The sequence below is a fragment of the Pagrus major genome, chromosome 1, assembly GCF_040436345.1.
Source record: "Pagrus major chromosome 1, Pma_NU_1.0".
Taxonomy (NCBI): domain Eukaryota; kingdom Metazoa; phylum Chordata; class Actinopteri; order Spariformes; family Sparidae; genus Pagrus; species Pagrus major.
The window spans coordinates 7616057-7688145 of NC_133215.1; the positions used below are offsets into that span (position 1 = coordinate 7616057).

Genomic DNA, 72089 nt, shown 5'->3' on the forward strand with positions numbered 1-72089 from the left:
GATCCAACCAATCTGAGAAAAACATAATTTGTCCCCCCCCAATATATTTCTGAAAACACAACTATGTCATTTCAATAATATTAATACCCCGCAATAAAGGCACTTGTGCCCCCATAGCCCTCAGCAGTGGCACATGATGCAGGTAACCCTGAAGTACCTGTAGAGGAATCTGAGCCTGTTGTTGGTGGCTGAGCACCAGTAAGTGGGCAAACAAAAGATATTTTAGACAGCAGTTTGCTAGCATGCCACAGTAACATTAACCAATAGATTAGATTTGCAATACTAGGAGTGGCCCCCGGGCCAGATTAGAAGCGAGGGTGAGCAGCACCTTCTGGGGCCCTGTATTAACCAGTGATGGCAGTAACAAATGTAGCACTGTAGTTTTCCTTAGCCGGCAGGATGATGGAGTGTTCGTTAGCAGAGTTACAGAAATAATTTGGGTGCCCCCCTCAGGAAGTGCTCTTGAGAAGATTTCCCCTCCAAAGTTGATATCTAGATTTTCACCCCTGCTTTTTGCAGACAAATGACTCAAATGTCCCAATTCATAAGTTATAACAGACCATAATTGGTTCATACTCACAGACTGCAGCAGAGTGTAGATCCTTGAGGCCTTTTACAGCACAGGAGACGCTTTCAGTAGATGAGATGGGAACTACATCCCTTATTATCTCAATCTGTCCCTCTGAGCTGCTCCTGTACATTCTAATGACAGTCTGAGGATCAGTCAGAGGACAGCTGGTGTTACAGGTCAGTCTGACATGGTCTGGTACAGCTACAGGAGTCTTTTGAACATGCACTTCTGTTGGGAGATGATGAAATAAGTTTTTCATTAATTCACTTGTTCCATGTGTATTATATAAATTACAGTTGTGATTAGTTGATTGAATAAATTATGAAACAAACCCTCACAACATGATAAGTTAAAAAGACAGAACATGATGAACTGTAGTTATTTTACCATCAACAACGTAAAAACTAGATGAATAGAAAGCAAAGACATGACATTTTGAGGGGGGTTTGCTGTTACCTGAAAAAACATAGCCCTAACTCTGCTGCCTATATGTGAGCCAGGTAGCTAGTTGGTTCATATGAACGCATAACAAAAGACAATAATTCATGACGTGATAAAACATGACAAGCTGCACATTGTTCTGAAGCATATGTGGAGATGTTTGGTTTGTTCTGTACAGTTTCATGACTGTATCTTGCACAGTTTTTACTGGTAATGATCCATTTTGACATGTCTCTAGATATAATTATCTCTTTTGAGAAAATACCAGTTTAAAGGAATTAGAGGTAGGGATGGAGGAGGTTTGTCAATGTCAGTGTAAACTTAACCTGTTGGATATGTGATGGAGCAGGGTTCATCCTCTGATGTCTGCGTATAAGAACACATTCTCCCTTTAGCATAGGTCACACTGAAGCAGGCTGATGTGACAGAATCTGGACAAAAAGAAATTGTGTCAGTTTTTAGTTAATTTAGTTGATTTGTCATTGTGTGTCATAAGCTTTATAGTTTAAGGATCCAGTGCATGAATATTTCTTATTAACATATTTAGCCAGAGGTAACATGATAAGGAGTTAATGGTTGTCACTCACCCACTGAGACTTCAGGGGCTCTGAGATCCTCGTAGCCTTTGATAGCACAGGAGTATCTGACTGCTTCCTCACTGCTGACCAGCTGTTGGTACCAGGGAGACCAGTCCTCATAGAGAAACTCTGTGTTCTTGTACCAGATGTAGGCTGCAGGGTTTTCAGTCAGAGGACAGCTGGTGCTACACATCAGTGTTACTGTGTGTCCCTCTGTGGAGGGAATCACCTTCACCTGCAGGTCTGAGATGATGGTATATAAGTAAGAATTCATATATTAATATTATACTTACAATAACTGATTACTGACAGTCACCTTACCTGCAACCTGCAGCTTAATCATGCCTTGCTCACTCGTCCTGAGGTTTTCTGCGTTCTCTTTGCTGCTGCAGCAGTAAGACATTGCATCACTCTCTGTCAGATCTTTGATTGTTAGATTGAAGTTACTCTCTTGTGACACGTCGTACTTAACATGACTGTCATCTGCAGGGAGTTTCTTCGGAACAAATATAGATCCAATCTGCTGTACTTTGTACCATTTCATGGTTGTATTGGGATGTTCAGCTGAGCAGGGCAGATCCACTGATGAACCTTTTAAGGCACAGATGCTGTTTGCTTGTCCCTGAACCCCTTTAACAGAAGATTAAATCATCAGATATCTGGACACATTTATAAGTCTTGTATGACTTCATATTCTCTATAATAAGTCAATGATAATACTATGATATTGTAAAGGTTGTGCTTTTATGCTATAATGCATCAAAAAAGCTCATAACCAGAAGAATTAGTGAAAATCCTGCCAGCTAACATTAAATCTTTTGTTGTCTTATACCTACTTACTTCACACTTACACTCGTACACTCCTGAAAAACTTTTATCTATATTATTTACAGTGTTCAGTTAAATATTGTCATACAAGGAGCAAAAGCAATTATTCCTACCTGAGAAGCACAGAATGAAACCCATAAACACACATCCAGCTTCTGCCAACATCATGGCTGTCGTAGTCTTCAGCTTCTCATCAGAAAGTTGATTGTCTAATTGAGTGAACTTGTAACAGCTGCTGTGTTTATTAAAACTTACAAAACAAGAAGAAAATCAACAGCAGTCTTCTAACAGAGACAGAATGAACTGTTGGTCAGTGTGAGAGCAGCAACTGTATGCAGCTCTAACACCAGAACGTCACTTCCTTCCTTTAATATTCTTAGTACGAAAGAGGCCTCTAATGAAGAATCTATGTACTGCAGTCGTTATTCGATGTCATATTTTCTCACTGAAAAGTTTGAATTAACTTGAGGGTATTGTTTCTGTCTGTTCTGTATTTTTTTTATCACAATCATAATTATAGTTTGTTTTTCCTTTATTGATGTGGTGTGCAGCTGGAATAAATTGTGTTATATTTTCAACAAAGTGTTTTCATAGAGTTGACATGGTGAGAACAGAGAGATGTGAAAAGTCTGTGGTTGGTGGTTGGTTTGTCGAAAAGTCATCACTGAAGAGGAAGTTGCAGTCACATTGACTATGAGCTTTTTGATATCTAACAGTCACAAAGTGCTGCAATGAGTCTCGTAGTAATCCAAGCTATTGATTACCTGTGGCCAGGTAAAAATATATAGCTGTATTGTATTGTATTGTTTTTAAGAGCCACATTATCATAAAGGCACACTTGCACAAAAATTTCCTCTAAGAAGCATCAGATTTTTTTTTCTTACATTTAGCTTCAACTATGTAACTGTTTCGACAGACAGATTGACAAAGACATTTCAACATTACATTACAGACACAGTCTTCAGAAATTCTATGATTTTGATGTTGAAAGCTGAAATGGTTAATTTATTATTCACCTGCCACTGATGGGGGTTTCAAACTGCCCAGTCCAATTCAACAGTGAAAAGGTCATCAAAGAATCTGATCTGTGGCCTGATCAGTGAGGAACATGATGTGCTGCCTTTTCGCTGCACATCATTAAATGTGTCTATAAAACTATTTCCAAACAGTGTTGCATACAACTGTGGCTTTTTGCAATCCAGCTGCTTGTATTCTTGAATCTGATGAGGAGATGCGTAAGATCTCTTTTTAAAGATTCGTCTTAAACAACTTGACAGGGAAGACGAATACAAAGTTCCATTAACATTTTCAGCTTCTTTTAAAGGAGTCAAGTCTGTCCAAATAACGCACCTTGTCTGGCAACAATCCACTAAACATCTAAAATGTTAAATGTTTTTGTGCCTCTCTTAGAACATTGCAGCTAAAAGTTCACTTAAATGCAAAATCATGCCACGCAGTAACGCAGTCTGAATACAGCTTTTTAGACACCAGAGGCCAAATGTTTACACCATGCATACTCATGACAAATGTACTTACGCCACATTCCAAGCAGATTTCCACATATATAAAAACCCACAGAGGGTGAGACTGTGCTTCCTGGTACACATCTTTCACACCACACACACTGTGCAGCAGTGTTTTCAGTTTGATTAGTGTGATGTTGCGAGTTGGCAAAAAAACAACAAGAAAAGGGTGAATTTTGGTGCCATTTTATTTAGAGCTACATTGTGTCAGGATCACACCTATAGTTTAAAAAAAGCTTCACTATGAAAAACCATAAAAGCTACATGATCAATGGCTGTACTGCTTCCGACCTCACGGCGTCCCGGTAGTGTCACTGAGGCAGCGTTTTACACTTTTGCTTGTGATGCTCAGCATTTTCAGGGGATCCAGATCCGCGTTAGTGAAAAGTCTGGCTCATCAAGCAGAAACATTGCTCACAAGACATCGCTGTGGTTGTACCATTGATTAAGATGAGGAAGGGCACTCAGTAGACCCTGAAGCAGTTGTAATATTAAGAGATGCTCACTCTGGGGTTGTGTTGGATCTGAAGTTGACAACAGCATAAGTGGCATGCTCCTGTTCTTTGGGCAGATGTGGATGGATGGTGGAGTATAGAGGAACTGTCTGGGTATTAGAGAAGTGGACTGGACTGCAATAGTGAAGATCCTCCTGCTCTTCTGGTTGAACTGCGATGTTTCCATACAAAGGATCAGGGTTTAGCTGACGAGGAGACAAGACAAATAATATTAGTTTCCAAACCTTTGCACTGCAAACTGGACTGATGACATCTTTGTGGAGGCTGAGCAGTGTTGAAACTGAGCTTATCAGTGGTGAATGACATGGCCTTTTAGTGTATTGTAAACCAGCCCAGTCACCAGAATAAAATGCTGGCACTATATGTTTCATGATACCCTTATGTTGATCAGTGGTTAAAGAAGCGGCAGAACTTTCTCCCTGTAGTATTGACGAGGAATCCCTGCTGACAAAGCTCCGCTAATATTGTGATAAACACATTTTATTTCGAATAAATCCTTCACAATAAAAGTCCCATGTTATGTTGTAATTTGAAAGCTTTTGTTATGAAATGTTGGGTTTTCACCAGCAGAAACTTTACACGACTCCTGAAACAGCTGAAAGTGAAATGTGAGTTACCAGTTGTGAGCCAGGCTGAGACGTCAGCTGCTTTCAGTAAAATGTTAACGTTTTGATAACCCTCTGCAGTCAGTGTGGAGTTTGAAGTAGTTTGGATGAGTGGTTCACAAAACAACTGCAGTGACCAATATCAGGGGCCAAGCAATTGATTAGGGACACATTGAACATATTTTTTGGCTCCTTTTCAGCCAAGAGTTTGAAATCCTACAAATATGTTTCAAAGACCTAATTGTTGTACAAGAACTTTGTTGAAATGTCTGATTTTCACCTGCTCTGTGTTGTCTGTTGCTCCAGATTCAGCAGATTGACCTGAAGTCCTCTTTCTTCTAGTTAGTGAAATAAGACATGAATAAACATGAACAAGTGATTTTACATGAGAAATTGAATGCCATTGATCTGCAACAGAGCACAGTGTTGCTCACCTACTCCAGAAGAAGACAGCGAGAGCTGTGATAACCAGAAGAAAAGCACTGACTCCTACAGCTGCTGCTGCTGTTTGTTTCGGTTCAGTGTATTGGACAGTCAAAGTTTTTTCACTCGAAGTAATGGAGGTTTCGCCAGTTTTGACAGCACAGGCGTAGTTTCCTGAGTGCTGATTGCCAACTGGATCCAGAACCAGCTGTTTGTTTTGGTTCTCTCGCAGGTTCAGAGGTCGACCGTTGAAGGTCCAGATGTAGTTTGTGTTCAGGGGACAGCTGGTACTGCAGGTCAGTGTGACTCTCTGCCCCTCTGTCACCACTGCAGAAGGAGTGACCGTCACTTTAAGACCTGAAAGATGGTTTAATATGTCAGTAAATGTAATCAAACATAAAAAAGTCCTTTGACCTGTTGATGTAGTAGGTAATTTGTCAGTGCCCTAAAAAACCCTGTAACATGTTTGCCTCAAAAGTGACTCATGAACTTTTCTGCTCTTGCGCGCTGAGGAGCCAGTTCATACTAAACAAGACTTTAGCATTCGACAAAAAAAGCTACTTTATAACACCCATTCATCCACATGACTTTCTGAAATGATATGAGAACATCTCACTAGTTCTGTTTCACATTTGCTACTGTGAGAGGACAAATGCTTATTACCAAGGAAGAAAAACAGTTACTGTACTCCATGTAGCATCAACCAGCCTCAAAGGTCCAGTGTGTAGGATTAAGTGGCATCTAGTGGTGAGTTTGCAGATTGCAATCAACAAAGTAACTTGGCCTCACCCTCCCCGTTGATGGCTGCTAAAAACTTGAAAGGCTCTCTCCATGGAAGAGGACCCTTAAATTCAGGTGATTATCCGAACCCCAAACCCTACACACTGGACCTTTTAAATGCTAGAAAACTCCTGAGAAAAGACTTTCGGCTACACAAAAGCAATAACACTGGTACCATCTGCACTGTACTTATTCTACAGAATTACCTGTGACAACCAAAGTAACTCCAGGAACGTCAGATTTGTACCATTCCCCATTATGTCGTTGGAGGCTGAATTTGTATTCTGCTGAGTCATTCTTCTTCAGGTTATTGATTCTCAGGATGTGGTGGTTCTCCATCATGTCATGATACTCCACACGGCCTGCAGCCTCAATCAGCTCCTCAGTGTCTTTCGTCCCACTTGTCTTTATTTTATACCATGATTTAACCTTCGGTGGCTGGTTGTCAGGATGTGAGTATTTACTTGAAATGTTCACTGAGGAGTCTTCCAGTGCACAGATTCTCCTGCTGACATAATTCACACTCCAACAGTTCTTATCCTTAGTACCTGAAATAACGAGAAAACAAACAAACAAAAACATCAGTTTTTCTTTTTCTAGATTTTTGTGGGCATCAGTTTCCCTTTTTTCTTCATCTCAAGTAAATAAACAATGAAAAAAAATATTTCTTTTGTTCTATTTTTGGGATTTCCTCAGTGTGAGCACCCTCAGTACGTCATGATCTGCTCCTCATGGGCAAAACATGACAAGAAAATTGCTGCATGATGTACAATGCAAAATGTTGAGGAACCAGTTTTGTCCAAATTCTAGTTTTATGATAAGACAGTGCTCCTTTTTTCCCTGACTGACTCTAAGTCAACAGGGACATCTAGTGGCCACAAGTTGTCATCGTATTGTTTTCATATTTCTTACTGCCTTTCGGCCTTTTGTCTATTTAGATTTGTGACTTCAGTGTTAACACGCATTACGCAGTATGTCAATGGCTCATACTCACAGACTTCAGCAGACATCAGGTCCTTGAAGCCATTTACAACGCAGAAGAAACTTTCAACGCTGAAGCTGGAAGTTAAAAACTGCTGATTCTCAAAGTATCTAACTCCACCTCTGTACCACCTATAGGCAGTTTGGGAGTCAGTGAGAGCACAGCTGGAGTGACAGGTCAGTCTGACATCAGTCAATAGAGGAATCTTTTGAACATGTACTTCTGTTAGGAGATAATAAATATATTTTTGTCAGTTATTGTAGCATGCTACAGTGTATCATTTAATGAATCAATTGATTAAAAAAAATGAATTTGAAGGCATTTGATGTTTGAGGTTGCGCAATTTGTAAACATTAGCAGAAACTTAACCTGTTGGATATGTGATGGAGCAGGGCTCATCCTCTGATCTCTGCTTATAAGAACACATTCTCCCTTTAGCATAGGTCACACTGAAGCAGGCTGATGTGACAGAATCTGGACAAAAAGAAATGTGAGACATTATTTTGGTTAGTGTACGCGGTCACAGTACTTCAGAAGGTTTATAAGGCTCCAGTGCATGATTAATAAAGGTTTTTTTATCATGATAAGGAGTTAATGGTTGTCACTCACCCACTGAGACTTCAGGGGCTCTGAGATCCTCGTAGCCTTTGATAGCACAGGAGTATCTGACTGCTTCCTCACTGCTGACCAGCTGTTGGTACCAGGGAGACCAGTCCTCATAGAGAAACTCTCTGTTCTTGTACCAGATGTAGGCTGCAGGGTTTTCAGTCAGAGGACAGCTGGTGTTACACATCAGTGTTACTGTGAGTCCCTCTGTGGAGGGAATCACCTTCACCTGCAGGTCTGAGATGATGGTGAAGAAAAGTAAGAATTCATATATTTATATTATACTTACAATAACTGATTACTGACAGTCACCTTACCTGCAACATGCAGCTTAATTATGCCTTGCTCACTCGTCCTGAGGATTTCTGCATTCTCTTTGCTGCTGCAGCAGTAAAGTTTTTCATCACTCTCTGTCAGATCATTGATTGTTAGATTGAAGTTACTCTCTTCTGACATGTTGTACTTAACATGACTGTCATCTGCAGGGAGTTTCTTCAGAACAAATGTAGATCCAATCGGCTGTACTTTGTACCATTTCATGGTTGTATTGGGATGTTCAGCTGAGCAGGGCAGATCCACTGATGAACCTTTTAAGGCACAGATGCTGTTTGCTTGTCCTTGAACCCCTTTAACAGAAGATTAAATCATCAGATATCTGGACACATTTATACTCCTTTTAACACTTTTTAGTATCTATAATAATTAGTCAGTGATAATAGTATGAAACTGTAATGGATCATACTAAAGCAATTTTTGAAAATCCTGCCAGCTAACATTAAATCATTGTTTTTTAAAATCTTTATTTCCTTCCTACACATCAGAAAATTCAGAAAGTATTGTTATATATGGAGTTAAAAAAAAAAAGATTCCTACCTGAGAAGCACAGAATGAAACCCATGAACAAACATCCAGCTTCTGCCAACAACATGGCCGTCGTAGTCTTCAGCGTCTAATCAAAAAGCAAAACGTTGATTGTATCATTTAATGACTTTATTACAACTACTGTGCTAATGAAAACCTACATAATGTCAAGGATGTAAATGAACGGTTAACAGCAGTCTTCTTATGAAGACTTCAAGGACTGGGGTCAGTTTGTCAGCGGCTGGTAGATGAAACTGGATGCAGCTTTGACACCAATCACTTCCTTCCTGATTTCTTACCTCAGTAAAAAGAGCCCTGCCGTCTACAATCTATGTAGCCTAGTAGTTAGTGGATGTCATATTTTGTGATTGAAAACTTTGAATTTAATTTCAGGGACTCTGTAGTGTATCACAATCATCATTATTGTTTTGTTTTTCAATTTTTACATAAGAAAAGTCATTTGCATTATATTTCTTTAAAAAAGTTGTGGCAGTGGCCAGAATGAGAGCCGAGGGGTGTGACATTGTTTGTGGTTGAACTGTGGTGGAACAAAACAAAGACTTCATTGAAGAGGAAGCTGCAGACACTGTGTCTATGATCTTTAAGTTCACCACAATCATTTGCAGAGCACCAAAGTTATCTGTGCTGCAGATTAGTTGTGGTCTGACAAATAGTGCTAAAAACTAGCTGTCTTGTTTTTAAGAGACACATCATTACATCCAAAAATGCACATATACCAGTGTTCATAAAGAAGCAATTGTATTTTTTTATTTTATTTTATTTTTTCAATTTTCTTGCAATTTAACTACAACAACTCAGCAGAACTTCTTCCAGTCTTTGTTTTCCTCAATCAGTTTTGAATTCTGGCCGGTGATCTGTTACGACAGACAGATTAGTAAAGGCAGATCAGTGGAACACTTCATCACCGGCTTAGTCTCCAGAGCTTCTACGATTTTATTGTGATTGAAACTGCTCATTTATCTGTAGTCGAGACACTGATTCACTTGCCAGTAATGGGGCTTTCAAACTGTCAAATTTCAATAGTGACAAGGTCGTCAAAGAATCCGATTCGTGGCCTTTTCGGTTGTAAATTATGGAATCTATTCTCAAAACGTCTATTCTCTCTTCTCACACAGTGTTTCATGCTGCACTGTCCTCACTTAAAGCTTGGTTGTCAAACACTTGTGACAAAGATATGCAATAAGGATGATGGCAGGATATTTTACAGTTTAACGATCAACTTTATTGTTCAAAATTACACAAGTGCACTGTCACAATAAACTACACTTAATCATGATTCACACCAGGCCTTTTATTCTGCATTATGTTATGAAAAACAAAGCTTATCAGCACATTTTGGATAACATATAGGTGAAAATCAATGTATCTCTGATATATCCATGATAGACCAAGATCAACCGATTGCAATATACACTGACAACAAACTTTAGTTCAGTTCGCTTGATGGATGGTGGAGTAAATATCTTCTGTGTGGTTCTGAGAGAAGTGGAGCCTCATGTAGTGACGGTCATCCTGCTCTGTTGATGGAGCTGAGATGTTTTCATACATGGGATCAGGGTTTGGCTGAGGACACAAGACAAATAATTTTACTTACATCATATTGAATGGACAGGTTTGGCTGATTCTCCTATCAGATGATTATAAAATGCAACTAGAGCTCAATTGATGAAGGTTTTTTGAAGCATTTTAAGGTATATTTTGTGTCTTGAAAAAGTTTTCACCCATTTAGAGTTTTACCCCCAAGACTTGTTCTTTCTTTCGAATATTAATTTATTGGCTAATCAATACTGTGAAAAGAAAATATTTAATTGCAGATGTTTCACCCTGTTTTGACATAGTTCATAGAAGAATTATTAATTTTTTTTTCTTTACCTGCTCCAAGTTGTCTGAGGTTTCACTTCGAGGAGATCGGCTGAATATCCTCTCTACTCTAGTTAGTGAGAGAAGTGAATACATTAATGAATCTTTGATCCAAGGTTAGTGTGTGAATGTCATTGGTCTACAACAGAGTGCAGTGTTTCTTACCTAATCCATAAGAAGACAGAGAGAGCTATTATAACCAGGAAAGCAGCACCGACTCCTGCAGCTGCTGCTAGAGTCCATTTTCCTGTTGTACTGTGGACAGCGAGAGTCTTTACACTGGAGTGGATGTCGTTGTGTGTTTTGACAGCACAGGAGTATTTTCCTCCATGATGACTGCTGACTGGGTCTAGAACCAGCTGTTTGTTTTGGTTCTCTGGAAGGATCAGAGGTCGACTGTTGAAGGTCCAGATGTAGTTTGCGTTGTCAGTCAGAGGACAGCTGGTGCTGCAGGTCAGTGTGACTCTCTGACCCTCTGTCACCACTGCAGAAGGAGTGACTGTCACTTTAAGAGCTGAGAGACGGTTTAATATGTCAGTAAATGTAATCAAACATAAAAAAGTCCTTTAACCTGTTTATGTTACAGCATAAAATGTGTCAGTGCCCTAAAAAACCCTGTTCCATGATTGTTCTAAAAGTGACTCATGAACTTTTCTGTTCTTGCACACTGAGGAGTCAATTCATACTAATCGGGGCTTTAGCTTTCGGCAAAAGAGCACGAAAGCATAAAGCAATAACACTGGTACTATTCTACAGAATTACCTGTGACAACCAAAGTCACTCCAGGAAAGTCAGATTGGTACCATTCCCCATTATGTCGCTGGAGGCTGAATTTGTATTCTGCTGAGTCATTCTTCTTCAGGTTATTGATTCTCAGGATGTGGTGGTTCCCCATCATGTCATGATACTGCACACGGCCTGCAGCCTCAGTCAGCTCCTCAGTGTCTTTCATCCCACTTGTCTTTATTTTATACCATAATTTATCCTTCGGTGGCTGGTTGTCAGGATGTGAGTATTTACTTGAAATGTTCACTGAGGAGTCTTCCAGTGCACAGATTCTCCTGCTGACATAATTCACACTCCAACAGTTCTTATCCTTAGTACCTGAAATAAAGATAAAACAAACAAACAAAAACATCAGTTTCCCTTTTTTCTTTATCTCAAGTAAATAATCAATGAAACCAGAAAAACAAATAAGCCTTATTTCTTTTGTTCTATTTTTGGGATTTCCTCAGTGTGAGCACCCTCAGTACGTCATGATCTGCTCCTCATGGGCAAAACATGTCAAGAAAATGCAAAATGTTGAGGAACCAGTTTTGTCCAAATTCTAGTGTTATGACAAGACAGTCCTTCTTTTTTCCCCTGACTCTAAGTCAACAGGGACATCTAGTGGCCACAAGTTGTCATTATATTGTTTTCATATTTCTTACTGCCTTTCGGCCTTTCGTCTATTTAGATTTGTGACTTCAATGTTAAAACACATTATGCAGTATGTCAGTGGCTCATACTCACAGACTTCAGCAGACGTCAGGTCCTTGAAGCCATTTACAACGCAGAAGAAACTTTCATCATTGAAGCTGGGAGTTAAATACTGCTGATTCTCAAAGTATCTAACTCCACCTCTGTACCACGTATAGGCAGTTTGGGAGTCAGTGAGAGCACAGCTGGAGTGACAGGTCAGTCTGACTTCAGCCAATAGAGGAATCTTTTGAACATGTACTTCTGTTAGGAGATAATAAATATATTTTTGTCAGTTATTGTAGCATGCTACAGTGTATAATTTAATGAATCAATTAATTTAAAAAAATAAGTTGAATTTGATGTTTGAGGTTGCGCAATTTGTAAATATTTGCAGAAACTTAACCTGTTGGATATGTGATGGAGCAGGGCTCATCCTCTGATCTCTGCTTATGAAAACACATTCTCCCTTTAGCATAGGTCACACTGAAGCAGGCTGATGTGACAGAATCTGGACAAAAAGAAATGTGAGACATTATTTTGGCTAGTGTACGCAGTCACAGTACTTCCATCCATTTTCTGCCGCTTATCCGGGGCCGGGTCGCGGGGGCAGCTGCCTGAGCAGGGACACCCAGACTTCCCTCTCCCCGGACACTTCCTCCAGCTCCTCCGGGAGGATCCCAAGGCGTTCCCAGGCCAGCCGGGCGACATAGTCACTCCAGCGTGTCCTGGGTCTTCCTCGGGGTCTACTCCTCCCGGTGGGGCATGCCTGGAACACCTCCCGAGGGAGGCGCCCAGGGGGCATCCGATACAGATGCCCGAGCCACCTCAGCTGACTCCTCTCGATGTGGAGGAGCAGCGTTTCTACTCCGAGCTCCTCCCGTGTGACAGAGCTCCTCACCCTATCTCTAAGGGAGCGCCTTGCCACCCTGCGGAGGAAACTCATTTCCGCCGCTTGTATCCGGGATCTTATTCTTTCGGTCACGACCCAAAGTTCATGACCATAGGTGAGGGTAGGAACGTAGACTGACCGGTAAATCGAGAGCTTCGCCTTTCGGCTCAGCTCTCTCTTCACCACGACAGACCGATACAATGACCGCATTACTGTGGCCGCCGCACCGATCCGCCTGTCAATCTCACGCTCCATCCTTCCCTCACTCGTGAACAAGACCCGAGATACTTGAACTCCTCCACTTGAGGCAGGAACTCTCCCCCAAGTCACCGTTTTCCGGTCGAGAACCATGGCCTCAGACTTGGAGGTGCTGATTCTCATCCCAGCTGCTTCACACTCGGCTGCAAACCGCCTCAGGACAAGCTGGAGGTCCCGGCTCGAAGGAGCCAACAAGACAACATCATCTGCGAAAAGCAGGGATGAAATCCGGTGACTCCCGAACCAGATCCCCTCCGGCCCATGACTGCGCCTAGAAATTCTGTCCATAAAAATAATGAACAGAACCGGTGACAAAGGGCAGCCCTGCCGGAGTCCAACATGTACTGGAAACAGGTCTGACTTACTGCTGGCAATGCGAACCAAGCTCCTGCTCCGGTCGTACAGGGACCGTACAGCCCTTAGTAGAGGGCCCCCGACCCCGTACTCCCAAAGCACCCCCCACAGAATGCCTCGAGGGACACGGTCGAATGCCTTCTCCAAGTCCACAAAACACATGTGGACTGGTTGGGCAAACTCCCATGAACCCTCCAGCACCCTGCTGAGGGTATAGAGCTGGTCCAGTGTTCCACGGCCAGGACAAAAACCGCATTGTTCCTCCTGAATCCGAGGTTCGACTATCAGCCGAATTCTCCTCTCCAGTACCCTGGAATAGACTTTACCAGGGAGGCTGAGGAGTGTGATCCCCCGATAGTTGGAACACACCCTCCGGTCCCCCTTTTTGAATAGAGGGACCACCACCCCGGTCTGCCAGTCCAGAGGCACTGTCCCCGACTGCCACGCCATGTTGCAGAGACGTGTCAGCCAAGACAGCCCCACAACATCCAGAGACTGGAGGTACTTAGGGCGGATCTCATCCACCCCCGGTGCTTTGCCACCAGGCAGCTTCCGGACTACCTCGGTGACTTCGGCTTGGGTGATGAATGGATCAACCTCCGAGTCCCCAGCCTCTGCTTCCTCTATGGAAGACGTGTCAGTGGGATTGAGGAGATCCCTTGAAGCACTCCTTCCACCGCCCGACGATATCCCCAGTCAAGGTCAACAGCTCCCCACCTCCACCGTAAACAGTTTTGGCGGGGTGCTGCTTCCCCTGCCTAAGGCACCGGATGGTTTGCCAGAATTTCCTCAAGGCCGACCGGTAGTCCTTCTCCATGGCCTCCCCAAACTTTTCCCAGACCCGAGTCTTTGCTTCCGCGACCGCCCGTGCTGCAGCACGCTTGGCCTGCCGGTACCTGTCAGCTGCCTCAGGAGTCCCCCGAGCCAAGCAGGCTCGATAGGACTCCTTCTTCAGCTTGACAGCATCCCTTACTGTCGGTGTCCACCACCGAGTTCGGGGACTGCCGCCACGACAGGCACCGGAGACCTTACGGCCACAGCTCCGAACAGCCGCGTCAACAATGGAGGCGGAGAACAAGGCCCATTCGGACTCAATGTCCCCAGCCTCCCTCGGGACCTGGTCAAAGCTCTCCCGGAGGTGGGAGTTGAAGACCTCCCCGACAGAGGGTTCCACCAGACGTTCCCAGCAGACCCTCACAGTACGTTTGGGTCTGCCAAGTCTGTCCAGCTTCCTCCCCTGCCAGCGAAACCAACTCACCACCAAGTGGTGATCAGTTGACAGCTCAGCCCCTCTCTTTACCCGAGTGTCCAAGACATACGGCCGGAGGTCAGATGACACGACCACAAAGTCGATCATTGACCTCCGGCCTAGGGTGTCCTGGTGCCATGTGCACTGATGAACACCCTTATGCTTGAACATGGTGTTCGTTATGGACAAACTGTGACTGGCACAGAAGTCCAACAACAGAACACCACTTGGGTTCAGATCAGGGAGGGCGTTCCTCCCAATCACACCCCTCCAGGCAACACTGTCGCTGCCTACGTGAGCGTTGAAGTCCCCCAGTAGAACGATGGAGTCCCCAGTTGGAGCACTCTCTAGTACCCCTCCCAGGGACTCCAAGAAGGCCGGGTACTCTACACTGCCGTTTGGCCCATAGGCCGGAACAACAGTGAGAGACCTATCCCCGACCCGGAGGCGCAGGGAAACGACCCTCTCGTTCACCGGGGAAAACTCCAACACATGGCGGCTCAGCTGGCGAGCTATGAGCAGGCCCACACCAGCTCGCCGCCTCTCACAACTCCAGAGTAGAAGAGAGTCCAGCCTCTCTCAAGGAGTTGGGTTCCAGAGCCCAGACTGTGCGTGGAGGCGAGCCCGACTATCTCTAGCCGGTTTTGGAACCGCTCTTAGTCTGACCTGTCACCTAGGACCTGTCTGCCTTGGGAGTACAGTACTTCAAAAGGTTTATAATTTAGTGCTCCAGTGCATGATTAATAAAGGTTTTTTTTATCATGATAAGGAGTTAATGGTTGTCACTCACCCACTAAGACTTCAGGGGCTCTGAGATCCTCGTAGCCTTTGATAGCACAGGAGTATCTGACTGCTTCCTCACTGCTGACCAGCTGTTGGTACCAGGGAGACCAGTCCTCATAGAGAAACTCTGTGTTCTTGTACCAGATGTAGGCTGCAGGGTTTTCAGTCAGAGGACAGCTGGTGCTACACATCAGTGTTACTGTGTGTCCCTCTGTGGGAATCACCTTCACCTGCAGGTCTGAGATGATGGTGAAGAAAAGTACGAATTCATATATTTATGTCAGACTTAAAGTAACTGATTACTAACAGTCACCTTACCTGCAACATGCAGCTCAATCATGCCTTGCTCACTCGTCCTGGGGTTTTCTGCATTCTCTTTGCTGCTGCAGCAGTAAAGTTTTTCATCACTCTCTGTCAGATCATTGATTGTTAGATTGAAGTTACTCTCTTCTGATGTGTTGTACTTAAGATGACTGTCATCTGCAGGGAGTTTCTTCAGAACAAATATAGATCCAATCGGCTGTACTTTGTACCATTTCATGGTTGTATTGGGATGTTCAGCTGAGCAGGGCAGATCCACTGATGAACCTTTTAAGGCACAGATGCTGTTTGCTTGTCCCTGAACCCCTTTAACAGAAGATTAAATCATCAGATATCTGGACACATTTATAAGTCTTGTATGACTTCATGTTCTCTATAATAAGTCAGTGATAATTGTATGATTGGAAAGGATTATACTTTCATTCTGTAATGCATAAAAAAGCTCATAACAAGAAGAATTAGTGATTTTTTTTTTACAGTTTTCAGTTAAACATTGTCATATAAGGCGTAAAAACAATTATTCCTACCTGAGAAGCACAGAATGAAGCCCATAAACACACATCCAGCTTCTGCCAACAACATGGCTGTCGTAGTCTTCAGCTTCTGATCAGAAAGTTGATGGTATAACTGAATGAACTTGTAATAACTGCTGTGTTTATTGAAATGAAGAAAAACGAAGAAGATAAATAATGATTAAAATCAACAGCAGTCTTCTTACAGAGACAGAATGAACTGTTGGTCAGTGTGAGAGCAGCAACTGCACACAACTCTACAGCCGGAGCATCACTTCCTTCCTTATTATCTTAGTACAAAAGAGGCCTCTAATGAAGAATCTATGTACTGCAGTAGTTATTTGATATCATTACTTGAGGGTATTGTTTCTATCTGTATTTTATCACAATTTTAACTTTTTTTCTTTGTTAATTCAACAATGTGCAGCTGGAGTAAACTGTGTCATAGTTTCATCAAAATGTTTTTACAAAGTCGTCAGAGTGAGATCAGAGAGAAGTGAAGCTGTCTGTGGTTGGTTTGTGTCACTGAAGAGGGAACCTAAGAGAAAGTATTTTTGACCTTAAGGACACTAGAAACAGTCACAGGGTGCTGCAGTGAGTCTATCTGTCTTAAGTTATCTGTGCTACAGATTACCTATGGCCAAGCACTCAGAGTAAAAAGAAATATGACTTTTAAGATCCACATCATCATAAAATACACACTTAAACTCACATTCCCATTAAGAAGCAACACATTTTTTGTCTTTAATCTTCTGTTTGGCTCCAACATTACATCACTAACACAGTCTTCATAAATTCTTTGATTCTAAAATTGAAAGTCGAAATGATTAATTTTATATCTAGTTGTGATACTGATTCACCTGCCACTGATGGGGCTTTCAAACTGTCTAATTATAACAGTGAAAAGGTTGTCAAAGAATCTGATCTGTGGCCTCTTTGCTTTAAAAAAAGATTAGTCTTTTTTCAAAACAATTTAGGAGTTTTTCACGCATGCTGCGTTCTACTCACAGCTGCTAGTCCACTTGTAACCTTCACATAGGCAATTCATCACACCTCCTATTTGAAGATGTGGCCTAAAGAGCTCATGTTAGTTGGCCTGCCTCTGCTTGTGAATCTCAGTACTTCTGAGAAACTTGTGGTCCACATTAGCATGTAGTGAACTGAAACGGTGCATTATGCATTGTACTTATTCTACAGAATTACCTGTGACAACCAAAGTCACTCCAAGAAAGTCAGATTTGTTCCACTTCCCATTATGTCGCTGGAGGCTGAATTTGTATTCTGCTGAGTCATTCTTCTTCAGTTTATTGATTCTCAGGATGTGGTGGTTCCCCATCATGTCATGATACTCCACACGGCCTGCAGCCTCAATCAGCTCCTCAGCGTCTTTCGTCCCATTTGTCTTTATTTTATGTGTGTGATGTGAGTATTTACTTGAAAAGTTAACTGAGGAGTCTTCCAGTGCACAGATTCTCCTGCTGACATTTTTAGTTTGAATGTCATTTTCCAGTGTCTCAGCCTCACTGTTTTTTACGTCAGACAATTTGCAAAATTACGGATCCCATAAAGGGACAAGGGAAAAAAAACAAACTCGTGAGCATGAGAAACGTTTAGGTTTTTTTTCTTCACGTGCCCAAATTATGCACGACAATCAGTGATATCCCTCAGCCTCGGATATCGTTTGAAAATGGAAGTTTGATAGGTGAACACTATTTATTCATTGAAGTGTAGTTATGGTGAACTCGGACTAAACCAGACAAAACACTTTTAAACTCATCAAAACGTCACCAAAAGTATTCACTCTGGCAGATTCCACTCTGTCCACTACATACAGAGCTTAAACAGACACATAAAGAAAATGACATGGATGCACCAGCATGCATAAAATAAGCAGTAGGGGCACCAGGTTAGCAGTTGGTAGTCTGTCCTGCAGAGGGCGCCATCATCACATGATCTGAACAGGAGATTGCGCAGTCAGAGAGACAAATTCAGAATACTGCTGCTGAGGTATCTGGGTTGTGTTTATTCTGTAATATTGTTTCTCTGTTGGCTGATGTGAAGCCGTTCATTGGAAATTCAGCAGGTGATGTAAGAAAATGCTTGGCACACACAACTGGTGTTTGTACGAGAATATGCACGCATGAATGAGTTGGTTAATAGTTAACAGCCAACCACGGTTAATGCCAAGACCTTAACAGTTTCCAGTCACAACATAGTGAAGATACAGGAAGCCTCTGCTAAGCGAGACAAGGCCATGGTGTGTGTGTGTGTGTGTGTGTGTGTGTGTGTGTAATGAATTTTGTTGAATGCCTGTGAGCCATTTTATTAAAAGCATTTAATTTTTAGCTCAGTTTCATCATAATAAGACAACACAATTTAAGTGTGTGCGTAAAAGAACAAGCATATTAATCACCATCATTTTACTACCTTCATGTCAGTAACATTTAAATGTAGAAAACAGAGGAGAGATGTGTCTGAGAATGAGAAAGAAAAAGAGTGAAACAACACGAGACCAAGGAAAATGGATCACAGCTCCTAATGCAGCTAAGCAGCTGAGCAGCGTCATGTATGACCAGCTAGCCACTATAAGCCTGCTACTGTTTTGACTTGACTCAAGTGTTTTAGCTCCAGTAAAACCCATTAGCGCGCTTGACCACCTCTAACAATACTGAGTTGGGACAGACAGCAAGAGGTGACTGATAGTTCTCATGCTGCTCTTTATGAAAAGATGCTTTGCAAACATGTATTTTTTTATTATCCTGACGTGTTCATACTTAGACTGTCTAATAATCATAAAATATACAATACAACAAATACAATTTTCATGTGATCAAGGAGGTTGCTTGCTTCTAAAATAAAAACTAGACGTTAATTCACATTAATTCTTGCTTATCTCCATTGAACTGCATCATTGTTGGCCATGCTGACCTCATAGCCACGAGACTACAGCATGTAAATAAAACTGCACACCTGCAACTGTTCATACAGTTTATCAGGCCCATCTTATCAGTAGTTCAAGGTGAACCTTTATATCAAGAGGCCAGATGATAATTTCTGTTTCATGATTTCTCAGAAGCCTTTCATGATAGCTCTTCAGGCATACATATTTACATATTTACTCACATATTATGTGACTTTGTACTGTGAACTTTTGAAAGCTTTCTGTATTGTTACCACAATGACTATATGCATCTATTTTTATGGATTTTTTTGGTAACGTAAGAGAGGTGGAACAAGCTGTAAACACAACATACCTTAACACCTTATAAAGTTGATATGAGCAAACTGGTTTATTTACACATTAAGCAGACGTGGAACAACATTAACATTCATGAGAAGTCGTGTAAGGTCAATCTTCTTTTAGCTTTGTTTTGCTTTCCACCGACTCTTGAGGGAAATAACTAGCCCTTTGGCTGCTAAATATGCCAGTATGGCCATCAGCTAGTTGCTAACTTTGCCTGTCTGCCATATTTGCTGGGTAGCTAGTTTCCTGTCGAACTTATAGAGCTTCTCTGGTGAATAAAGTATCCTGCTGTGGTTGAAATAAATGTGTGCAGTGCATACACCAAAGTCCAATTTGTCATGCAGGTGACACAGCAATTATTCCAGTAACTGTTGATAGCTGACCCCATCGTCAGGTGACCTTCGCTGTCATGGTAATAAAAAGAAACACCTAATGGTCACAATTTGGTTTGATTTAAGCAACAACACCAGTCGGTCAGGTTTAAGAAAAGATGATGTTACGTATGTGACATAAGTTACAGGAACAGATTGCCCAAAAAATTTAATTCAGTCATTATATACTCATCCTCAAGCTGAAGTTTCTTAGTGCACAAAACATTTCTGGAGCTTCACAGCAAAAAAGAATTGCAGCATTCTCCCATATAGCCGGAGTAGCTGGGGACTTCGTTTAAATGTAAGAAAACAACCGAAAAAACATGAAATGAGTCCATGTCCAAGTCTCTGGAATCCCAGAGATCCTAAATTCATTTGGAAAGCCATTAAATACCCCATCTTTTAAGCCAAAATCTTCACTATACCGTAACTGCAAAGCTAAAAGCGTAACATCCCATATTAAGTGGGTGCACAACCTCAGGAGCGTGTCAAGGGTTTAAAAACTGCACTTGACTTTCCATCGGCATGTCACATCCGCTAACTGAACTTACAGATGCAAGTTAAACCAAGTTAATGTTGACTTTTAGTTTCATACGGGACACGGACACTCGTAAAAGCTCTGTTTTTCTACTCCTTTACGTCACCTAACGTTTTTTATGTGTCGGATTTGGACACATCTGTTTTCCAGAGAAGTTAATGGGAAGTATTGTCACATCACATGGACGCTATCTGAAAGTCGAAAATTGTGTTATTTGTACACAGGCTGAAGTGACTGGGATGAAACCAAAACAGTGAAGTAAAGTAAATAGCTCAAGAACTCTTAACATACTGATATGCTGTGAAATATAAAAATATTGATCAGAAGGTTCATTGGTTCATATGTAGAGGAACAACAACAAATCATTCCTGCTTTCATGTGTTATTAACAGTTCATTTGAAAAAGTGATTTATTCTATTTTCTCTCAATACTACTATTTCTTATGTGTAGGTGTCGCTCTCGTCTATCATCAAGCTTTTAATAGAGGCAGCTCTACTCCAAAAACACAACCAGACAGATTAATAAGACAGACCGGTGAGAAGTGCCTCTTCATACCAACCCTCATCAGGTTTTATAACTTTTCACTCTGCGGTTCAGCATCCTCCCACTCAAGCCCAAGCTCCCCTCCAGCTCAGGCTTGTTGAGCACTTGTCTCTGTCTTATCCAGGACTTTTAATGACTTCTCTGCAGAGATATAGAGGGTGATAATGAGGGCTGATGAAAAGGAGAGCAGAGCCAGGCTACTTCATGTCTCAACACAAGTGAGAATCTCTTGTCTTGCCGCCATCACCTGCTGGCGAGTTGGAAAGCGGGTAATAACAACACTGTATAATTAACACATAAACACACAAAAGTATGCTTCAGTTTTGTTGGCTTTGCCAAAAATGCAGTCAAAGTCATACTGTCTCAGGCACTGCATTCTAGTAAAAACTTTGGCATCTGATTTTGAAAGACCTGTGTTCTTTATACTTGATTAAAAGCCATTAGTGGCAGCTTTGGATCAAAGACATTTTGTCTACACATACCTGTGCAACAAGCTGGCTCTCACTGCTGACAGGCCATTTTTATTCTCACTGAATTAAACGAGACATGTGTCTGCCTGTCAGTGTTACCAGTTACACCGCATGTAATTACTATTATTAACTTGCTTGACCGGTCAGGCAAGTGGTAAAACAGAATAAAACACATTGTTTTTACCAGAGCTGATGATGGCGGTACTTAGAGCGAGCCAATCTTGCATCATTCTCATCTCTGTTGACAGTTGCACATGTGCAATATGGATCAGGTAATAGCTGATGCAAATAGCTGCAGGTGACGATGTTCATGAGCTGAAGTGCAAGAAAACATTTCTATCATTCTGGAAAGGAGAGTTTAGTTGAGTGATGTTAATGGATGTGGGCGAAACTCCAGACTATGTATTGCACAATTTACCACAAGTTTGAGATTAAGGAACCTAAGAAGATAAGATAAGATTAAACATGACACTTTACTTTATTCTGTGTTGTTATTTCATAACCGCTTATAAATAAAACTGTTCGTGTAGGGGCATTTAAAAATGACTTTGGGTAAGTGGATTTCTGACCCAAAAAAACCCATTAACACTGCTTAACTGATTTCACTATAATATATCAGCATGTTCATGAGCGCAGAGATTCATTCAATTTGATGGCCTTTTGTCTATTGGTGGTGCTACAGCAACATATTAACTTTAAAAAAAATGTAATAGGAGTGTATATTACACCAAATCTGGGTCAAGATGCAGTTTAACCACTGCAAATGTCTCAGGAGAGTAAATCGCTTTCTGTCAGCATTGCAGTACCTCATATTCCTCTTGATATAAATGCACAGTATATAATAAATCAGTCACTAGAGGGTTTCAATAAAATAAAAACCAAGGACTTAAGTAGTGTGGGATCATGGGAGTTGTTGTCTTTATTTTTAAGCAACCACCATTGCAGATGAAAATCTATCTACGTGACTGAGGCGAAAATGTTATGTCATGACTCTCTCCCTGCATCATAACAACAGGTTACCTTGAACAAAATTAGGATTTTTCTGGGTTTAAACATTATTACTCAACAACACAATTCAACAAAATCTAGAACAAAAGTCTGGTTGTTTTTGAAGTTTTATGGCAATAATGTGAATACAAAATAAACAACATGTCTGTTCTGTTGAAAGGCATCGTGGGAAATGCAGGAAATCACTAACCAAAGTGAAAAGTCAAAAACTCAGCGTGAACTGAACGTATATAAAAGCAAATAAATTGTAGTGGCAGTACCTTAAACACACTAATTCAGGAAAGAGCCTCCCTCTCTGTTCCACTCAGGCTCTCCTGGTGCTCATTACAATCACACAAAGCGTCTGTGTCATCGTCCTGATTTGGAGTTAATACGATGCTTCCTCCTTCATCCAGCGTGGCTTTCAGAGTGATGCCATGATGTCACCTCACTGTGTGTATGTGTGTGTGTGTGTGTGTGTGTGTGTGTGTGTGTGTGTGTGTGCAGCATGTGTATCACATGTGAACACACACACACACACACACATAGGGTAAACACTACCTCCACTACTTCCCTCCATTACCCCTCTTTAGACAGCGTTGCATTGTTTCCGAGCCAAAATTACCACATCAGCAGCCCTCCAAATACACCCCACATCCTTCGCTCTCAACGCAGCGACAATGAGGGAGAAATCCTTCTTTTGGAAGAGCAGAGAGGGGGATTTCTTCTCCCTCCAGTTCCCAGCGTGGTAATAACTGCCGTGAGAGCTTTACTAATTGGCCTCCTAATCTTTTGAAACGGCAGCGAAATAGAGCAGCAGAGAGGGTGAGAGAGGTTGAAAATGAGAATGATATGAAGAGAGAGAGAGGTTTACCCACAGTGGTTATCTGTGCTTGTGTGTGTGTGTGTGTGTGTGTGTGTGTGTGTGTGTGTGTGTGTGTGTGTGTGTGTGTGTGTGTGTGTTACTGTATGTTAAAGTGTGTGTGAGCAAGCATACATGTGCATTTGTGGTCTGTGGGAGTGCGTATGTGTTGTCAGTATTGCACATTGGGGGTTCATGTTAATAAACCTGTGTTTGTTTGTTAAAATGTTGGCTATGCATGTGGTAACAGTTGGTCTGTGTGTACTCCTGTGTATGTGTGTGTGTGTGTGTGTGTGTGTGTGTGGTCACCGGGGTTCACCAACATTTCCTGATGATTCATCAATGGAAAACACAATTAACTCCCTCACTGCCTCCTGATTATTTCCGCAGAGGAGATTAAAGTCTCCCAACTGAAACGATGAACAATTGGTGACGGACAAACGTTTGAATCAAATGTTCCACCGGCCAAATGACCCGGCGGTGCCTGTTTTCACACTCTGCAGTCATTAATTCCCTAACAGCTGTCAGCTGGGGCAAACCTTGTCAATCCTAATACGAGTGGTTTTTGTTTTCTTGTTTTTTTTATTTATTCACTCACTCAGTCCCAGCTCATGCTCACGTTGATCATCACCTTATCACATAAATCAATTGGCAGCCATCGGAGGGAGAGGTGATAGAATTGGAGGAAGAGGAAAAGGGAAGAGGTGTTAACCTTCTTCTGCAGCTGGCTGGAAGTGGGTCAGGCTCAGGACGCACGAGAAGACAATTCAAATCCAAACAAATTTTACAAATGTTTTGATTTATCACACGCAGATCTTTGTGTTCCTTGTTTGAAAATGAGGTAAAGGCGCTACATCTCACTTGTAATGACATAAATGATTGTGTTGTAGACTCCTTAGAGTCACAGATCTCAGTGACGAGTGTGATCCGGCATGAATCAACATGTGTTAATAAGCACATCAGGGGGAAAAAAACTAAGCTGTGTCTGGAAATACATTGTCAACTTTCAAAGTCGTAGACATCATTGAAAATTTAAATTAAACCAAGGTAGATTATCTGAGGATGAAGGCTGTTTTAAAGGAATATTCTGCACAACGACCACACACCTTCACACCTGGGAGGTAATCGGAGCACAGTCTGGTCTGTTTGCCCCTGCTCAAGGGAGCTTCAGCATTGGTAACAATGGATGGGCAGACGCATGCTTCATCACTTTACCATCAGCCGACGCTGCCCGGACTGGCAGTTTTCAGTGAACACAGCCGGAATGAGATGGAACAAAACAACCTCTGATAAGAAGGAGGCCAGTTTGATGACAGAGAAATACAGTACCAACATGGTTTTCTTGTCAGGTTTGGCTCCTGGGTCAGCAAATAGTACTGCGAGCTGCACGGTTACAAGTTAACTACTGGTTACTTTAGCAAAAAGCTACCAGTATCTGTCCATCAGGATCTCCTCGGTACTATATTCCTGGCCTTCATCCTGCGTCCAGCCAGTCCGGAGGTGTTCATCTGGACACTGCTGGTTAGCAGTAGTAAGCAGTTACTTTAGCAAAAGAACGAAAGCTATTTGTATAGCCAGAGGCAGAGGACAGCAGAAAATCATCGTTTCATCCAAATCAGTGAATAAAGTATTAAAGTTGTGTTTTTAAACGAGCTATAAAGTTCTATTCAGTAGAAGTTATTATAAAGGTGTGTTTTTTGGTTTTCTAGGAAGTTACAAACTCCAAAATACCTTAAAGAATCCCTACAAAACAACTTTAAAGCCATTGTTGGACTGGATACTGGCTTGCAGCTGAGATACAGAGTAAGACATATGACATCGATTTTGACTTCAAGGACTGTTTAATCGAGTGTTAAATCTGTTGTGTGAGGGTCATTGCCTTGTTGCTTTCACTTCCTTGTCGTCTGAATCAGACATGTGGAAGCAGCTCTTTGTCTTTGCCATCTGAACACATAGAGGCGGATTACAGATGTTAACAACAGGACAGGAAGTACTCTGGCAGGATCTGTGCTGTGATGTTTTGTCTCAAGACTCAGATAAGAAAACAGAGGTCTGTCTGTTTGTTCCAAACATTCCTCTGTTTACTTCACATATTGAGGGTTTATTGTTGTTATATTTATTTGTTATACAATTGTTGTACTTATTTGTATTCCTGTATTGTGATGTACTGGTTACTTTTTCAACATTTGGTTACAAATTTCAACATTTCTTGTCCAGTGAAAACCATGAATGTTTCTGATAAACTGAAGGATGAGGTTCCTTTATGGGTTGAGCAAATTCTCCTACTTCTTCAGCTAAATAAACTATATGAAAAGTTTGGTATTAGTTAGAAAATGCATTGTCACAAAGCTAAAAACAGGCTGTGTTTCATGAAAAGTTGGACAGCAACGCTACAAACGAATGATGATCTTATAGAACATTATGCATTGGTGTACATTGAACTAACAGTAGTTAAAATCAATGCAATCTTATGCACCAGTAAGTAATCAAAAAAACCACAGCCATAGTTTATTAAAAGAAAAGAAAATAGCTGCAATGAAGGCCGACTGTTGCGTCGCCTCACGCTGCCTGTGTCTCAGCCAAAAAGCTGCACTTGAACACACCACAAAGACCACAGCAGAAGGCCAACTAGCTTGTATGTTCTGCACCTGCGTGAGAGGAAATAACACTCTGTCAACACGGGTTTGACTAGTGTCAACGGTGCAGGACACACCACAAAAATTAGGGCCACATGCGCTCACTTGCGGCCAACCATTGGCCTGGTGTGTCAGGGCCCTAAACAGGGACAATTTCTCTGCGTAATGAGTGGCCTTATTCTATTTTTCGTACTTAAAAGTTACTTTCATTAGTACTTTTGCTGATAATTACTTAGTAATTAAGTAAGTAAGGTTTTGAATCCAAGACTTTTACTTGTGGGGGGGTATCTCCACAGTGTGATATTACTACTTATATTACATTTCAGATTTGTGCAGCATTTTGTGGGGGTGTGAGCTCTTTGAGTGCTTTCCAGTTCAGTCTTTAATGTGGACTTAATCTGATTCAGATTGGTGGGAGGTCCAGCACTTACTGTATGCCCCTTCCAGTTAAGCTTGCTCTCTGTCTTCATGACTATGAGTTCACACAGTACAAGGGCCCTGTGTTTTCACTTTCCCAAACAGACCTAAATAAATCATTCTCTCAGAGCCTTGTGGCCTGTGATGAACAGACGGGTGGGGTATAGTAGTTGGTGGGGGTGGTTGTGGTGGTGGTGATGGGGTAGCATTACATGTAGGTAAATGCCGGCATATTTGAGATGGTAATCCTGGATAACTCTCCAGTTGGCTGATGACCAAACATTCATGCGTCGCACAATAGGTTTTGGCAGGTGTCCAATAGTGGACTTACTCTGGGTTTAACAGTGAAATCCATTCTGACTTTTTTTTGGAAAGGGCTTAAATAATTGATGTCGGATGGAGTGAAGAGAGACGGCGAGGAAAAATGTGTATAAAGGGTTTTTTTTCCACCATGTGCTTGGTTTTGCGAATAAATTCGGGGATAGCCCTTAACCCCCACCCTGCTCGTAAAACTTTTTATCCCCTGCTGGATTAACTTTTACTGCCTCTCTCTTCTTTTTTTTGTTGCTGCTCATACCTCTAACACCCTCCTCCCCAAATCTTATATTTTCATCTTAATCTTTTCTCATTGGTGGTATTCTCCTTTCCCAGAGGGCAGCAGTCTGGGTGGGAGAGCTGTTTGTATTGTGTGCACCAAACAGTGCTGAAGTGCTCCTGAGCAAGGTCACACAAAACCCTAATATGGTGTATGGTATTTGCGTCAGTCTGCTCGTAGGAAAAGAACTGGAAAAGTTATAAAAGCAAATAAGTGATATGAGGTTTTCTCTGGTTTGTTATAAATAAACTCTCTAAAATATCTGTGGGAAAAAAGAAGACGGAGGAGACTGTAAAAAAAGTTATTTCAGCGCTTTGCTCTTGTTGTGCGACGGTAATATAGTGTTTTTAAATGTAAGTAGAGGCGTTTAAAAGAAGTTTCCCTGCAGAAGGTTTATACAGCTTTAAATTTCACATAAGCAAACAAAATAAAAATTCCAATGTTATAAACACCGAGAGTATTTGGGCAATGACAGACAATATCTGATAGAAGACAGTATAATATATACACATTTATAACGTAAAACTTCTAAAGATGGAAAGAGATGTAGGAACTAGACTCTTTGCTGTAGCGACTACCTGCTGTTAGCAAGTAGCTCAGTTATTTGGGAAACTAATGCCGCTTTTCCACCAAAATTAGCACGTCTACACAGGTTTTTTAAACGTGGGTCAACCCGCTAAAAATCGCCTATTGACCCCATTCCCACTTCCTGCAGGGAAGGCAGTCGGTCTGTGATTTTTATCTGCAGCTTTACGTTGTTGTTTCATGTCACGAATGCGTGCCGAAACAGGGAACAACCCCAGTTAAAGTAAAGACAAGCATGGAGGCCAGTGACGACACTTCATAGATCACCAGTTTGTACATTTTACTACAGTATCTATTTACGCGCCACCACTGGATGTTGACCCGGGTGTGAATGCTGAGTGTACACGTTCCCGTTGCACACAAAAGCCCGATCTTAGCAGGTTTAAGTGGGATTTTTGACAAGTGGAAAAGGCGTATAAGTGGTCTGGTTAGCTGACTGGAGTCTGCCTGCACCACAACCTTGAATGACGGGGGGACTTACAGCGGGACAGAAGAGGTATGAGGCATCAGTACGGGGTGAAAACATCATGTTAGCAGTGAATGAGTTAACCAGGGTGACTCGGACACAACCAAAAACTTCTGCCAACTTATTTCAGTCGTGCAGGTTATTTACTTGACCAGGCCTTTTAAGTATGATTATACAAGCAGCTGTTACTACACTACATTTTCCAAAGTTGAACTTAAAGTGTCTGCTCCTCTCTGTCTGTAACAGCAGGGAGGAAGCAGGGAGCTCGACTGTCCCAGAGAGAGACAACAGGCAACGGAAGAGACAAAATAAAGGAGAAGACAGAACAGAACAAGTGGGACGCATCAGAGCTGCTGCCAGGAGGAAGTGACAGCGTCACGGCACGGGTGTGTCGCCATTCAAGATCCGAATCGGTTCTGACCCATTTCCTCTCCATCATTCCGGTCCTTTGTCTATGTGTGTGTGCCGGTGTATGTGTGTGTGTGTGTCGGGTGCACTGAAGCCATTCAAGGGGAGATGGAGGGAGAGAGACAGAGGTGGACTTCTGTTGTGATGGAATTAGCCGCAGTCAGGCTAAATGGGCTTTAATTGGTGGAGTGTTTGGTCCAACACAGCTTGGATTTTCTACTGACACGCACACACACACACACACACACACACACACACACACACACACACACACACACACACACACTTCTGTCGGTCTTCTTTGATCCAAATAGGATTCATCTTGGTATCAACAAGCTTTTTATCTCTTGCCATTCTTTCCCTCACCTTCTTCCAGTTTTCCATCCTTCACCCTCTTTCCTTACTTTCTTCTCCTCTCTTGGTCTCTTTCCTTTGTCTTCACAGGAACCTGTAAGATTGGATCAGATTAACGGTTTAATTTTTAAACGACTGTGTGTGTGCGCTGGGATGAAGGACATTGGGTAAATTGCTGTGCACGTGTCCGTATGTGCATGGGAAAGTGAGAGAGACACAAAGGGAGAGTGAATGTGTACGTGCATGTTCGAGTGCTCGAGGCTGGATTTCCAGATTCCAGTGCTGCTTTATGAAGCTTTAGCTCTGGAAAGTCTTTAACATTCCCTCAACAATGTCCTTCACTAACCCAAAGAAGTGGATAAATGCAAAGGGCTTTTCATGTCACAGACTCTCAGTTAGATGGTTATTAAAGGACCAGGTTAGTGTTGCTGTTGTGTTCATGCTCATTAATTATAAATCACACATAATTAACATAATTACCAGTTATTACTATCCAAAGAATACCAGAGGTAGCTGCATGTAATCTGATAAATTGCCTCCAGTGATGTCATTCAGTGGTAGTTGCATTGTGGGTAATGTAGGCGCCAGGTTTTGAAAAGGAAGAAGAATATGTGGTTCTGCTGTATCAGTTTTGATCATTTGTTTTTAAACTGTCCATATTGAGTCCAACAGTGTCATAGGAGTGCAATGCCTACGTTACCCACAATGCAATTTAGCCACTGAGTGCAATGGAGGCAATTTATCAGATAACATGCAGGTACAAAAGGCTTTATACTGCTGCTTTACACATGTGCATCATTACTCCCCAAGACCTGTAATAATCAATAATTTCAATGACTACACTTTAAATTGATGATCGTTGTTCCGTGTCTCAAACTATGCCATGTTGAATTTTATGGAGCTTGGCCTGGAAACTCCTTGAAAAGTCCTTGAATTTGATGTTTAAGAAGGCGTGGGAACCCTGGAGGGAGGAGGAAAAGCAAACAGGATCGATCCGGTTACATTTTTAAGAGGACGAGCCAGAAGAGGAGAGTGAAAGCATGAAGATGGAACCACCACAGACTCGCCAATATTTAGGACACAGTTTTATATCCGTCCTTTCTTTTTATCTGATATTCCTGTCAGCACAACCCGCGGGAATCTCTTCCAGTTCTAGTGAGGCTGACCCCTTGACCTTGTAGCTCCACCATCAGGCCAAGAGTTTCTCTGATCTGGACACTCATTAATCTTTATTACTTTATTACACAGCAATTAAACACTAACACAGTCACTGACTCCGTCTTACAGAGAGAGTCAGGCAGGAGGGTAATTTAAGATAGACATGGGACCACTGTCTTTCAGAGCAACTGATTAACTAATGATTTTAGGTGTAGGTTATGAATTAGCCTACATGGAGACAGTCAGTCCTCACAGAGAAGTCTGGTCTTAGTGATGTACAAGAATAGTTTATCATCATCATCTGTCCACCAATAACAGTCCAACATTCAAATTGGCTTTATTTATCATGGAAAGCAAAGATGAAGATGTTGTTGACCAGTTGTGACACTTATAAAACCAAATAAACGGGTCTTTACTGCAGTTTGCTGTCGGAGTTCACGCTCCTGCAATGTCCTCTAGTCAATTATGCAAAGCGCGCTCCAGTTCAGTGCCACGGGGACGCGCACGGCTATATCCTGTGACTGAAAGCATCCCGACTTCATTCACCCCGGAGATCACAGGACCGCTGGGAACTGATATCAAACTCCTCCGGGCTGCAGAGTGGAGAGGGTTTTTTTTTTTTTTATTGATGCCATTTGCCTTTTTTCCTCCTCGTGTTCACGACACGGCTGCTTCTTCCAGGAAGTTTTAACTCAACTAGTTTTTTAAAGATTTGCCCCATGTGAAGTGCCAAGATGCTCAGCTGCTGCGGGACGCACAGATGTGTGATTTTGACCGGATTACACTGAGGACACAGTGAGGACACGATGGTGGATATTGTTGGAAGTGTGAACGTAAAAGAAAAGTTTCAACATTTCCATCGGACACCTGTTCATCTGAAGCCAAAACCAGGAGCTGCTGAACATCAACTTGACCTCGGTTACATCGTTTGATGCGTTAAAAGAAACTCGGGCTTAAACATGCTTTGCGATCACTTCTGTATCCTTTCAGAAGTCAGCCCTTCTCTCACCTACAGTGACTTCCACTGACTGCAGGAGCAGAACAAGCTCGCCTCTCTACTTTCACCGCTTTTCATTCAGGAGTTGAAACATCAACTAAAGTTTTTCGACGCTCCTGGCTCGCTCTTTCATCGAGGTCGTGGTTGTTGCCAGTTCTCCCGAGGGATGTTTGTGGGCTCCCGAGACCAGGGAGCGACCGCCCGGCTCCTGCAGTGGACCTTCGCCTCGTCCTGGTGCCTATGCAGCGGATCTGAGAGGAGATGAGAGCTGCGGTATACCACCTCCTCGCCGGCTGCCTCTGCCTGTTACGCACCGCTGCTGAGGTGAGCCGCGCGGGAGTGTGATGTGGTTGATTTGTTTCACATGTGTTGCAACGTATACAGAAATCATGAAAGTAACTGCAGCGCATGCAGCAGGTTAAATTCATTATGCGTAATTACGCACGCATTTTTACGCTGTCTTTTGGCGTAGATTGGCAAAAGTATCATCCTTTTTTAAATTAATGCAACAAGTTATCTGCCACTGAGCCGCTGAGTTTGCAGATTAGTCATGCTTGCATGCTTTTGCGCCCTTTACGCACCAACGGGCGCAGCTTTTTTTGTCTCCATCCGCAGTAAAGCGGCTCACGGACTGACTTTGTTCCCACAGGAGTCTCCTCTCCCCCGGGAGCTGTTGGAGCGCCTCTCCCGCAGCGAGATCCGCAGCATCAGCGACCTCCAGCGGCTGCTAGAGATAGACTCCGTAGGTAAAGCGCTTCATTATAATACAAATCGCTCCCTCCTACAAGCTGGATTAGCGAGCCTTACAGCAAAAAATGAGGTTATTCAGCAGAAAAACTCAGTTCATGTTGTTGATGTGTGCACCATAATGCACAAATGCCTGCTCAGCTGTTATTCAAGGTGAAGGATTATTATGCAGTGCTGGGAAAAGTAGTCAAAAGTCGATGTAGAAGATGTACCCAAGTATGAAAAGTGCAAATAAAAGTATATCATCAATATATTTCATATACTCAATCAATCACTTCAATCAGATTGGATATTTGGCATTTTTCTGATCATTGGAAGCATTTTTTTTTTCATTTTTAAATCTGATTGCTGACAAAATAAGACCAGAACAGACTGACTGATGTCCCTGTAGCCTGGAAAGATCCTGAGTGGGTTCAACCTCAACACAGAGTAACTGCTGACAAACATCAGCCCACCAGTGGCTTCCATGTGCCAGTCAGAGCTGCTGCTTCCCTCCCTGTCTGTGCCTTGAGAGATTAGTTGCATCTGGTTCAGTGCACAGTGAGAGGATGCTGTCCTCTCGGCTCATTACTGGAATACCTCACCGGATGTTGCTCGGAGACCAGTGGCCTGTCCTGCTCTTTTACACCCGCCGTGAACTCAGAGGCAGAGTTGACTTTGTGCTTTTAAGCCACTGCCAATGGTAAACTCGGAATGAGAGGTAGACTTGTAAAGAAAATGTATGTTTTAAAGGGGCATTCTGCCATTTTTACACATTTAAAAAAACAGTTAAATATCATCTTATAGTACCATTGGATCCTGTAATATATGTACCGAAACCCTAGATCTGTTTTGCTTTTCTAGCACAGACAGTACTCTTAAATGTAGGCGGGGTTGTCACTGGTTGATCTTCGGGTCTGCAGTGTTCCACTTCACCTATTAGTTTCGGATCAGTGCGCTATGTGCCTCAACAGACGGTTAATGATGAAACAGGACGGCATGGAGCGCTTCTTTTGGTACCATCCACAACTTTTGATAATGGAAATGCAAAAATAACTGTTCTGTGACGTGTAACTGGACTGAACTTCTTGGTTGAAACGTGGCTTTTGTGAAGTCTGAAATATATTACGATGTCACAGTGATGTGAGCCAGGTGATCTTATCTTGGGCTTGAAGGCTAAAGGTTTTCAATGGGAAGGTTAGAAACAGCAGAGGGTGTGGAGTTTTAAAGATGTGAGCATTTACCAGGCATAGGGGGCCTAATGAAGAGACAGCTGCATTATGGGAATTGTTGTGTTTTTGAAGCTCCATACTAAGGACTAAAATGTGGGATTTCTCAACTTCTGCTGCAGGAGATTCCCCCTAAAACCAGTAGTTTGTGCTGATAGTTTTGGCTGTTCCTCTGTTTACCAAACTTTCTATTGTATTTTGATAAATTAGCAGAGCCCATTTCCTGCCTTTAACTCCCTTCAAGTTCAAGAAAGAAGTTTCAGGAAGCTGTCATTCTGATATAGTGAAACGTTCCTTATCAATATATATAGATAAATATCAGTTTCCATGTCAAACACTTGCCCAAGAGGAAATCTGTGTAATAATAATACCTGTAAAAACATTTTTCCTCTAAAAACTTAATGGTTGTGGTATGTGGCATTTTTCTGGCTGAGCGGTTAAATTCAACAGAAATGTGTAAGGAGAAAAAAAGTGTTTTGTGCATTAAAAAAACAAAAAACAAAAGGTAAACATTATGCAAGTAAAAAAAACTAGGCCACAACTCATAAGCAATATTCACCTTCAATAAACACAGTAGATGCCAGTTCTCATTATCCAGGTTATAAATCAGAACTGAGCGAATCAGTGAGGTGAGACTGGAGGAAATAACTGTGGCATAAAACCGGCTTTATTCCATTTTCGCCTCGGGTCAGACTCCAGATTCCTGCCACACAAACTTTCCTCCGCTCTGAACTTCTGGTCGTCTGTGAAAAATAGTTGATTCATTTTTTAATGTCTGCCGCTCCGAGCGGTGCCACCATTAATCCTGGCATCATTGAGATGCAAATGTCGAGTGTGACGGCTCCCCGGCTCGGTGGGGGTCAAGTGGCTCACTTCATTATGCTGTTGTCATGCTGCCCATTATTGGTTTGAGAGCAAGGCCCGCTGGAAGGCTGCTGTGTTGCTATGTATAATTCATGCTCAAATTCCTGCATGTCAGGGCGAGAGAGAGGGCGAGAGACAGAGACACACAGAGAGAGAGAGAGAAAAGTTGAAGGTGGACTTTGTTGTGTTTTAGAAGCGCATTGTGTATACAGGCAGGCGTGTGTGCGTGACTGCTTGCACACACACACACACACACACACACATGGCAGGGAGCTCTCCATGACGGGTGCACACACAAACACACACACTCAAACACACACACAAAGAAGTGTGAGGTTTGGTATTCAGAATCAAATTAAAACAGTCCTGCCCAGACATCATTTATGTTGATTTCTGGGAATCTTTCTTTCTTTTTTTCTCCCCCCCTCTCTTACACACACACACACACACACACACACACACGCACACACACACACACAAACATAGAGGTTCACACTGCACAGACAAACTCCTAATTTATTGGCTATGAACGTGTCTGTGGATATCCTGTGGTTTGGCACTGCTGAGTGTTGAAATGGTTTGATGGATCTGTGAACACTTCAGAAACACTTGACTGGTTTTTACAGCATCTCATGTTAAACACACACACACACACAAACACACAAACACACACACACACACACACACACAAAGGCAGAGCTCCCTTGTTGGGTTTTAAATCATCACTAAACCAAACATAAACATCAGCTTGGATTTTTCCGCTCGTCATGATTCAAGATTTATTTATGTATTTATTTACGGTTAAACAAAAGCCATTAAACAGTCATGAAAACAGACTAGAAGCATCACTAGAAACATACTGAGATGTTTTATGATGCTATAAAATAAATGCACTCACTGCTTACATTTAATCTCTGATAACCGAGTCCGAACATGAAAATAAATGGTACTTTTTTTCTCCCCAGTTCGGAGGTGATTTCCCACAATGCTGCTTATTATTAGACCTCCTACAGTCAGTACACAGTCGTAATGCTCACTGCTTATGTGAAAACAACCTTTATTCATCAGTTCAGTTTCAGTTTATGTGAGTTAAGGCAGGTAAACATTTCTGATTTGGCTACATGTGAAAGCAAACTGTTAAATGTTCAGAGTGAGTCAACTCAGGTCAACTTGACACTTCTACCACTTGCCTATTTTCTTTAGGTTAATCATACCAATATATTCAGAAGGAAGTATGTGTAACTATAACAGCAACAACAACAGTTGTTACGTCATAGAGTCAGCTTTACAACTCTTGACTTAAAAAAATAAAATGGAGCAGTGATTTCAATAAAATGACCACGAAACAGAGAGTGCGAAAGAGCCACAGATAAACTGTCCCCTGATCAGCATTTCACTTGTAGAGCATTACCAACCTGTTCACATTCCCAGTCATCAAATACCGATGTTTTGTCACGCTCCTCTGGGTCTTATACAGACGCACAAAGTACCTTTAGGTGTCTGTATGAGACCACCAGAAAGCCTTTCTAACATGTTGTAAATGTGATATGGTCACAGTTTGCTTAGGTTTAGGCTCCAAAAGTAGTTGTTTAGCTTTAGAAGAAGAATGTTTGGATTAAAATAAGTATGTTACATATGTGCCGTAATGTACGTGATGCAAGTTTAATATTTTACGTAAATTAAATTGCATATGTAAGTTAAAATACGTCACCGTTTAGTTTTGGTTTCATACTCGCGGGACATGAACAGTGTTCTCCTCGGTGAACGTCCATCCATCCTGACCTACTGGGTCGCGCTATGTGGTGTAGCCCTGTGCATCTCTTAAAGATGCTAAAGGGTACCTTCAGAGACCTTATAGTGGAGACCAACCACTCAAAGCATTTTGATTAGAAAAGTATGAGAAAAGTCTCTAACACTAGAGATGGCGGGTGTACGACATGCTTTTTCTTCTGGCTCTCTCCCCATTTATTTAGATTGGGGACTTTGGTACCTTGTGCTGTCTGTGGAGAGAGAGAAAGGAGGCTTTGAGTTCTCTTTTTTCAATCTTGACACAATTCTCTGTCACTTGTCATGTATACAAAACAAATGCAACTCTCTGAATGCCCTCTGGGAAAGACTGTTTGAAAACATGCGACATTAACCCCAACTTCAAACAATTATTGCATCTTGCTTCTCTTTATGATGGCCAACTTATCACTCTGCCTTCATGCTCAGAGGCCACACTGAGTCATTCAGAAAAGCTATCAACACTTGCATCATGCATCATGTTTAAATTCTCGGTACCTGCAGTCAGAAACTGTCAGTTTGGCCGTCAGTTCCTCAGCTGAAGAGTTGTGACGACCCATGAGTGAACTCTGATGAATTAGATTTAAAATGTATCTGATATACGCACTGACAGGCTGTGTTTCTCACTGGCTGCATTTACATGCAGAGAACTCAGTAACCTGGGATATAAACATCATAACTCAGTTAGAATAACCTAGTTTAGCTTGTGCTCTGATCATGAGAGACTTGATAAAGATGTCTGTAATAAACAACTTGCTGCAGCATGTAAACATCCCCCTGTCTTCACAGTTTGTTTATCGGTCAGTCGGTCAGTCATCAAGACATTTTATGTGGAGGTTCATGGTGCCCAGTTTGAATGTTTTGACCTTTTTTAGTCCATCTTGTACAAAAAAAAACAGTCATCCACTAAGGAAATAGCCATAATATTAACTAATAACATTCAAGCTTCCCAGAAGAAAAACCCATTACACATATTTTATCCTTCAAAGAAGAAAGTGTGTGTGTTTGGTGTCTTGGTATGTGTGTTTGACAGGGATCTGGGAATATTTATGAATGGTGTCTATAAATGTGAGTGTGTGACGTCTGAACGTGCGTGTGTTGTTTTGTCTTTATCCAGAGAACGAGGTGATCGAGGAGACCAAACACAGCTACCACAAGGACTTCTCTCACAGCTTCCCCGACCTGAAGAGAGCGCACGCACACACCAGACACAAGAGGAGCACCGGTGAGACACACACACATACATAACACACCATCAAGGTCTCAGAAACAGAAACACACTGGCTAAAGGATATATATTATAGTTATATGCTCTTTCCTGCCTGGTGTCTGTAATCTTTGACATTTTTTTTTTTCCCCCTGCAGTGGTGGAAGAGGCCTTGCCAGCGGTGTGTAAGGTGCGGACAGCCATCTATGAGATCCCCAGGAGCCAGGTGGATCCCACCTCAGCCAACTTCATCATCTGGCCGCCCTGCGTCGAGGTGAAGCGCTGCACCGGCTGCTGCAACACCAGCAACATGAGATGCCAGGCGGCTCGCAAGCACCACCGTATGGTCAAGGTACGGAAACATTTCTACTGTATATTATGTCTGAAAGTGTATCTTTAAGCATGCATTTATATACCAAATGCCATCTAAAGAAAAGATTAATTCCTGCACTCGACCATCAACATGATACTGAAACCTCTACAGTTCTGTACATAATAATAATAATTTATAAAGGCAACAGAGAAGATGTAATCTGACAAAAGATTAGAAGAAGGTAGTAGAGAAGCTGCAACCACGCTACCCAGGACACATGCGTACAGTAGATGCAGTAACTCATCCACTATATACGATATCAGCAGGTGACCTGACCCGATATTATGGCCCATTTCTTTCCATTGTGTTCTCATTTTTAGCAGAGAAACTTCAGACCAACCAGCAGAAGAGATGATTTTAACAATTTAAGATTAAAGCTCTGCCCAGAAAAAACAAACAAAAAGGCAGTAAAGGAGGCAAAAACTTTAACTTTCTAAACTTTCATTCTCACCATTCCAACATGTCGGCACATTTATCGTACACGCCGGTAATCGCTCTACAAACATTTTGTAAGAGGCTTCTGTTATTTGTCTTTTAGTGGCACCGACGTACGCATACAAAAAACTAATGATGGCAAAGGGAATGTAAACACACCGGCACACAACCATTTACTGGAGGTATACACTCTACACCGGCCAAAAACAATTACTCTACCCAGCTTGACCATTGTGTGTGTGTGTGTGTGTGTGTGTGTGTGTGTTATTGAGTGTCTGGCAGCGAGTTAGTTCAAGAACATAATAGCTTCCTTTTGATCTCTGCCAGAGCTGGAAATAAGACTCAGTAAACCCCGATCGTTTCACACAATCTGCCAACTGGGAGCTGTCCCAAGGTGTGTGTGTGTGTGTGTGTGTGTGTGTGTGTGTGTGTGTGTGTGTGTGTGTGTGAAGGGATCTAAGATCCAATTTTAAATCTCCAGAATAACATTATTAACCTGATATTGATATTCAGTGTGTCTAAAAGAAGTTTTATGTGCGTGTCCATGTTAAATGTTGGTAAATTAGACAACAAAGCTCACATCCAAAGATAAAAATGTAAACAAATAAACAAGATTAAAAATCTGAGAGAGAGAGCGAGTGGAAAATAAGAGTGAACGATGGACAAATAAGAAAGGGTATTCGTGTGTGTTGCCAGAAGTCGAGAGGGGAAAAAGTTGAGGGAGAAAAAGAGAGGGCGAGTTTGATTCTCTGTGCTTTATCCTGCTGATACCCAATCTGAGATGAAAGGAACGGTCCTCTGTCTGCTTACAGAGGAAATCAAAAATAAAGTCACTCACATGTGCTGAGATCCAGCGTTCAGAGGGTGAACGGTCACGAGTGCAAGATGCACTCACACACAGCCGGAGGGGAATTGGCCGGGCTGAGGTTCAGGTGGTGTGTCCATGTGTGTGACAAAGAGAGAGGGACAGATAGAAAGATAATGTTAGCATTAGCATCTTAACCACACTGCTGTCATATCAGGCTGTCCTTCAAGTGTGAGAGGGAAGCAGCAGGAATGACAGTCGGAGGCTGAGGTACGAATTGACCCGTCAGTTTTGGAGCAAGTTGCTGCTGAACAGTATCAACAAGTATCCCTTGGATTTGCTCAAGAATGAGGGCAAGCTGGAGCATGTGATCAACAGGTGCATTAGCGTAGTGTTGGCAGTGATGTGGGTGCAGTACTGGACTGTTGTGGGGTGTGAGCATTGGCTGTAAATAAAGTGGACAGAGCCACCAAGACGTCACCCGTAGGTTTCTGAAGAAATGGAGCTCAAAGTGGGTGATACCGGTGGTCGCCATCTTGGCAGTACCTGACTCCGCCTAACTCCTGGCTGATCAGAAATGGGCAAAGAGGAGCCTGGATGGAGCAGAATGAAGCCTGGTTATTGAAACACATCCACCTTGCTGGAAGCTACCAAGCTATGAGAGGGGACGCCTAAACTTTGTCCAGTATTTAAAGGGACGGTCCGCCCTAAAGTTAAAAATACATATTTCTCCTCTTACCTGTAGAGCTATTTATCCATCTAGATTGTTTTGGGTTGAGTTGCAGAGATTTGGAGATATCAGCTGTAGAGATGTCTGCCTTGTCTTAAAATAATGCAACTAGTGCTGTTTTTCCTTTACATCTGCCGGCCTGGCTCTACTCGGTTTGACTCGGCGCAGCCAAAAGTGCTAGTGGAGCAACGGCATAAATAGCACTCGACTTGTAAAGTATATTTTAAAAAATTCAACAGCAATGTCTCTCCTCACAACCCATGACCAGGTTACTCAGGATCATCCACAGATGTTTGATTGTGAGCAGTTTCATGGAGGAACTAGAGAGTAAGGTTGTTAGCTGGGCAACCTAACGTCCCGTTTAAGCAAACAGGCGCACTATGATGTTTGGAGGAGAGTTTAGCAAACAATTTCGACCATTCCAGTAATTTTTAATTTAAACAAAAGCTGAGTAAGTGTTTTCTCTGCAGTATAGTTGAAAAAATCTTTCTCTTCATGTCCTCCATTATGTAACCTCTCTCTCGCTCTCACTCTCTCTCTCTTTCTCTGTCTCTCCAGGTGGCGAAGGTGGAGTACGTGCGGAGGCGTCCCAAGCTGAGGGAGGTGCAGGTGAGGCTGGAGGATCACCTGGAGTGCATGTGCACCAACAAACGCCACATCAGCCCAAACTCAGACACAGACAATGGTGAGCATACAGCTGTGTGTGTGTGTGTGTGTGTGTGTGTGTGTTTACTTATGCATTGGCTCGTGTCTCATGTGAAGGCTGCTCCTGTCTGAATGTGTCTACTGACACCAAAAGCAGCTGATAAGAGATCTGAGGTATTTACTGTGTTTTTCCTCTCTGCTTGAATTAGTCCTCCCTCAGGGCAGCACCCCCTCACACACACACACACACACACACACACACACACACACACACACAGATGCATGCACGCACACACACACATTATCCAAAATTTCCTCCTGAATTAGAGCCAACAACAGACAGCAGCACTAATAAAAATGCTTTCCTGCAGTTCCAACATGCATTAAAATTGTGCTGAATGGAATCATAAATTTTATGCAAACCTATAATTATGTTATTTCAGCTTCTCATCTGTCACATTAAATAAAAAAAAGCCTACTCACTGTGAGTCACCCTGAACAAAATGAGTTATAAAATTAATTTCTAAATTAAAGTTGACTGTAAATCACTTGATGAATGATAGTGGATCAGATTATATCACACTGGAGGGCTTACAGTTAAAGCATCCTGTAATTAAAACGTCACAGGGTCACTCCTGCAGCAGCCATGTGACTTCCTGCTGACACACCTACCTGCTGACGTCCTGCAGGTCACAGCGTCACCAGCTCAATGTAAAAATGTGTATTTAGGCCCTTCAAACATACACCTAGTTATTTAGAGCAATGTTTATCAATGTGCTCCAAGTGTGCATGTTTAAATAAACAACTAGATAACGTCATTTGTGTTTTTGTCCGCCTCAGTTGTAAAGCACAGTTACAGTTCAGCAAATATGTGTACGTTTTTGTACAACACAGCATAAATATTTCGTCTTGTCATTGTTGAAGGAGGAGTTTTCACTCACACATCTTCACTCGACTCTTTTCCCAACAGGCATCAGGTGAACAGAGACGGACAGATGGAGGAGAGGAGGACCGGAAGAGGGCGATGACCTGAGCTAGAAAACAAGGACGAGCCACCTTCAGCCTCCAACACCTCCACCACCACCTGCCATCAAGGGACTGTGAAGGTTTGACGGAGTGTATTTTGAACCTTTGGGAGGTTTAATGGAGGATAACTGACTCTTATGGACCTCAACTGTACTTTGAAACATTTGTAAAATAAACTGAGAGCGACAAGTCACAGAAACGAATAAGAAACAGACTGACGGTTTCCCCGCTGTGATTCCTCGACGGAGAAAAGAAGCGATTAGACGATGAAAATGCAGAACGCTGGCACGGGTGAGGTGCATTCTGGGATATGGAAAGATTGTCTGCCTCTTGTTCCTTCTCCAGAGTATAAACCGCTCAGCGACTCGGATTATAAACTGGGTGGAATCCTTTCTAGAAACAGTGACTGGGATTAGGTTTTTTGTACTCCAAGATTTACTCTTCCTCAGCAGAACACTCACTGACACACACACGCACGTATATCCTCTTATTTTTATAACCTCTCATTTTCTATCGCTGTCTGTTTCTACTTCTGCTATGTTATCCACATAAAGAATGGAGGGGAGAAAATCCTCCTGACATGTTACTGATACTAATAAACTATTTATATGAAAAAAAAAGTGAGCGTGGTGATCAGAAAATAGTTTTCAGAGAATCGGGTTTTGCTTCCCAGAGTGACTGAAGGACTTAAGAATGTATTTAAGCCTGAAAGAGGACCCGAGCAGGCTTCTGTACGGGTGTGTGAGAGAGATTATCTGGAGGATCATAATACTGAGGCTAAAACCCCTGTGAATTTGTAACTGAGAGTCTCACACACACACACAGACATAAAACCCCACCGATGGAGAGAATAGATAAAGGCATGTGTGGGCTGTTAACACAGTGAAATAAGCCACAGCCAGCAGGTGATTATTCAGTGTTGTTACAGAGCGACTGTTGTTATTTCAAGGCCAAACTGAGGAAATGACAATTAACTCAGTAAAGAGGAAGGTAAATGTTTTCAGGAGTGACCTCATCTCATGACTCGCAAACACTAGATGAAACAGAGGAGAGGGTGACATCATATGAAAAACACCACACGTCTGTCAGCTGCTCACCCCAGTGTCCGTTTCCATTATGATGAGGAACTCTTTTCTGTCTTTCTATCCCTTCCACTCTGTGTATAAAGAAAAACACAAAGGCACTTGTATGCACATCCATGTAACCCTTCAACACAGGCACAATGACATGTAGTGATGCACAATGGACTGGTCGTGGTGTTGCTGAAATAATTCCTGTGATAATAGGTTAATGGAAATGAGAGAGGAGTTAATGCGCTTAATGAGAGACAGAAACACATTCAGCTCATAAAAATCGATGTTTTTAAAGAACTTCCTGTGCCGTCAACCTTAATATGTCTTAAAGGTGCAATATGTAAGAATTGGCCACCTGTTGAATTCATACTCAAAACATGGCCATGCAGCTAGCAGTCGGGACCGGGAGCTCGGAGCACGGTGGGAGCTTTGCATCAGGACGAGACGCGGCTAGCTGTTTGGCATGCTAACTTCAGTAGATATCTCTTCAACACAACACATAGAAGTCGTTATTTTTTCACATTCTGTTGACAATTTATTACATTTTGTTTACATCCAAAAACTCCACTACATATTACACATTTAAGATACTAGCACTCCATTGTGAAAACTGATCTAGGAGCACATCCTGCCATTTTACTTTGTGATGCAGCGGCAGATTCGCAAGATCACATCTTGTCAGGCTTCAAGCTTTGCACTTGTGGCTGAACACACAGGCATTGAACCGATCAGCGTCCGATGAGCAACTCCTCGCTGGTACAGGCGGGGTTTAGATGTATCGACCAGCGAGAGAAGCACTTTTTTTTCTTCTCCTCGAAGGTTAGCGTCACTGCTACTATAGCATCAGTTATATCAAAACTGGAGAGTATATTTAATTGAAAGAAGAGTAAAGAACGTCACTGAAGGATTTTCTTGATTGGTAACATGTTTTTTGCTCTTCTCTCAACTGGATTTGGTATGAATTTGATTTACCAACAGGCTCCACTAGTGGTGGCACTCTACTGTTGATCTGACTGGTTGAAGTTAGCCTGTGTTAGATGGTGATAGATGGATGGTTCGTCCAATCACCCACAGAGTATTTTTGTAAAAGGGCCTGAGCTTCTCTGGAACAGTTTCTAGTGGCGCCTTTTCCAGATCATTTTGCCCATCAGGTTACCTTCATTGGCAAAACTTTTTCTTTTAAGCGAGACTTAGGCCTTGGATACGAAGGTGAAAGAGCGTAATTGGTAATTTCTTCCCTCATTGATGTCATGTCCGTTATCTGATGCTGATGTAGTGACTGAGTTTCTGTGCTTTTGTGGTTGAAAAAGAGCCGCTGCATTTACTTTTCTGATGCTCCAGACATAAATATATATATACAGTACACGCAACAGGAAGAGCGATTCATTATCAACCCAGATATTTTAAACTTCACTGCTTGCTTTTCTGCTGAGCTTTCAACTGTATCCCCAAATGGAGCTGCAATATAAACTTCAGCTGCAGTTGTCACATGTTTACTCAGGAACCATTACTGCTTTGTTTCATTCTGCAATACTAGACTCATTTTTATGTAACAACTGCTCTGGTTTAGGAAAAGCAGCCAATGAGTAAACTGCAAAATAAAGAGAAGACTGTAGGGTTTTGGGTTTTTTTTTTGGTGGTGAAGACATTATGTTTTTTCTTCCCTCGTCCAAACCTGAAGCCGTGGAGCCGAACCCTGTGCCCACGAGGCCGTTCCAGCCCCTGCTGGCACCCCACAAACCTGCTGTTTGGACCAGCGCGCTGCGGTTCCACGCTGCCTCAAACAGCTCTTTATGTTGCAGACGTTAAACACTTATTGGGACATGCTTCAACAACTGACTGCATTTACAACAGACGGAGGACAAAACAAATGTTTGTTGGTTGTGGCGGTGAAAAGCAGACGAGGCAGACAGTCGGGTGACTTCATTGCGAGTTTGAGGTCGCTTTGCGTAACTCACTCTGCTGGCATATTTCTCTTGGAGGAGCTGGTGTAAACCATGTGTAGACATTGGCCAACACTGTAACCAGAGTGGGTAGTCAGTGTAAATACATAAAATTCATAATTGAGTGGTTCTGTTTGAGCTGCACAAAGACGACACTGTGCATCAGGACTTAATAAAAAAAACTTTGGTTTTTGGTTCCAATCTGTCAGATCTGCAGCAGCGGGAAACATCCTGCCGTTCATCAGCTAAATACCTCAACATGTCAACGTATAAGGGAGAAAAATGTTGTGAATATAAAGCAGTGAAAACCAGTTGTTTGTGCTGGAGGGAACAAAGAGAAAGAAGAGACAGATGGGGATAAGACTGTGTGTAACAGGGTCTGAAAGGTGAGAGGGAGGAAATGAAAACAGACAGGATGGAGCACACTGAGATTGTGCCTGTGTGTGTGTGTGAGTGACAGTGAAAGTGTGTCTTTGTGTGTGAGAACGAATGAAAGTGTGTGTGTGTGTGTGTGTGTGTGTGTGTGTGAAACAGAGAGAGAAACTCCATCTCTCTAAAGCTCAGTTAAGCAGATTAACAACATGCTAGCTAAAATGCTGAACGCTCTGCAGGTCAAGTACAACCTGATATAAGCTGATGGAAGTTGGACCCTTCAGTTACAGATCTCAGATCAGATTACCAAACCTCTGTATTCCTACACTCGGCCATTATGAAGCTGAGAGTATATCTGAGTATATCTATGTCTATGTTTTTATGTTTTTTCTGGATAAACACCTCCAGGTTCTGCTCCTGCCCTCAGTTTCGCCTCCATTATATTGATATTTATGTTATTTTTTGTGAGTTGTCTCATCAGCTGTTTGGTGGATTGAATAAGGAAAACCGGGAAAGACTCTCCCCTTCAGAACAATATATAATTTGATTATTAATTTAATATATGTACAAAAATGACCTTGTTATTATAGTGTATAGAGTAAAGCGGGGTGTCCAATCCCAGTTTACACTAATAACTTTAGTGATTAACTTTTCCTCGAGCACCATCATCAGGTCGTTATTTCAATTTGTCCACTATTTTGGTCAATTTATGACCAAACACCTTCTGTAATTCCCATCAGCGTCAGCGGTAACGTGTGTTTTGTGCTAATTAGCACATGTTAGCAAGCAAACACACCAAACTAAGATGGTGAACATGGTAGACATACCTGTATCTGTCAGACAGCCACATATTAGCATTGTCATTGAGAGCCTGTTAGCATGCAGACATTAGCGTATAGCTCAAAGTAAAAGCCTCGACGAGCTGCTAACATGGCTGTGGACTTTTATGGGGCTTTTCCATACACATGTGCTGGCCTGGCTTGAGTTGGTTGGACTGGGATTTGCATTTCCATTACAACAGGGCTACCAGGTTGAGGGTGAACCCGGAAGACTCAAGACTGCAGATTTACAAACCACGTTATTAATAAAGCAGCGTTTGTGGAAGAACAAAAGGAAGACATGGAGGTGAAAAATAAGGAGATACCACACTGAATGGGTAAAATCATGGAGACTACAGCAACAGGCTCATGAGGCTTTCCCTTTCTTTTTCTGTTTCTCTTCTCGTGCACCGATTCACTTAGCTGAAAATCCGATCAGAGGGAGTTCTCTCATCGATCGGCTCTGCTGCCAATTCAACATGTTTAGTCGGCCAACGAGGGCAACTGTGCGGGACACATCGCAAAATCTAGAGCCACAGGGGCTCATTGACAGCCGACTAACTACCGTAACTGTGATCTGGGAGGAATCTTTATCACAGTGGCCAGCCTCCAAAGTCTGAATTTCACATTTGATGTTACGATCATCAACTGATCCTCTTATCTCCCTCCTGTCTTTCTTTACTGCAGTCATGTCAAACTTGATTAAATGTGAAGTCTTTTTTATTATCAGTTCTTCTCCCTGATCTCGTCCTCCCCTCTCCATGTGTCACACAGAGCTGCTTTATGAACGCTCGTCTTACCAGATAAATGTGACAAACCTCCCAGCGTCAGGCTTGTTCCCACCACTGGATACAGCAGAGACAGAGGACTTTGAGGTTTGGCATCATTAGATCAGGATTTACTGCCGTGTGGTTGAGGCTGATGTGTAGAGGTTAGATTTATTTCCAGTTGAATGTGATCCCGGCCCCAAAACTAAAAACTTTTACATCCAGAGAGAGAGAGGAAGGAATCCCATGCTGTTCAATAATGCTAATTTTTTAAATGTCCACATCCAGCTGGCCAGTGGTGGGAGAAGTAATCAGATCTTTTACTTTCACATACTTTCAATACCTCAAAACTGTATAAAAATAGACAAACAGTAAAGTACAATACTTCCTAAATGTACTCAGCTACTTTCCACCGCTGCAGCTGGTGCCCACGTGTTAGTAACGAAGGCCGGTTCTCTCAGAGTCACTTCAGTTAACTGTGTTGTGATATTGTTTCGACACCCTGCAGGTTTAAACTCGGCCTCTTTTCTTTCCACGGCGGCCGAGTATGACAGTACGCTCTTGTTGTAACGGAGCAGAACAAATCCATTTCTACATGTCGGTCAGAGCTATTTCCTTTCTTCGTGAATCTCCTCTTTCCTGTTTTTCCCCAATAAGGGCCTTCAGGTGAAGCAGCTGCCGTCAGTGCCAGGCTCTTCTCAGAATACACACGCAGACGTGAGGACGCAACGCTTGACGACAAACACACAAAGGTTTACAAAGAGCTTGTGAAAGGATGCGTCTCCCACTGTCAGCAGAGAAATTAGTCTGTTTGCAACCATTTTGATTTCTAGTGTAAAGGGACAGTTCAACCCATAATCCCAAAATACATTTTTTTCCCTCTCACCTGTAGTTTTTGAAGATTGTTTTGGTGTGAGTCGCTGAGTTTTTGAGATATCAGTTGAAGACATCTGTGGATTATCTTGATGAACCGGGTCATTGTTAGAGGAAAGAGACGTTGCTTTTGAGTTTTTCGAATGTATATCTTCTACAGGTGATCTCCAAAACTCTACAACTCACACCAAAACAATCTCGATGGATAAATATGACTACAGGTAAGAGGAAACACTTTTCTATAAACACTTCAATATGAATTCATGAAGCTATTTTAAGGTAGTTGTAGGATGTGCTGCAATTTTGACTTTGAAGACAAGTTAATTGTATCTGAAACAAGTGTTTGGCTCACGTGCGATGCAATGTTATGCAGCCAGATGGTTCGAGTAAACGTGGATTCAGCTTACGCAGGGCAGAGGCAGACAGCGGCCGTCAGTTTGGAGCTGAACAATTACATAACAAGATGATTTCCTACAGCTACTTCAGTTGTTTAGGAGAAGCTGCAGCACCGTTTTGCTGTGAAGCTTCAGAAATGTTTTGTGGGCGACAAAACCTCACCGGACTTTCCATCTGCATGGGGGCGAGGAGATAATGATGATGATCATTTTCATTTTTGGGTGAACTGTCCCACAAACACGGCTGTAAAATGGCCCCAACATCGCTAAAATTACTCAGTTTTGTCAGTTGAAACGGGAAGCGATCAGTCTCTCCCTTGGTCACAGTGCCAGTATTTTATTCTGGTATTTTGAAGAAAATAAAGAAAATCAAGGACGTGCCAACAATATGCCTGTGCTCATTGCTTAAGCGAGCGATTCAAGAAATAAACACAGTCACATTCCCCGAAATCAAACGACTTTGTGTTTGTTCCTTCATGAAGCATTAACCAGGTACTGGCTGCTGCAGGTCTCCATCCCGCTGCAGCCTGAGGGGAAACAGCTGCCTGATCACTATCAAATATTCCTGAAAACACCCCTTCACCTCTTAACGACACACCTCCCGCTCTGCTATTCACTCTTTGACTCCGGCACAGCTTTTTAAAGTCATAAGCCTCTTCCACACGCACACAAACACAACAAAAAAAAGGCCGTCCTGCTGTCAGCCACTCCAAATCACTCAACAAAATAAACCCCCCCCCCCCCCCCCCTCCTCCTCCTCCCCCTCGTCGTCGTCTCCATCTCCTGCAGCTCTGCCATTGTCTTTGGGCCGGGCTGAGCGAAAAGGCCTGCTGCTGCCGCTGAGTGTTTGTAGAGACACAAAGAGGAAAAAGCGGCAGCGTGGCTGAACAGGGAAATAAAAACAGAGAAGGGGGGGGGGGGTGAGCTCGGGAGGGGTTAAGTGCTTTTTGATGGACTCACTGGAGGAGGGAGTTAAAGGGAAAAGGTGTGTGTGAGCTCACTACACCCAAAACCCGTAAGCGCAACAGGCCCAACGAGCCATCCACAGCCGTGACTTCGCTCTAACCTATTTTGCAGGAGTGCGGCCGTGCGAGGAGATTAAGCCCGATGTCACATGTAGCTGTAAGCAAAGTCTGTCTATCGTAGTTATTTTTATGTCAGTCTAACATGTTCTCTCTCTTTAATCCCTCCGTGGTTCTCATTTACCACAAAGCCATTAAGAGCCATTGTGATACCGGAGGAGAGCAGGAGCATCGGCATGACAGATAATATTCAGATCCCCTGGAATATTTATATATTTTGTGGATGATGTTACTGTACATGAGAGACCTGTAGCACTCTTGATCCCTTTCATATGCAGAGCATTTAAGCCTGTACATTCACTAAACTACTTTATACTTTATTACACACTGTAGGTTGCTTTTATTTAACATAGAAAAATGGAATTAAAATAGTGTAAGTAGTCCTGCCTCCCTCCCAAAATATATGAATTCATTACATTTAAAAAATGACCTCCGGTGGGACGTTTCCACTCTCGAGTTAAAAGCGTGAGAATAAAAAAAGAGAAAACCTCGACGTTGAATCAGAAAAACAAACTACAATCAAATATCGAGAACCGGATCTCTTTCCTGTACGTTCTCGAGCGAAAGCAAAGGAGAGGAATCTCTCTCGGTGTCAGAATCATGAAATCCATTTGCAGCTGTAACAAGAGGATTAGCTGGAGTTTGCATGCAGTAATGAGGTCAGTGTATAGACTCAGCGAGGCTCATGAGATGATAATCTTGGGAATTACGGTGAGTGGGAGACATGAAGTTGACGGTAAGTTTGAAAAACGGAAGTCCAGGAGAAACCGTTACTACCGTTACCGTTACGTTAAATACTCGGCCAGACTGTTGCCATAAATTTAATAAGTTGCAGCTGGTTTCACTGTCCTCAACATCAGCTACTCGTATACAAGTTGTGCAATAGTTCAGTCATATTTGGTTAATGCTAAAGATGCTAATGTGTCCCATCAATATTGAGCTCAAGTGTGGACTTCTGAGGTGTAACTGTGGCTCAGTATGTTAATGCTCTTCACTTCTGTATTGGCCTTGTGTGAGTTATGGAGCTTCCTGAGTAGATACTTAAACTCAGCGGTGAGAAAAGAGAGAAAGACATCAATAGGCTGAAAGAGGAAGAAGGGGCTCGTGAAGAGGTGGATATACAGGCGGAGGCGGACGGGGGGCCACTGGGTTGATAGTAAATCTGGTTTTATTATTGAATGAACATTAAGGGAACAGGCACATGCTTCAGTGAATGGACCAGCAGGCAGAGCTTTAAAACCAGCCTGACAGTTTGATGATTTGCCACACGGCTAACGGGCGAGTTAATAATTTTTCTTCTTATTTAGTCCCACTTAGATCAAGAATCTGATCTTCAAAGGAAAAAAATCCAAGACGGCGACATGAATTAATTCGCGGCAGTATTTCAACGCAGCACAGAGCTTTTAAAAAGCACCGCAGGAGGAAGGGTGAGATGTCCCACAACTACAGCGGCCTGTGTTTTGTTGACTCTGGAGGACGTGTAACCAACATGAAAGAAATGAATAACCGTCACATGACTGAAGCCAGTAAATGTGCTTCATTCAAGTCCTGCATAAAGGGGGGGTCTGACTTCAGAGAGGAAGCCACACAGGGACCCATCGGAGACTACAATGACGTCCCTCTTTATTACCCATAAACCATCCTTTTCAGCTCTCTGAATGTGGAGCGCAGGACTTTTCCACACGTGAACGATCACGTGTTGCTCTCAGTGCCTGTGGAGCGTTTATTCAACAATTGAAACTGTTCAGGAACAACATGTAAATTACATGTTGGTTCATTGTCTGATTCATCCTGTTGAATAATGACGTAAGTGGAATATGACTGTCGCAGCAACTTAATTTCAGTGTCTTTTCTTTGTTCTTTGTGCTATAAATGTTTTCAGATTCAGGTCACGGCCATTTGGATCGGTAAAAACTGTACGCCATTTTGGATTTTTGGGCATGTTCTTCCTCTGTTGGCACATGTTTCACCCAATCTTCACCATATTTGGTACGTGAAAATGTTTTGGATGAACCTGAACAGAAATTATGAGATTGTTTTTGTTATCACTCACTGTTCACCTGTAATTGACCATCTACAATTTGGACGTAGCCTGAACATAGCAAATGTATGCATTAAGAGCATGTTAGCATGCTGACGTTAGCATCATTGTAAAATTTGATGTAAGATGACAAAGAGAAATGTTGCTGGCAGAGTGAGAGAAGACGAGACAGAAAATAAAAAGGTGCTCGCATAGAGACGAAACATGCAACTGAATTATTTTAATCCACAAGCGGCTGCATCAATCAGCTGAACCTTTTCCCCAGAAAGAAAGAAACAGCTGCTCTCCTGCCTCCCAAGGAGCTAGACGGTTAATAAGAAGGAGACAAAATGATCTAAGGTGATGCGCCGGGCTTTCTTCTGCTTCCACATCAGGCCTCCGCTCCCGACCTTTGACTCACAACCTCCTGACCTCGGCATTGTCCGGCCGTCAGGTGCCATCTTGCCCTCCATAGGGATCGGGATTCCTTCAAGATGCTCTCACCCGAGGGGGTTTAGTATTGTCTTTCCCGGACAAAGAAAGAAAAATCACCAGTCACACCCCGATGTCCATATGAGTCAGTTTTTCTTCACAACTTGTGCATGGTTCTCTTCATGTCCTTACCGTTCCCTCCCATCACATCTCACTCCTCTCCCCTGGCACGATGAGGCGATTGCCAGAGAATTTCAAACATGCTTCTGACAAAGACATCAAAACATTTGGAGGAAAATATGAAATCTTCTCCGCCTCCCTCTTTCCCTCAGCTTTGATTTGTAACATCTTGTGGGCATCTTGTCAGCCACTCCTCACTGAGATCAAAGTGCGGCCCTCTCTCATGCAGAGATATCATTCTTTATGAACATCTTGCAGGTTCCACCACAAATCACTTTCGCCCACTGACTTTGATATGGCTGTCCTCCCCAACAGGAATTCATATCATGCATCCCTCCTCCTCGTCCTCCTCCTGCTTCTGTTCTTCATCCCTCTCTCATCGTGATACATAATAACAGCATCAAAACTTGAATCCAGGGATTGAGTCGAATCATCCCTGACTTCAAAACAAAAGATATCCATCTTGGCAAAGGTGCGTTTATGTCTTGTTTTCATATTGGCAAAGTCACAGCACACGCTCTCTGTCTTCTTCTTTCTTTGTTCTTTGTCCCCTCGGCCCGGCGTCTCTTGCTCTCTCACCCGGTCCGGCCCTCCTCGTCCACGCTGACCAGAGGAGCACAATATGTGGGATCAAACGGCGGGGAAGTGAGGAGCAAAGTGTCTCTCTGTCTCCTAAGCCCAGAGAGGATTAAGGCCAGGAGACTTCTGAGGAATGGTCATAAAGTGTGTTCATGCCCGCCGGCTGTAAAGAGTCGGAGAGAGCTGGAGGAGAGACGGACAGTGAGGTTAAGAAAGAGAGAAAAAAGGAAGAGAGGAGTTTATAAGTGTTGATGACTTTATGGCAACAGTGAAGACTTTCAGAAAAAGTTTAAACTTAGAGTTTAGAGTTAGAGGTTAGAGTGAGGAAAGCATCATAGTTTGGCTTCAAATACCTGCTTTGGTCAGCACGCTCACAGATGGAGATGGTCCGACTTCCTGTGAAAAACACCCAATTTTGATGCCATAAACACCGCTTGAAATATCTGTAGCTCTCCTCTCCTCCTCTTCTTGTTTGGCAGCCTTGTTGGCTTGTAATAACTCCACCATTTTTAGACATGTCCATATTTTATTTTGAGTTGTGTACTTCCTTTATCCCAAATGTTTCTAACATTGTTTCATTTGGTCGCCTATCGCTAAATATCAGATGATACGATGACTCCATCGCTGATTTTCACACCTATTATTGTGACATCGGAGTCAAAATAACTTTAAACGCATGTGTAGTTTCTGCTGCTGGTGTCTCTCATTCAAAACAATGAAAACAGAAGACAGTTTAATCGTGAGGTACTGTGGGATCATGGGAGTTGTAGTCTTCATTGTTCAACAACCACCCTGGCTGATGAAAATCTATCTAAAATAAAATAATTTGTTTCTAAACCGTTGTGGTGGTGACGGTTGAGACAAGCCAACATTAACAGCAGCGTCCTCTGTCAAAGGCAGATGTTTTCTTCACCCATACGTCCAGCCTTACCTCCTCTCTCTCTGCGATCTCAGTGGCAACGTCACCTAACTCTGAACCTGGGACAGAGACTCCTCTCTGACTCCCCATTCTTCTTCTTCCTCTGCACACCGAGGTGGCAGGTTGGCCTACAGGTGCAGGGGTAAATCAATAACCGGCGGGTCACGGACAGGAAATTTTATTCCGGCTGTAAGCAGGAGGGCAGCTGTTGTCACATCTATCATGATCGCCGGAGAAACTAACTGCAGGGGCCGGGTGATACAGTAACCCTGCGCTCTGACCTCTACGACGAGAAGCACATGTGGAGAGTGAACGTACACATTCATCTGAGGACAGATTAGAGACCGGGCCTCTTTTATTTCTACCGGCTAATTTTTATTAGACATAGTATTTTAGGTTTTCTCAGCTCATTCGGCAACATGGCTTCCTTGAACTGAAGTTAAAATTCAACTTGTCTCAGGGTTTAGATATTGTTTAGATCACAGTGATCTTCATGGTCTCCAGCTTCACCCCGCTGTGATGAGTCGGATCATGATCCTCGTATCTCCTCCTCCTTTCAGAACCACTCTTTATCTTTTTATCTTCCTCTCTCATCTCCTCTCACCATCTTCTCTTTCAAACATCTGTTGCCATTTTAGGGGGGGGTGCCCCTGACAATCTGAATTTATTACATTCATTCATTACATTAGGAGAAAATTTCAACTACATTCCTCTGCTGAGCTGATTTAGGCCAGCGGGCTCGATAGTTCAACGGCTCACACCACAGTAAATAGTTTCATACGTTCACTTGGACAACTTTCTAGGATGATAATATTTCAGTGGTCGTGTCCGCAGCTTGTTGCAGAGCCCCCAGAGTTCACTAAGTGGCTTGTTCTTCGACCCAAACGGCAGAATAAACATTGGCAATTTATGTTTCTGTAAACCAGCGATATGTTCAAACTTTACGTTACTTTAGGTTAAATTTTCAGATGGTCTATGGTCTTTATGGGTTTAGGCACAAAAACTATTTGGTTAGGGTTCGGAAGAGTTCATGGTTTGGCCGACCTGGTTCTGTTGCCTCAAACATGGCTGAAAATTTGTCAGCTATGTATCGTCAAAACCATCCAGACTGGAAAATGTCGCTGTGTCTGACAAATGGTGAAATGTTGTTATAAAATATACAGTGGTTTCACACTTATGGACTGATAGTGGAAAGTGTTGTCACATCAACATACAGTCGGTGTTCTCGACAACCTTTTTTCTCATTTCTTTAACTTTCCGGCGGTGTCACTCTTACAAATGTTGAAATTCTGTCTGTAAAAGTGTCGTCGTATACAGTAAACACAGTCAGTCGGCTCGACACCCTTCTTTTTCTAATTTCTTTAAATTTCCAGTGGTTTCACGGTTACAAAAGTGGAAGTGCCGTCTTTAAAGATTTTCAGTGGTTTCCTGCTCACAAATGGTGAAATGTCATTGTTAGAAATATTGTCACATCAACACACAAACACTTAAATTTCCAGTGATTTCACACTTTTATTGATAAACCTTCATTAAAGATGCACTGCAGCTTCATGCTGACAGATGTTGAACTCCCACCTCTGGCTACTGGGCTGTGTTTTTTTTTTTGAACAAGGGTGAAAAAGCCCCATTTATAGCATCTGAACTCTTTGCTGTGTCTTCGCTTGACTTTCCATCAGAACGGCTTCCGTTCAGTTTTATTGCGGAAATTCTCTTTAGTGGGATTACTAAATAAGGACAGTCTGGACCAGATTTGTAAACGTCTATAAAAAAAAAAAAAACCTCTTGAATTGCTTCGTTGCTCTGATTTTAAAAAACTGGTCATTCTCTTCTCATTTTCTCACTTGGTCAAACAGGAGGAATTACGGGTCTGACTTTGTTTAACCCGTGTCACCTAAACATTTCAGACTGACAGGGGAAAGTGTTGTCACATCAACACACAATCGGCTGGCTCGACAACCTCCTTTTCTTCATTTCCTTAAGTTTCCGTCCTTCACAGTGGCTGGGGAGCGGTGAGAGGAACAATACGAGTCAAGTGTGCAATTACATCTTCACCTGTTGACAAAACAGCTCAGAGAAAGTAACATCCTGCCAAGTCTGGTGTTTTCAACCGCGCTCGCCCTCCCACCTTCCTCCCCTCGCCACACATCTTTCATCCCTCGCTAATGGAGCCTCGCTCGATTCGGTTTGAGACTTAAGTGAACTTGTCAAAGTCAGACACCTCGCCCGGAGATAAAAAGGAGCTTTGGTGGTCCCTGCTGGGAGATGAAGGAGGAGAGAAGAAAAGAAAGGAAGAGGAGGCAAAGACAACACTAATACCCAGAGTACACTTGCATACCTCAACCCTTTTGTAATTTGACTTCTTGGTATTTTGTTTGAACTTTTTTGTACAGTTTTTTGCTCTGTCTTTTGTCACCAGGTATCTGACATGACGTGCGTAACCTCTCCCTGTCAACAGCGAGGTGGTCGTTGACCAATAGCCAGAGGCTGCGCTCAGGTGGGCCGCTGCCCTGCATGGTTCACCTGTCACCTGAGGGGAGGGGAGGTCAGAAAATGACAGGATGGACCGAGGTGGAGTGATGAAGCGCCGCAAAGCCCCGGGCTGCAGCAGGGCCTTTGGTGTGAACGACCAGCAGGACTCTTTGTTAGAGAGCTGATGGGGCAGATAGAGACTTCCCGGGAAATGGATGTCCAGAAGTATGGGAGTCGTCTCGCATGCAGTCGTAAAAATTAGAGAAGGTGGTAGTCGTTGACCCTCAGATAACACTAATGGCTGCAGCGACTCGGGAGGAAGTGGGTCAAGTCAACATGCGGGCTTCATGCAGAACTCAGCTGGATCCAGATCAGATAATAACATATGTTGAAACTTTACATTTCTTGAAGTTGCAACTTTAGGCACAAAAAACACTTCGTTAGGGTCAAGGAAAAGATCATGTTATGTCTTAAAATGCCTGTTTTTTGTTGCCACGCAGACAGCTGGAAAATGTCCCTACATCTCCTTCAAAATTTCCAGTAGTTTCATAAATGTTGAAAAGCTATCGTTAAAAATATCCAGTGGTTTCATGCTAACAAATGTGGAACAGCAGCCACTGGCTTGGCAACCTTTTCGACTCCGTACCGCAATCCCTCCTCTGCCCGACATGAGAGTCAACTCATACACATGTAATGTGAACGTGCTATCACACGTATTGTAGAAATGTCAGTATGGTACGTATGACACAGACAAATCTGAACGTATCTGCGGTTTGCAGAAACTTAAAATGCCAACATTTTATCCTGGCAAATGGACTGTCTTGCATGTATTGCCGCTCGCACAAGGCTTATCTTATATTCTTGATGTATAGTTATGAGAAAACGTGTTGTATGAGGGTAAAGTTCACGTGTAGAGCCCCAGCAGAGCGTCAGTACGTGTGAGTGTGCTGCAGCTCGATAATGTGAAAAAAGCCTGAATATGAAGCAGGCTGGTTCTGGAAACAAACACGCTGCCAACATCATTTTTCTGAACATAATGTTTTAAAAGTATTTGATTAAGTGCATAACTAACTGTTGGGAGTCGTTATGAAAGCAGCCCGAGAAAGCACATTAGTGTTCATTAGTGCAGGTACAGCATGTTCCCAGGATCAGGACGGAGCCGTCCAAATTGGCCGGGATAAGTTTGGCCTGGGTAAGAGTCCTGGGAACGGCCCAGTCCGCAGTTTTCTGAGTGGGTGGCCCGTTCCAGATCTGCTCGTAGTTTCATATGCCATGCATCTCCTTTACGCGTGAACATACACCGACAGGCAACACACACACAACGTACACAAAAAATATGAAAAAAAAAAGACAGTGTGTTCCACTTACTGAGAGCTTTTATCAGTTAATATGAAAATGTTTTCCCTGTGGAAACCACCAATCGGCTCACCACAAAAATTCTCCTCAAACTGGAAGCCCAACTGGCAAACGCTTTGAACAATCAACCGCAAGACGTCACGGCAGCGTTTACAGGGCTCTGGGGTCTGAGATCCAGAGAGGGATAAGGTTTGGTGGAGTGATAGAGGGATAAAAACAGAAACAAGGAAGAAGGGAGTTCTCAGCAGAGAGACAATGATTTTCCATAAAGACACCACAAATGGTCCCATTCATCCTCGTCTGTGAGCTATTTTTACTTAAAGGATCAGTTCACCCAAACATTAAAATAAATGTGTTATTTACTCACCCACATGCTGATGGAAAGTAAAGTTTTGTAGTCCATAAAACATTTCTAGGGCTTCACAGTAAAACAGCCAAGTTATTTACATCCTTTTCCGATATCTTCACTGCAGCTGCGAAGCTAACCGTGTTAGCACGTCTGAAGTGGGCACATGAGCTTGACTGTTCATCAAATCAATTCAAATATTTTTTATTATAAACTCAAATCAAAGTCCAGAGATCCCAAATCGATTTGAAAAGACGTGATTTACACCCTCACACAAGCTCCTGCAGCCACTTCAGCTGGGGCGCACGCTAACCCTCTTAGCTTAGCAGCCATAGAGAAGGTTTCAGCTTTAAAAAGGATGTAAATTATATCTTTTCAAAACAATTTGAGATCACAGGGCTTGTGGAGACTTGGATTACGCTGGATGAGCTGTATGGAGCAATTTTACGTTTTCTTGCAGTTGTTTTTTAAGTTTTCAAACAAGTCCTCGGCTACTTTAGTTGTTTGCTGCGATGCTGTTTTGCTGTGAAGCTCCAGAAATGTTTTGTGGGCCTCGAAACTTCACCCAACTTTCCATCGGCATGGGAGCTGAGTAGAAAACAGCTGCATTTTTGGGTGAACTGTGCCTTTAGAGGAAGATTATCTTACTTTAAGTACGTTCTGTTCACATACTCGAACATTGCAGATTACATTTAATGACAAATTTAACGCTTGCTTTCGAGGAACGCGGTTCCTGGCAAATAAAGCATGTTTAAAGCATCCGTAATGAAATATCAATTAAAATGGATCACAGCATCTTTCGGCTCATTGTTCGGCTTCTCCAGCTGGCAACTTCTCTGTTTTGTTCGTTCTCTCTGCTCCCATCAGCATCATTTTCATCTGCAGCTGTTTCCAGTGAAAAAGTAATACTGCCTCAGTGTATTGGTGGCAATAATTTGCTGTGGGCTCAAACCCCAAAGTCCTACCGCTGGAGAGGCCCTCTCATTTGAAGCAGCAGATATCCATCAGTTACACACACACACACACACACACACACACACACACACACACACACGTAGGCTCGGGAAGAAGAGAATTAGAGGAAACCACAAAGACATTTACGAGCAGCCCCATGGCAGCCATCACCCAAACAGGGCCGCTGCCACAGAACCGCAGGGGCAGAGAAACCCTCTGTCTGTTGACTCTGCAGATTAGTGACTTAATATAACCACACAAAGACGGCCTTTCTCTCTGCTGCACTCTGTGAATATGCTGGAGAAGGAGCCACGGTGGTTATATAATCTATTTTCTTTTACTACCAATCTCAATGAAGCAGCTACACTGTAGTTTGTTCAACTTTAACAATGGACATGAAAGAAACGGCAAAGTAAACGTGCTGCAGAGAGGACCTGTTCAAAGCCTGTGTGAAAACCAAACCTCCGCACTGTTTTGATCTGTGGTAGAGGCCAGAACAGAAACCAGCCCGCTCTCACTGTTCTCCATGTGGCAAAGAGGTGGTTCATCACACAACCCACCTCCATTAATGAGTGTTAAAGCAGCACGCGTTCAAGGGCAGGACTGTTCATTTGCACACTTTGTAACCTCGAGGGCAAAGAGTTTGTTTTGTGGTTTAAAAAACTGCAAGTCCATCAAAATTCAAACATGTTGCGCAATCTAATCAAGCACACCGAGCCAAATGTTTCTGGCTATCTCGCCTTCATAAAACCCCTGCTGAATAAATCACCGTATGTTGTTTTAATTTTAATGAGGCTAAGATGTTAAACACAAACAAAACTGAAGCCGTTTTTCCTCCAGTCCTTGATACACAGTTATTCCCTCTTTGTTTGGTTTGGCTGTTAAAGGGGCAATATGTAAGATATGACCTGTATTTTAGTTGAAAACATTCAGAAGATGAACTAATTTATAATCATCAACCGGAAGGAAAGAAACAACAGTGTTGGTGTGATGTCAAAGACGTCTAGGTACTGTGTTGCATGCGTCCTGTCTTGTAATACCACTTTGTACAACAAGAGGTGATAATCTACATTTCACAAGCATGTTTTAGATTTTAGTCTAAAAAAATGATCAAAATATACTCGTCAAGAAATACTATTACATCTGTTTCCTTACCGGACAGAAAAACACAACCATACACCTTTTGAATTAAACTTTACCACACTTATTTGCCTCGGTAACTCATCATTAAACACTCGTCCTTCAAACTCGACATTAATGAAATTAAATTCAACAAAACCATCTTGGTTTGGGTTTCCACAATCACCTCCGGCTTGGTCTAAATAAATCGTCGATTCGACGTGTGCGATGTGAAAATACTCGTCTCTACGTGCTGATTTCAGACTTCAAGGTTTTTATTTTCCAAGATAAAACTTTCTGGAGTTGCTGGGTTAAAATAATGTAACTATAAATTATATAGTCCCCCCCCCCTCCTCTCTCTCAAGACCTCAGCAGTGAAACCCAAAACTGATCTCACAGCCATTGTCCTGCAACCTCGAGGCTTCAAATCCTGAGTGAAAAAACAGGGATGACGGCCAACAGCTACGGCTAACAATACCATCAGTTGCCGTTGTTCCAAAAACTACTGGAACAACTCCATCATTCATAGCAACCATACTGACGGAGAGGACAAAACACCAACCAAACCCAGACCATGTATATAAGCCCCGATTTTTCACGGCGTGTTTGCTTTCTCATGCTTGACCTCCACACGTCCTGCGATTTGATGTGTTATGATTCAACACATGAAGTCATCACCGCTTGATTGGCATTTTATGCTTGGCTTAGGCAGCCGGATGAAGACGATGCGATAAAGGGGAAAGACAGAGGGCTGGAACAGGGCAGCGCAATCCGAGCACTCCCAGAGGGAAATGGACTCAAATCAGTCATATTAGTCAATGTGTTATCTAATGAAGGAGGGGACCACCTACGTGCAGGAGGGAGGATACAATACATCATCCAACAGCTAAAATACAACATGTTCAATTGAAATTAACAGCACATAACCACACAGAAGGAAAGAAAAGGGCGATATCAGAAAGTGCTGAGATGAGACGCTGTTGGTGACAGAGTTTGATCCGAACAAGACACAGAGACACCACTTATTGGCTGTAGGCGAGTAGACGTACACACAAACACAAAGAGATACTGTGAGACCATTCAGTAATTCAGTAGCACAGTCTGTAACCATAACAGCAGCATCATCTCCACAACAGAGGGGAGTGCGGAGTGTCATGCTGGACATGGTTTGACTCCTGCTCGCTCTCTCTCGTCTGTTGATACTCGCTCTGCCCCTCCAGCGATAACAGCAGCTGTGCGTTTTTTGAAAAATGCATGTGAGATGTTCGGTCTCTCCTCCGGCTGGGAGATCATTTTGTTTACAAAATCTCTTAATGCGTGTGAAAAATCTCCTCGTGTGCTCTCCCTCTTTCTGCATCTCGTGACATGAAAGGTCGAGTGGCCGTGGGGAGGGAGGGGGGAGAGGATGGGACGTCACAGGGGGGCAAATCTCATGATCCCCCCACCTCTCCAGTCAAAACAACTGTGAGAAAGGAAGGAGTAAAAGAGGACACTGACAGGGTCTTTTTTTCACTCTAGGCACATTAGACAACACATAAAGTGTGTGTGGCATATGGAAAGAGATGAACAGAAAAAATCTCTGAGGGGATTTAATGTGTGTTAAAGTGTATTGGCAGAGCACCTTGTACCACAGAGTCAGTCTGAGGGCAAGAACATGACATTTAAAGTCACATTAAGGCAAGAAAAAATCTATAAAACACACTTAAGTTAGCTATAAAGTAAATATAAAATAAACAACTGTCACAGGTGTGAATTATTTGCCAAAGCATGCTGGTAGATGGTGAAACACCTGCCTTTAATTGACAAATTCAGGAGCAATTTCCACACTACAGTCTGCAGTAAAATATCTGTACAATATGTTTTTATTTTTTTATTTCGTGTATTGCCATTATTACCTCCACCAAGGAGGTTGTTTGCCCGAATCGATTTGTTGGTTGGTTGGTTGGTTTGTCAGCAGGATCACACAGAAACTACTGAACAGGTGATGGACGGATGGACGATGGTTCTCGGCTCAGATCTCGACACATCTGACCTTTGGTGCGGATCCAGGAATTTTTTCTCACTTTTTTAACAATGCAGTATTATAATTATATATTATATTATAAGAAATAATACATTGATCTTGATGAAAAAAAGCCAAGTGTATTTAGGTGTCTGGTGCCCAAATACAAATCATGGCAGATTTAAAGCAGGACTACTGGCCTATTGCATTAAAGGAGACTGTGCCATTCTAGTTGTACAGGTGACAGCAAATATAAGACCAAGTTAGGATTGCATTAGTCTGACACAGATTTCCCCAAAATACCAGTAGTTATCGACATGATTGCAACAGAGGCTGAGATATGCTGATGTTTTTTTCCTTGTGTTGAGCTCAAAAAACAAACTCCATGCCCCCAATTCGTAACACGGGCTTTGTAGTAGCTTATGAAAAAGTGACTTCTCACTTGATTTATAACTTCAGCAAACAGTTTGCTAGTTAATTTATGATCTCATTCTCTAGTTTCGAGTCTTCTTCGATGTTCGATAGCATGATGTTCAGTTTGTAAATGATCGTCCCATTTAGTGTAAATAGACGATAAAACGGTAGCTCTAGGACGAAAATAAAAAGATGGAGGCAGCCATAATGCCAAACCTCGAGGCTTCAAAGTGGTAAACCATTGGGTGATGTCACTGTGGGTTTCTACTTTGTTGCTACATGTAGAGTAATTGGTTAATTTATTTTATTGATTACACAACTCTCAGTTGTGATCTATAAAGTTTAACGCTGGTGAAACATTTCAGAACAACAGACAAACACCTGTGTCATCGGTAGCCGCTTTATAGTAGTTATCAGCACAGATAACAGAAGACACAACTTTTTTTTCCAAACAATTGTGTGTCTGTTTGAGCTCCACGGAGCAATCTGGGTCAGCCGTGTTGTTTTCCTCCATGTGTCTGCGTTTCAGCCTGAGGTATGAAGTCGCCGAGCTGCCTTCCTGACAGTGGGGCTGATATATGGAGCTCTATTACCATCATTCATAACCCCAGCACGCTAATTACAACCACAGGCTCGCAATGAGCACTGCTGCTTTGAACCAGGCACTTTATGACAGCATGACGGGATCTAGTGTGTGTGTGTGTGTGTGTGTGTGTGTGTGTGTGTGTGTGTGTGTGTGTGTGTGTGTGGGATAGGAGCATAAGTAGCTGAGTGAAGATTGACACCCCTGCCCCACCTCCCACCGGTCGGATGACTTGACCTCAGACCCTCCATCTCCACAGCCGGAGAGATTAAAAAGCAAAAGAATGACCAGAGGAGGAGGAGGAGAATTCAGTCACAAGACGCCCCATCATTTCACATATTTGGCGTGTCAACATTCACATGCACACATCACTTTAACACTGAATATAAAGGGGGAGACTTGATGCTGGAAGTCAGAGCAGCTCTGCTGAGATAAGAATCGATGCTCACACTGATATTTACATTACTGAGCGGCAGAAATGTCAAAAAGCCTCCTCTGGTCATACATTCCTCGCAGCCACACACAGCTGGGATGCTGTTTTGCAGGTCGCCTTGGAGACGGCGGGGAATGGGAGAGCGATGGCGGGGAAGAGGGAGGCGAAGCCGAGAGGGAGCGTGAGCTCCCCTTTCATCAGGTCACACACACACACACACACACTGACAACCGTTCAGCGAGTTCCCCTCCAAACCATGAAAACATGAAAATCTTGATCTTTCTACTCGGCTTTTGTCTCTCGTACCGTCCTGCTGTGGTGATGAAGGACAGTGTCTCTTTGTTAAGTAAATATGGGAGAAGTTTTTATGGGTTTCTAGCAGTTATAAGATTATATAACTTTTAGAAATTAAACCTCATTTCTCTGCACTCCGGGAACCAAGACACATTTAACCTACTGCACTTCTCTTATCTTCTTTTTTAGCTTCTAATGTGTCGCATCTCTGTGTGATTTTGTGCATTGAGCTCGTTGTTATTTATGATTTGTTCAGTTTAAAAATGAAATGTGGTTTTGTTGGATCAAACTCTAAATTTGTAGACTGCTACTTTTGTGCATGAACCTAAAAGAAATAACTATTTTTTGTGGAAAGAAAAAGTTCTGTCATTTTATTTTTATTTTTCATCACTACACAGTAAAAAAATGAATTTAAAAAAATATGTCTGACCCGGTCTTGACACCTCACTGATGCAGAGGAACATTGTTCTTGCCCCACAGCCCTTTCAGCGACCTTTGAACCCTCACCCTTCGGACACAAAAGTCAATGTCTCACCACCGTTTTCAGATTTGTTACAATCTGACTGCGCCAGGGAACAGGATGATTCCTGCAATATCATTTTTGTTGTTGTTGTCCTATAATCATTGATAAGCACTGATCAAATACAATTTTAAAGTTTTAGACCGTGATCAGTGAGCTGGTGCAATAAACTGACGAGTCTGTCGTTCACAGCTCTGTGATGCCATCTAGTGCTGTTATGTTGCATGAGTGAGGGGTTTTAAAAAAAATGTGTGGCAGCAGTACAATAGAATATATATATGTATATTTAAGTCTGTCAATAAAATTATTACATTTCTGTGAAATCATTGTCCAAACATATTTTATAATAATGAAGGGAAGTCGATCTCAAACTATCTTAACTGCTGCAGGTTATTTCTGTTTCTACTTTTCATGAAATGATGCACGAGAAACAAAAATATTAAATATATTATTATTATAATATTATATAATATTAAATATTGTCAAAAAGCAAATGAAAAATATCCAGTAGTTTTCTGTTCTGCATGACCTTTGACCTCCATGTCAAGGTGACAAAGAGACTGTGTTATTGTGCTCTCAAGAGTAAATTATAACTTTATTTTTTGTTTTTGTTTTTTGTTTTCAGAATAAAAGCACAGAGTTAAAGAGTCTGAAAAGTACGGAAGCCTTAAATGGTCATAGGGTCGAACAGATTATTTCCTGCGTGTTTCTGTGATAACGAGTTAAATTTGATTTGTTTTCTTGAGATCACAAGTTTTTTTTTTTATGTCAAAACAAAGATAAGGAGATCATTTTCTTGAGATCTTGAGAAAAATGTTAAACTAATAACTTTAAACTCGTTCTCATGTGAAAACGGAGGACATAATGTTTGACCCACGGCTGTTTAGGGCTTCTGTAGAAAAGTAACGTCACCTCAGTTTCACCCATGGATGTATTATATAACTTATAATAGTCTATAATAATGATAATAATAATAATAATAATAATAATAATAATAATGGTCTTATAATAGATCCATGGTTTCACCCTGAAGTTGCCAGACCCAAATAATGATGGATGTTATGACTGAATAATAAGAATTTAATAAATCTAACACATCTAAGCTGAAACAACAGGTTGATACAAGCCTTGTTAGTTAAAAACTGACAATTCATCCCCACCAGAACTTTATTTGTAGAGATAAAACAACCTAAAGACAAACACACTGTAAAATGAGTTTCTGCTCCTCAGGGTCAGTGCTCAAAACCCGCACATGCGCAGACCGCCGCCGCTGACACCGGTAGTGACGTTAAAATGGCGTCCTCCGCCGCCCGGCTTACTACACGCTGGTTATCAGCATCGGCTTCTTCTGGGCACCGTAGCGGTGTTTTTCTGAATGTCTCCTCCGGACACAGAGGAGTTTATTCGGCGACGGTATCGCAGACGCACCGGGGAGGGGCAGCGGTCAGCCTGAGCTGCTGGACGCACCGCAATGACGTGACATTGAGGGGACTGACAGGTGAGACAGCTAGCTAGCTGTTAGCATAGCATCCTGAAAGTTTCTTACATCAGCTGCTCGCTGTCAGTGTTCACGACACGACGACCGTCTGTTGAAGGGAATAAAGCTCAGTGGGGTTCAACAAGCTAGCTGAATGCTATCATAGTTAGCCTCCGTCTGATTCAGCTGCTCTCTGTAAATGTTTTGCATTATTACATCAGTAAGTGCAACAACAGTGACCTTGTCTTCACAGCACCTTTATGCTCGCATCGTTTGTTTGTCTCGTCATGTTGTTGTTGGGTTATTTTTTGCATGTAGTCCAGATTCATCCTCAGTCATGTAGCTGCATGATTTAATAAACATGCAACTGTCTTGAATGAATGTACTGTCAGGGGATTGTAAAGCAACCATGTCGATATAATCAGAAACTGTAGAAATAGTAGAACAAAACAACAGTTCTGAAGTCCTGACTTTACTTTTCCTCCTTTCCATCCTCTCAAATATTTACTTGGTGCTTTGCAGTATGGGGTGTGATTTACAAAATAGTGTGTGGTGATCATAAAAATCTGATGCATTCCTGCTCAAAATAAGCGTGCAACACTAAATTGAGCCATTCTTCTGAGACAGTTTATTTTAGAAAGTCTGTGTTAAACGGACAATGACAAATGTTGTGCTAAGGCTGCAAAGGATACAGGAGCGAGAGGGTCAAAGGTCATGGTGCACTGTCATGATGAAGTAGTGTGTCCCAGCTGTCTGCATACTGCAGGCAACAGTGTGTACTTTGTAAGGGCAGCTGCAGTATGTACTCAAAGTAAAAAGAAGCCGTATGCGATTCAGAACGCACACATCATTTTGTGTTTCTTGCCGACAATTAGGAGCCTTGTTGATGATTCACAGTAAAATGCTATATGCTTATTTGTTGCACAAAAACTTAATAGTCCTGCTCTGGTTCTTTTCTCTGCAGGCACAAAATGTCCCGATGGCACTACCCGCCACTCTTTCCACACCAGCAGCAGGTTTGCAAACAAGCAGGACTTCTATGGAGTCCTGGGTGTCGCCCGCACCGCCACACAGAAGGACATCAAGAAAGCTTACTACCAGGTCAGCATTACATTTTGCTGCATCACACTGTTGTGAAAAAATGGTTTAAATCGGATGCCTCCTCGTTCTCTGCCCTCATCTTTCTTCCTACTTTTTGTTTGTCTCCAGTTGGCAAAGAAGTACCACCCAGACACCAACCCAGACGACCCAGAGGCCAAAGAGAAGTTTGCCAAGCTGGCTGAAGCCTACGAGGTACAAAACCGATTACATGGAAGCGTCAGAGATAATTTAGTCCCCTCTCCAGTTATTGTTATAGCTGTTTGTGTGTGAAGGTCCTGAGTGACGAGGTGAAGAGGAAGCAGTATGACACGTACGGAGCGGCGGGCTTCGACCCAAACCGTGCTGGGGCGAGCCAGCAGCAGTACTACAGGGCAGGGGGGACCAATATAGACCCTGAGGAGCTCTTCAGGAAGATCTTTGGAGAATTTACAGGAGGAATGCACTTTGGGAACATCAACAACATGTTTGAACAGAGGCCCGAGGTCAGAACTCCCATCGCTGTAGCATCAGCATGTCTTGATATTATACATTAAACCATTATTTTATATGAAGGGGTTTATTTTGCTGTTTTTATTTATTGTTATTTACATTAAGAATCAGTGAAACAGACATGCACAGAATGTAACTGGTCATTGAGTTTTGAGTGACATATGTGTTTTCCCACAGTTTGTGATGGAGCTTTCGTTTTCTGAGGCAGCGAAGGGCGCAAATAAGGAGCTGAGTGTGAACATTGATGACGCCTGCCCGAGGTGTGATGGAAAGGGCAGCGAGCCGGGCACCAAGGTGTCTCAGTGTCACTACTGCAACGGAACTGGCATGGTGAGTTTCAGACTGACAGGCAGCAGCAGGGCCCTTAAACTTGTAGCGCTATCGTCAAGCTCAGTCAGTTTTCTGGAAGGATTTCACTGTACTGTATCACTGTGCTATTAGTCAGCCACATTACTGACTGTGTCGCTCCCTGCAGGAGTCTATCAGCACGGGTCCTTTCATGATGCGCAGCGCCTGTCGACGCTGTGGTGGGAAGGGATCAATCATTACTACGCCCTGCGCACTGTGTCGAGGCTCAGGTCAGACCAAGAAGAGGCAGACGGTCAATGTACCTGTACCTGCTGGTAGGTTCCCACAAGTGACTGATATAAGATGAGTCAAATTCAGATCTGTTTGAACAAGAACAATATATAGATCTCTGGCATGTCTCAGTATATTTGAACAAGAAGTTTTTAACTGGTTATGAAACAGTCTCTTCCAAAACAAATCCATGTGCCAGCCAGATCAAGGTCTTTATGACGGGAGGCTGTGGTGTTCATACCCTTTTTGTCCACAGGGGCCGCCACAATCATCAAAAAATGAAAGATACTTGTAGGAGTTTAGGCTTAACGTGTCAGCAAAACGTTGTTAGCAGCAGTTTTTGTCTCTTTTTTCCATCATTGTATTATCGATGTCCGTTTGTCTTTCTAAATATAACGTTAAACAATATGATATGATAATATTCTGTCACTGTACAAACTCAAATACTCCAGCATCATAACCGATACTCTGAGTTCATGTTTGTCAATGATGGTACATACGATGATCAACGTGTGTGTCTCTGTCATCGTTTCCAAAATCGTCCAAACGTAAATGAAAGACCAAAACGCAACAAGGCAAGGCTTTGATCTTGTGTCGAGTGTGAGTCTGTTTAAACCTGCTTTGATTGTTGACTCTGATTTGAAATAACTGCTACATTATGACCTGTAGGCATAAATACTGATTTTTATGACATTCTCTCACAGGAGTGGAAAACGGTCAGACAGTGCGCATGTCAGTAGGAAGCAAAGAAATCCTCATTACATTCAGGGTGAGTTTTTTTTTCTGTGTTTTTGAAGCATTTAAGGAGTTCTACCGATGTACTGGAGTAATATAAGAGTTTGAAATGTTGTATCTGATGTGTCTCTGAACAGGTCCAGAGGAGCCCGGTGTTCAAGCGGGATGGAATCAACATCCACTCAGACGTGTTCATCTCAATAGCTCAGGCCATCCTGGGGGGCACAGCCACAGCACAGGGCCTCTATCAAAGCATCAGTATAGTGGTGAGTAAGAAGAAGAGCAGCACCGTATAGAGAACATTCAGCGTCAGGCCTCACTTTCCCCTCACAGTTATAAAGCTGGTGTTGAGGCTACACTGCTCACTGATTCTGGGTCGCAACAACAATTCAATATTCTTGTATTTAAGGTGCTGAAATTTCAGTTTTAGTTTCAGTAGAGCAAATTCCTGTTGTCTGCTCTGTGTTTCTAAGTAAGCTGTGTTTTCAGATTCCTCCCAGCTGCCAGGCTGATCAGGTGATCCGGCTGCAGGGGAAAGGCATTCGGAGGATGAACAGCTACAGCTACGGAGATCACTACGTCCACATCAAGATCAGAGTGCCAAAGTAAGACCCACATAGATATTGTAAGACCCACATACTGATTCTAATCCAGATTCAGTTTATTTCATTAAATAGTTTCTGGTCTGTTCCTGCAGGAAGTTAACACGTAGGCAGCGCTCTCTGTTGCTGACTTACGCTGAAGAGGAGACGGATGTTCAGGGGACTGTCACCGGAGTCGATCCTTCTGCAGGTGAGAGCTACACATACAGTTGAACATCACTCCAACGTAGTATGCAGACAGACACGTAGAAACAGATGGTCAGTCAGTGCCCGTGCACCGCAGCGGTGTCAGTAGTTGAGCTAATGCAATGTGCATTTGTGTCCAGGAGGGGGCAGCAGCACTTCAGGGTCTGGTTCGAAGTCGACCAGCTCAGAGGAGGGACAGGACAAGCAGCAGCAGCAGCAGCAGGAGAAGGAAGAAGGAGGCTTCTTCTCTAAACTAAAGAAATTATTCAGCTGACACTCAGGCTGCAGGTGGGAGCTTCTTTCCTGGCACACTGATATGTTGAAAACATAAACATTACATTCAGCAGTACTGTACCAATAATACACTCGGTACCATCTCTGCAGTTACATCTCCGGTCAAGTGATTTACTTTCAGAGCACATTTAAAAACAAATGTTAAGGAATGTCCTCGTAGAGCTCTGTACCTACACAAAGTTATGTCCTTGATACTGTTACGGGGAATTTTAGTGTTTTATTGTGAGAATTGTTCATATTCTACAATTTTATTTAGATGTTGACTTTTTTTGAGCCTGGCTCATGTATTTATTAGAGTCAAAATCTTTACATTGGACTGTTTTCAGCCAGGAACATGCTGCAAAATAACAGGATCTAGTGTTCCTCCACCAAAATTGTATTCCTGTCTGTAGCCAAAAATACATTATAGCAGTTCCACTGATGTTAAAGATATCAGAAAAAGTGAGATTTACTATCTTGGTGGATAATTCAACTTTTCTTGTTGGGTGTTGGACTGAGAGACTGTCCTTGACCTGGCTACAGCCCTCTCTCCCCATGAGAAACCGCTCTAGTTATATGTCAAACTGAACTTGCTTTCTTCCCTCTCCAGGTGGAAAACAACGGTAAACATGCTAAAGCAAGAAAAGAAAACCAGCGACTGGGCCTCCACGCTGTCTGCCCCTGCTGTGGGGGATTGAGTTGGAGGAGGAGGAAGAAGAGAGGCAGAGTGGTGTTTGTGTTGACACAGTCACACATTGTTGAAGCCGCGGTTGGCAAACGGGCCACGACGACGCCAGGTCCACCCACACACACGTACTGACCCGACACCGCAGACAGGTGCTGAGCTGAGAAACTCAAGGACTGCTGGATGAGGAACAAGATGACGACTACAGAGGACTGTTGTTACTGTGGTGGAGTAACTCTCCTGCCTGCGTTCTGTGTTTGAAACCACACTCCTCGTTGAGTCACAAAGTGCTCTACAGACAGTAACTCTCTATTTAATGAAACCAAGTAAAAGAAAAAAAGAAAGAAAAGTCAGACAAGAATCAAAGGTCAACTTACAAAATAAAAAGAAAGGATGACCGCCCTTGTAGCACCCAATGATGTAGTCATTTTGTGAAAAACGACCAGATCTGAAAATGTCATAAAATGTCTTGACTGATAGTTTTAACATTTTTATCGATAATGCAGGACCTTTTTCAAGTTGGTTATTTAAAAAAAACCTGTACCAAATGTACTAATTTAGACAGATTTTGTAGTTTTAAATGTAAAAAGGTTTAAATTATCAGTAAAAATGCTATCAGTATCATCTGAATGGGACACTGTTATGACCAGCACCTCATTTTTTGGTATATAGTCACTATACAACTCAGTTTAAAGAATAAAACAGACACATTGGATGATAACTGAAACAAAGTTTTTATGGGTTTTAGGAAAAATACGACAGATAATTTAGTGTTTATACTCAAATTTAAGACTCGCTGGTTATTAAAACTTCCAAACATCTGTTCGTGTGAAATGTTACAGCCATAAATATAGGGAATTTGTCTCACTGATACTTTGTTGTTGTTGTGTGTGACAATAAAACTGTGCAAAAATAAAATTCTGAAGCTTTGAAAATATGTTTTACTGTCATTCAGCGTTGTCATTTATGCTGTACCACTACAAGTCAACAGTAGATGGCGGTGTGAGTCAGTAATAAGTCACAAAAGTCACGCTTCGCCCTCTCAGTGCTTCTCCAACACTTTCTTCAAAGCTCACACTCTCCAGCCCTCTGACCTCCACCCACTTCATCACTTTGTGCTGCGTCTGAACAGAATCTTTGTGCGGGTCATCGAGAACATTCGCTGCAGACGGGGGGTTTTTCCAACCGTGCCCAGACTCAGAGTGGTCAGTCTCCACAAACAGGACTTGCGGTGCCTCACACAGGAGAGTTATGATTAAATATGAAGTCACCGTTACATATGGAACAGGCCAGTGGCTGTGTCTTGCATACATTATGGTTACATAATCCAAAACTCTTGGATTATGTAACCATAATAACATAATCACATTATGTTTAAGGACCCTCTGCTGTCTGATAGATGTCAAGATCTTCCGGTTGATACTGCATTTTGACAGAAACCTTCATCACATTAGAGGAATGGAGGACATCATCTAATCTTCATGTGTGCTTCAGCTCAATTTTCTATAATCTCAACATCTCTTTATACGTATTATTTACATGTTTGAACAAAAGGAAAACAGGATCCATATGTTCAGAACTGCTTACATTAAGGACTGAAGACTAACATCATGCTTTTGTCTTTAGTAGGAGAGGGTAACATCTGCATGTGTTTCAGGGTCAGATCACCATTTTTCATTGGCTGGTATGATATTGTGGCTATGTGGCTACTTCTGCCTCTTTTCTGGCACGATGCTATGACACACGTTAAAGTTAAGGACGTTCACGTATAACTATTTTCTGTGAACATCGTTCCGTCTGATTAAAATTTGAAAATAAGAATGAAGTAAAAGATATAAAGAAGTAAACACTGATACTTGCCAACCCTCCTGATTCTCCCAGGAGACTGCCCTCTCCCAGTTTCCCAATTTATGACAGTTCTTCACACCTTTTTACCCTTTTAGTTTTCACAACCTGTTCCTGACGCTGTTCAGTCTGCTGTACTGTTGCACCTCGTCCTCCTCAGTGAGTGAGAGACGAACAGAAAGAATAATTAAACACATTTCAGACGCCCTGGAGAGAAGAATTCCCATTTCTTGCGTAAAGTTTTAAAGGCGAGGGGCTGTAAAGTCTGCCTCGTTGATTTTTCTTTCAGTCACGGGCGTCGCACCATGTCAGTTCCCATCGAGAGGCCAACAAACACAGGGCAGTGGTTTGCACAGAGTCGCTGAAGGGCAGGGGGCAAAGAGAAATGAATGATTTATGTATTATGTTATTTTCATTCTTTAAATGTCATCAGAATGCAGGATCTCAAATTTTTGGCAAGTATGAAGAAAAGACAAAAAAGGCAAATGAGTTTAGTGGCAGTGAGAAAGAAGTCAAGTACATGCTAACTTTGGTGCAGGATGGTATTATACAGGCTGTGCACGTTTTAGGTGGGGATGACTTTGATTTAAAACATTTTCTGTACTTTTTCAACAATTTTTTCATTCTTTTTCTTAATCATGGTGCGGCCATGTCTTCCTGTCTCTTCCTCTGAGGGTACCAACAACCTTAAACCCTTTTTGGGCTGATTAAAACACTTTCAAAACCAAGGTTGGCATCAAGCTGAAAACAAGTTCCCGTAAGGCTGAGGGTCAGGAGACACGGGGCTTTCACTCGACGACTCTCTATTGAAATACAGAGCTGTACATTATGTGTAACGTTGAATGGGAACAGACGGACAACAAAAGTCTTTACAGCATGATTAAGTGACAGACTTTGACCCAGACAGCCAGACTTTACCAAAGTCAATAGACGGCAATTAAATGTCGGACAAAACCACAAACTCAGAGACATTATTTGACCTCGTCTGGCCATAAAGGCAGAAACACATATAGACCCTTGGTTATACAAACAGATAAAAGCTCTCGTCTGCCAATCATGTGTGACTGGCAGCTGGTTGCTGGGAGTAACTGGGAAAAGTAGGCAGGCATCATGGGAAGTGATAATGGACTTTTCCCCCTTTTAGCGTTACAATACAAACGGCCTCACATCTTCTCACGGCGCAGCACAAAAAGGTCAAAAGCAGAGTGTGGAGGGTAATTGGACTTGTAGGGTGCTCTTGTGTTACTATTGCAGGCTGATGGATAATTATATTTCGGGCACAAGAATGCTGTCTGTG

General features: G+C 42.5%; 2 protein-coding genes across 5 annotated transcripts; both read left to right on the forward strand.

The window, feature by feature from the left end:
* The first annotated feature begins 31313 nt into the window (after positions 1–31313).
* Positions 31314–40880, forward strand: LOC141004691 (platelet-derived growth factor subunit A-like). Its single transcript, XM_073476351.1, has 6 exons — positions 31314–31376; positions 31702–31798; positions 36774–36881; positions 37022–37215; positions 39765–39891; positions 40822–40880. The coding sequence occupies exons 1-6, from the start codon at positions 31314–31316 to the stop codon at positions 40830–40832; spliced, it is 600 nt and encodes a 199-aa protein (XP_073332452.1). The 3' UTR covers positions 40833–40880.
* Positions 40881–64107: 23227 nt separating this feature from the next.
* On the forward strand, positions 64108–69261 carry LOC141019533 (dnaJ homolog subfamily A member 3, mitochondrial-like). 4 transcript variants are annotated; one of them, XM_073494864.1, is made up of 12 exons: positions 64114–64318; positions 65262–65398; positions 65507–65590; positions 65671–65880; positions 66065–66217; positions 66363–66510; positions 67171–67235; positions 67339–67467; positions 67691–67806; positions 67899–67993; positions 68130–68277; positions 68873–69261. In XM_073494864.1, the coding sequence occupies exons 1-11, from the start codon at positions 64114–64116 to the stop codon at positions 68261–68263; spliced, it is 1476 nt and encodes a 491-aa protein (XP_073350965.1). In that variant the 3' UTR covers positions 68264–68277; positions 68873–69261. The 4 variants fall into 4 exon arrangements, with proteins under 4 accessions (XP_073318900.1, XP_073350965.1, XP_073318208.1 ...); XM_073462799.1 differs by lacking the exon at positions 68130–68277 and having other exon boundaries at positions 64108–64318; XM_073462107.1 differs by lacking the exon at positions 68873–69261 and having other exon boundaries at positions 68130–68281.
* The last annotated feature ends 2828 nt before the right edge of the window (positions 69262–72089 follow it).

Coding starts and splice junctions, on each gene's coding strand:
- LOC141019533 (XM_073494864.1), top strand. CDS start 64,114: ATGGCGTCCTCCGCCGCCCGGCTTACTACACGCTGGTTATCAGCATCG. Junction 67,807..67,898: donor ATCAAGATCAGAGTGCCAAA/GTAAGACCCACA, acceptor CTGTTCCTGCAG/GAAGTTAACACGTAGGCAGC. Junction 67,994..68,129: donor CGGAGTCGATCCTTCTGCAG/GTGAGAGCTACA, acceptor ATTTGTGTCCAG/GAGGGGGCAGCAGCACTTCA.
- LOC141004691 (XM_073476351.1), top strand. CDS start 31,314: ATGAGAGCTGCGGTATACCACCTCCTCGCCGGCTGCCTCTGCCTGTTA. Junction 31,377..31,701: donor TGTTACGCACCGCTGCTGAG/GTGAGCCGCGCG, acceptor TTGTTCCCACAG/GAGTCTCCTCTCCCCCGGGA. Junction 37,216..39,764: donor AGCACCACCGTATGGTCAAG/GTACGGAAACAT, acceptor CTGTCTCTCCAG/GTGGCGAAGGTGGAGTACGT.